The 70,693-nt window shown below is 48.4% G+C and overlaps 2 protein-coding genes across 6 annotated transcripts; one reads left to right on the forward strand and one right to left on the reverse strand.

Annotated features, from left to right (window-relative positions):
• The first annotated feature begins 2,862 nt into the window (after positions 1 to 2,862).
• Kdm8 (lysine demethylase 8) lies at positions 2,863 to 24,969 on the forward strand. 3 transcript variants are annotated; one of them, XM_036191679.1, is made up of 9 exons: positions 2,863 to 3,015; positions 9,587 to 9,719; positions 13,558 to 14,067; positions 16,769 to 16,935; positions 18,481 to 18,613; positions 18,956 to 19,000; positions 23,470 to 23,619; positions 24,455 to 24,547; positions 24,624 to 24,969. In XM_036191679.1, the coding sequence occupies exons 3-9, from the start codon at positions 13,567 to 13,569 to the stop codon at positions 24,786 to 24,788; spliced, it is 1,254 nt and encodes a 417-aa protein (XP_036047572.1). In that variant the 5' UTR covers positions 2,863 to 3,015; positions 9,587 to 9,719; positions 13,558 to 13,566; the 3' UTR covers positions 24,789 to 24,969. The 3 variants fall into 3 exon arrangements, with proteins under 3 accessions (XP_036047572.1, XP_036047587.1, XP_036047580.1); XM_036191694.1 differs by lacking the exon at positions 24,455 to 24,547; XM_036191687.1 differs by lacking the exons at positions 2,863 to 3,015; positions 9,587 to 9,719 and adding an exon at positions 9,760 to 9,999.
• A 4,118-nt stretch (positions 24,970 to 29,087) lies between these two features.
• Positions 29,088 to 59,722, reverse strand: Nsmce1 (NSE1 homolog, SMC5-SMC6 complex component). Of its 3 annotated transcripts, none has more exons than XM_036179855.1 (8): positions 59,685 to 59,722; positions 52,871 to 53,017; positions 35,666 to 35,787; positions 35,420 to 35,497; positions 34,436 to 34,582; positions 30,595 to 30,711; positions 29,767 to 29,887; positions 29,088 to 29,314 (listed from the first exon to the last, which is right to left on the reverse strand). In XM_036179855.1, exons 2-8 carry the CDS (start codon positions 53,004 to 53,006, stop codon positions 29,235 to 29,237), a joined length of 801 nt encoding a protein of 266 aa, XP_036035748.1. In that variant the 5' UTR covers positions 53,007 to 53,017; positions 59,685 to 59,722; the 3' UTR covers positions 29,088 to 29,234. The 3 variants fall into 3 exon arrangements, with proteins under 3 accessions (XP_036035748.1, XP_036035740.1, XP_036035756.1); XM_036179847.1 differs by having other exon boundaries at positions 59,648 to 59,703; XM_036179863.1 differs by lacking the exon at positions 59,685 to 59,722 and adding an exon at positions 57,945 to 58,002.
• Positions 59,723 to 70,693: the final 10,971 nt, after the last annotated feature.

A 70,693-nucleotide genomic window follows, 5' to 3' on the forward strand; every position in this document is an offset into this window, starting at 1 on the left:
GCCATGCTAATAAAGGTACCACCATGAGGCAAAGCATAAATAGAAATATGGGCTAATTTAAATGTAAGAGCTAGCTAATAACAAGCCTGAGCTATTGGCCAAGCATTTTGTAATTAATATAAGCTTTTGTGTGTTTATTTGGGACTGGGCAGTCGGGACAGAAAAACTCCACCTCTGTTTACATATGGTGCCCAACATGGGGTGCCAGATGATACATAAATCTAATTAATCTTATCAATAAAAACCAGGAGTCAGATATTGGGGTAAAAACCTGAAAGATCAGAGAAGCAGGGGAGCAGCCACATGACTTCCTACCTCTCCCATTCCTCCCACCAAAAGGGTGAGATTCTGTCTCAGCTCCACCTTAGCACTTCCTGACCCTCTCTCTACAGTCCTCCAAACCTCTATGGCTAGCTACTGGCTAGCTCTGCCCTCTGACTCCAAGCAAGCGTTGCTTGTCAGAACACAATAAAAATATCACACAACAGTTACCCGCCCCTTTTGTAGCTTTGGCCTCCTGGAGGCTGCACCTAGTTGCCCTCTCTCCCCTCTTCCTTCCCTTCCCCCCTCTCCTCACAGGGCTCAGGGACTCTCCCAGATGTCTCTTCCTCTGGCTATGTCTCCCTTTTACCTACATTAAACTTTCTCCTCCATCATACCTAGGAGCAGTCATCTCCTTTTCTTTCCTTTTTAATTCCTTCTTTTCATTCAGCTATTACAGTAAGAGAGCTGTGGCCAGAAGGTCTGCAAGTGCCCTGAAGGTTAGACAAAAAGAGCAGGGAGAAAGGAGTGCGGGAGAACACAGAATTCAGGTCAGTGTTGTGTATCTTCCCAAATTGCTCTTCCACCTTATTTTTTTTTTTTTAAGATTTATTTATTTATTATGTATACAGAAGGGGGCACCAGATCTCACTACAGATGGCTGTGAGCCACCATGTGGGTGCTGGGAATTGAACTCAGGACCTCTGGAAGAGCAGTCAGTGCTTTTAACCTCTGAGCCGTCTCTCCAGCCCTTCTCCACCTTACTTTTGAGATAGCATCTCTCACTGATGCTGGACCTCACTGATTCTGCTGGACTGACAGGACAGCAAGACGGGGGATCCTCCTGTCTTTGCCCCCCCCCCCCCAGTTCTGGAATTGTAAGGTACTTGTTCCTGCACTTGGGTACTGAGGACCTCATATTTGCAGAGTACTGACTGATCATCTCCCCAGTTTGAACTTTTCTTTCACAGAGAAGAATTCCAAAACTAGAAAATTCAGAGAGTGAAGTAAAGAGGGTGGCATGCCGGCAGAGCAGGTCAGTTACTGCACCCTGGGGTCACCCTGTGTGCAGCTCTATGGGGACCAACATCCAGGCGCCTAATTTGTCTCTCCAGCATTTTGTGAATAAGTGGAGACAAGCCGTTTGGCTAATCTCTTAGTAAACCCGGCATGGAACTTTGGAGGAGCTGTCCGGCCCATTGCAGGGAATGAAGGAGCATCCTGGAGTGCTATGAGAAGGATGTTTTTCTGCAGTAAACTGCTGCAGTACATAGGGATGATAAGATTCCTTTCTTCACTGTTTTCCAAGGGTACTGTGCTTGGTAAAATTCAGCACTCACTACATGGCAGAGGTAAGGTAAGCAGGTTCAGGTACCAGCATGTGAGCTTAGTGGTTATGGCAGCTTTTTGTTCTTTATTTCTTCCTTTCATAGCTGGGGGTGGTGATAACAGCAACAGCTAGCTATGATTTTCAAGTTTTCAAAGGCCCTACTGAGAGGAGTTAAGAGTTCCTGGCAGAGACACAGATATTGAGAGGAGCCATGGCTACTTAATAAGGTGTAGCATTTCCAAGATGGCCGACTTCTTCCTCACCCTTCTGACTTGAGACAAAAGCCTGGCAACTTAAAACAAAGGCCTTGTAGGCTTTCTCTCCCATTGGCAGGACCCTGCTGATCCACTGGCTCAACAAGTTTAAAGCCAGATCAGGACCTATCACACAACAGTTGTAGGACAATCAAACATCCTTCCTTTAAACTCCCCAACCCTAAGTTAGGGAAGGAAAAGACTTTAACAACCAGCCCTCGAGGAGAGACTTCCCAACCCCACCCCATATGCTCTGCAGAGGGCCTTTTTCTCTGTGTGTCTGCTGCTGCCTGTGGTGTTTGAGATTTCTCTGCTGCTACCTGTTGAGCTCCAGATTTTTTTCCTCTTTAACTTTTTTACCTCTTTAACTGGCACAGGAAATGAACTGGATTAAGACCCCTAGACTGTATCACCAACCACAGCACATAGAAAACGATGATCTGTTGCACTGGTCTTGAGTAAAAACTCCCACCCGCTTCCTTGTCTCTACTTAGCAGGATTGTTCAGAGGATGAAAACCGAGGAGTGTGGCACCAACCCATGCCTGATGAACAGTAAATGAATTCCCTATGCTTTTCTAGTTACACCCCAAAGGCAAGGCTAGCGAATCTTTACAAAGCATCGACTGCTGATGCAAATCCAGCACCTCCGGAATCCACCAGGAGAGAATGCTCAAAACACAAAGCTTGCGGTGACACCCACACCACTCTGCATCTGCCGGTCTCTGCACGGGATATCAAGGCCGCCTCACCAAACCAGCCCTGGATGCCGCACTTGTGGGTTTAAATTATACACGTGATCTCCAAAACTTTGTGGTCAATTTTCTTCCACCTCGGTTTCCTACTCTATATAACAGGGAGAGCTAATCATCTGAGTTGGAAGGATTAGGTAAAATCGTGGGTGAGAAACGGTTTTGCAAGGTATGACGGGGGGTGGGTGGGGGAGGAGTGGGGGGCTCAAGCCGCCACAGCCTTTGACCGGAAGAGGGCGGGGCTGGGCATCGATCGCTCGGCGCTCCTCTAGGCTGGTCGCGACTAGCCGAGTCGGGAGCAGATCGATGCTCCCCCGGTGTAGTTCGTGAGGACGAGAAGGCCAGCCGTGGAATCTTCGCCCGGGCGGAACCAGTCGACGCCAGCGATGAGAAACACAGCCCCGTCCAGGCGTCAGAGAGGTTAGTTGAGGATCCGCAGAGCGCAGGCACCTCGGGCTGCTCACACACGCAGCGCGGGCCGTGAGGGACAAATTGCGCAGGCGCCACGCTAAAGCCCCGAGCGGGCGAGCGATGGGGACGGCTTCGCGCAGGCGCCTTGGGAGGCCTGGGAGCCGCTCCAGAAGCTGCTGGAGTTGTAGATTGGGGAAAGTGCCCGCGCATGACGTAAGTTTCCAGGGGTGTCAAATGGCGCGTGCGTGAAACTGCTTTGGCGACGGGACTGCCGTGCGTCTGCGTCGATGTCACGTTTCCCTCCACACACACCTTACTCTCCCCTGCATGGCTTTGGTTAAGGTTCCAACTGTGGAGACAGGCAGGTGGACCCAGCCGACATTCCTGTGCTGTCAGGAAAGTGTGCCTTTGGCCACTGCTGGAAAAGGGCTTGTCTCCAACCTCCACCCTGGAACCCGCCCAAACCCTCCTGTCCCCCGAAAGTGGACAGAAGCCCGCGCAGCCGACCAGAGACTTCCTGGGAGTCAGGGCGTCTTCTGCCTCCTTTGTTTCTGCTGTGAGCGACAGTAGACCTTAGCTCCTGCTAGGCTGCTTCACTTACAAAGCCCAGACAGAACCACAAGTTAGGTCCTGCATCCTTTAACGGACATCCTTTCCCAAAAAGGGTAGTTTTGGACACCAACAAACAAGGCTTTATTTAAAGACCTATTAGAATTGGGGCTACAGAGAAAAGTTGTTTTGCGCCGCCGGTAGCTGTCCATTACCTGAAAGCAGTACCTTGTCCTGACAGGTGGGCATGGAGCACCTGAAGGCCACTTTGCAAGCAAGGACACATGTTTGTTAGACTATACATTGAGAGCCCCTACTACTTTCAAAAGCAAAAGCAAAAAACCATGGCCAGCAAGACATCTTTAAGGCCTATACCTATTGCATTTGAGGAAGAGAAACTTGTAATGTGAGCATATGAGGCCATTAAGACTAGTACATGTAGCCCGTGTTTCGATAATTAAAGGTACCATTTTACCAGGAATAATCCCAGATTTTGCCTAGGCACCTAAATGTATAGCATCCTAGTTTAGATGGCAAATTCCATCGTTAGCCCATCTATACCTAACTATTGGAAGGCTATTTACCCAACTAACAGTAAACTCTTTTATATGGTACTTTGGGGAGCCAATTTAAAGGCTTAAAATTTAGGTACCGTGTGAAAGACTGGTTTATACACCATATGGTTGACTCACTCCTGTGGAGGGCCATTTGGTTAATATAGCCTTTTCTAAGAGGCAGTTCAGTGAGAGGTTATAGGAAGGAAGCTAGTCCACACTTACAGCCAGATCACGGGGCTACTCAGGCTGGTCCCATCTATATTAGATCAGGGTTTGGGCAAGCACTGGAGTGTTGAATTGAAGCCTGTGCTTGAGGCCATAAAGAAAGACAATCCAGGATGCATACACTGGAAGGCTGTTGCTTCCAGCTCACACCAGGCCAGCTCCTCTGAAAACATTCATAGAGCTTAGGAGCCCACACTATGGGTAATTGCTGAATCCTGGAACTCTTATAAAGAAACTTTGGAAAATTGGCCATAAAACCAAGGCAAAATGTGGCTTCACCTAGTGCATGGATTATACCTATTAGCGACTATAAGATTATCAATAATGCATCAATGGCATGTTAAGGAAAGAAAAGCACTTCCCCTTAGCGCCATTTAGCCAAGATCAAGTCCAGATTTGAATTCTCTACTTCATGCTCCATGTGTATTCTGTCATCTGTCTGTCTGTTGCATGAGTCTGAATCTGTGCCTGCCTGCAGGCTGTCTTGTGAATCTGTTTGACCTGTGTGTTCTGAGTCTGTCTATCTTGTGTGTAATTTGTCTGTGTCTGTGTCTGTGTTGTGTGACTGTCTGTCCCTCACAAAGGACTTCACTCTGTGTTGAATTAATGTGCTTTCTTTTATTATAAAATAAAACTCGGGGACAAACATTAAAGATAAAAGCTTGAGATAATCGCAAATGACCACAACACACAGCCAGGTTCACTTCCCGGCTTGAAAAGGCCACACCACCCCTAGGCTTCATCCTCTTCCACGGGCCATCCTCTCTCTCAAGTGCAAGTCCGCCAGGGAACTCCATGATCCATTCCAGCAACCTGAATGTGAACCCCACCTCTCTAACCAAATGCTCTATTCCATTGAACATCAGACCACAACATAGACAAAATTCCCATAACATTGAACAGCACAGAAAACATCACATGGGAAATGAATGGGATACTTTGCAGACATCTTTAACCGAGTTTTTACAAAGGATTAAGTCATTAACTAGCTCAACTGACCCAAACAATGACCATCAATGTTTATCAACCAATATCCATAAATGCTGCTTTCACAAGTTTTTAGAAAGTTGCTTGGGTTGGGGATTTAGCTCAGTGGTAGAACACTTGTCTAGCAGGCGCAAGGCCCTGGGTTCGATCCTCAGCTCAAAAAAAAAAAAAAAAAAAGAAAAGAAAGTTGCTTTCAATTTCTGTAATTGCTGCCTTTAGCAAATAATTCAGTTGCATTGTCTGGTTCAGAAGCATGAAAGAATACATTACTTAAGATTATAGCTATGCATTAGCTTAGGTTGTAAAAGTTGATTTCATGGAAAACCCACCACAAGTAACCCTGATTGATACCGTGTTCTCTTAAAGGCAGGTTAACAAACAGTGCACAATAGCATGGCAGTCTTGAGTCTTGACTTCAAGGTGTGTTATTAACTTTAGCTGTGAGATCCAGAAAAGTTCCAGTTATTTAGACTATAAGAGGTATTTTCATAGTATTGTATCATCAAAACCTGGACCTCAGAAATCTATAGTGAATTGTTTTTAAAATGATTCACTGAGTCATTTTGGATGGATGTCTGTTGAGTAATATAAGGATAGTGGCTATTTAAAGGGCCAAGGAGGTTCGGGAAGACTGGGGAGGCAGCCATGAGACTACTGAGGCCAGCATGCCACTCACAGTGAGGTTTCTTCGCACTGCCAACAGAAGGCCCTGTGGGAAACTTGTATTTAACGTCAATCAGTAGACCTGTCAGAAGCCACTCCAAGTAGCCATCAAGGCATTCTGACAGCCATTATGGGGCTGAAACTTACATACCTGGCTGAAACTCCCACATCTGGAAGACTGTCTTTTAAGGTCAGTTGTATCAGACATTTGCTGATGAACTCTGCATTAGAATAAGCAACAGTACTAAGGCGGGGACACACTCGCTGCCAGGCATGTCAGCTTGAGCTCAGTTCCCGGGACTCACATGGTGAAAGGAGAAAACCAGTCCTGAAGTTATCCTCTGATCTCCACACATACACATGGTACAAGCTCACCATAGCACATGTATGCACATACGCACAAATCAATAGGTGGCGTTTAAATTGCTTTTAACTACTAAGGCTAGCTCATGTGTCTGAGAGAGGATGATTTACTACAGCCAGTATGAGGCCCTCTTCCAGAATGGTCTTTCATGTAGCCTGCAACTTGAGGCCCTTATCTTCAAGGCCATTGGAAGGAGCAGTATATAAGTGTTAGGTTTCTGAGGCAGTATAAAGAGATACAAGGCAGAGCGAGCCCAGCATCTGACATCAACAGATGGGAGTATTTATTTAGAACAGTGAAGGACAGACACTCTTCCGTGGGAAAAGGGATGTCCATAAGAGAAAAAGATGGTTGGAACCCTTCATAGGGGCGGGGTGCTGAGCTTAGGAATGAGGAAATTGGTGCAGCTGTAAGGACTACATATGGGTCCGCAGTCCCTATTTCCTGGAATTCTCTGTTTCAAGCAAGATAGATTATCTTGGGAGACAGGCTACATTCCTGTCTGGGCTGTGATGACTGTTCTTGGTTATCAGCTACACTACATCTGGAATTAATTCAACCCCAAGTGACGGTACACTTATGAAGGATTTGTTTGTTTGTTTGTTTGTTTGTTTGTTTGTTTGTTTTCGAGACACGGTTTCTCTGTAGCTTTGGAGACTGTCCTGGACTAGCTCTGTAGACCAGGCTGGCCTCAAACTCACAGAGATCCACCTGCCTCTGCCTCCCGAGTGCTGGGATTACAGGCGTGTACCACCACCGCTCTGCTGGGACTTTTCTTAATTAAAGCATTTGAAGTGGAAAGATCCGCCCTTAATCTGGGTCACACCTTCTGGTGTCAGTCCATATAAAGGGCATGGAAGAAGGAAGCTTTTGCTCTTTGCCTGCTTGCCCTCACTTTTGATGGCAAGTCCATTCCTTCACTGGCATTAGAGCTGGCTTCTTCAGGATTCCAGTGTATACTGAAGACCTGCTGAGACATCCAGCCTGGTGGACTGAACAAGTACTGGATTCTCCGACCTTCCACTGGTAGATAGCCATTGTTGGACTAGTTGGATCACAGCCTGTAAGCCACTCTAATAAATCAATAAATAATAAATCACACACACACATACACACACACACACACACACACGCACGCACGCACGCACGCACGCACGCACGCATGCACGCATGCACATTTTATCAGTTCTGTTCCTCTAGAGCAGCAATTCTCAACCTGTGGGTTACGACTGCTTTGGGGGTCGAACAACCCTTTCTCAGGGGTCTATCCTGCATATCAGATAGTAACATTACAGTTCATAACAGTAGCAAAATTACAGTTATGAAGTAGCAACAAAATAACTTGATGTTTGGGGGGTCACTGCAACATGAGGAACTGTATTAAGGGGTTTCAGCATTAGGAAGGTTGAGAACCACTGCCCTAGAGGCCTGACTAATGCATGGGCTGACCTAACAGCTAAGAAGGGCTTAACCCTGTAGAGATCCTGTTTTACAACCAAGGCATTTCATCATTCTAAACCCTGAAGTGGAGGACAGGGATGTCCTCTCTTAACTGCTTTGTGCTGAGGGGGAGGGAGAGAAAGCAGGGGTTTTCAGGGTCTTTTGACTTGAGATGTATCTGTTTCTCGAGCCTGTATATTGGCTCTTTGGGCTCATCTGGTCACAGGACTCCGCGACAGTCTTTGGGCGGAAGAGCTGAGTGACGGCTGAGAAGGTAATACGGTCTTCTACTCCTTGCTGCAACAGATTAGAGAGGAATTCTACAACGAAAGGACAGAAGATTGGAGCCAGAACTGTCATGGGGGGCCCATGTTTCCTAAGTGCCCCAGAAGCCTGTTCAGCTTGGTGTGGGCATCTGGCTCATGGGTCTATTCTTTCTTTTAGTTGTCTGGCATTCTCCCTTAGACACCTGATAAATTCATATAGAAGCAACATTCCTCACCTAACATAGCACCATAGCACTGATTTCCCCTTTCTCTGCCATAATGAGATCAGACCCCAGTCTGTTTTGTGGTACCATGGCTGCTGGGTCCAGCTGAGTTTGGAGTTTTTCAATGCTGTCTTGTACCAGTGTCAGATCAGCCATGATTTGTTGAGCAAGTTAGCTGTGTTGTACTTGTTGGCGTCCAATGGTCATTCCTCATGGACCCACAGCCCTTGCCATAGTCACTACCAACTGGAATGGAAGTCCTATGCCATCCCTTTTGGCTTAGGTAGGGGTGGGCTGGTAACTTATTAAATTCACAGGGATGACTGTAAGATCAGAAACTAAGTATATAATTTAGCACATGGGGTGATTGAGGGGTAGCTAGAGAAGAGGCCTTGTGGCCTGTAAGATAGGTGTCATCAGGGGCTTTTGAGTTAGAGATTAGCCTAGTGCAATTGAGATGGGGACCCACACAGTCAGCTGTACCCACAGTTTGTTCCAGCGAGGCCCAAAGACAGGGCTTGGACATGAAGTCATTGGTTAAAGGGATTTTGGTTAGGCCTATGTCCAGTTATGTAACTTGCCTTACCCTCAGGTAGATCCAGCAGTCTTTTCCAAGATGAATTTTAGAGAGCATTTTCATGGCTACAGTTTATGATGGCAAGCATTTTAAGGAAGGGAACCTTGGGATCCAAGGGGTTGGTTTATCTGAGGGGAGAGAGAGCAAGACTCCCCATGGATCCAAGGTGTGGATGGGGACAAAGATGTCCATAGCCTTCACCTCCAGGTGGAGGGTAGCCTTTGGAGAGGATTCTTTGCCATTAGTTAACCATCTGTGATGGTTTGAATAAGATTGGCCCTCATAGGTTCATGTATTTGAATGCTTAGGGAGTAGCATTAGGAGGTGTAGCCTTGTTGGAGTAGGTGTGGCTTTGTTGGAGGAAGTATGTTACTGGGGGTGGGCTTTGAGGTTTCAAATGCCCCAGCCAGGCAGAGCTTCCTGCTGCCTGCTGATCCCAACAAGGCCACACCTCCTAATGCTACTTCTTAAGCATTCAAATATATGAGTCTATGGGGGCCAATCTTATTCAGACCACCACAGATGGTCAATATCTCTCCAGCACCATATGTGCCTTCTCACCACCAGGCTTCCCACCATGATGACAATGGACTAAACCTCTGAAACAGTAAGCCAGCCCCAATTAAATGGTTTTGTTTGTTTGTTTGTTTTTTGTAAGAATTGCTATGGTCACAGCTATAGAAACCTTAACTAAGACACCATCTGAGGCCAAAATTTTGTTTTTCCAGTGTGATGGCACTTCTTGGTTGTCAGCTTGACTACATTTGGAATTAACTAAAACCTCAAAATGGAGGGCACAGCTGTGAAGGATTTCTACTTAATTTGAAGATGGAAGATCTACTCCTAATCTGAATCTTTGAGGTAGGAAGACTCCTCACCTTTAATCCAGATCTAATCTTTGCCACACCTTCTGCTGGAAGCCTATATAAGACATGGGAGAAGGAAGCTTTTGCCCTTTGTCCGCTTTGCCTGGCCTTCCTAGCAAGTCCATTCCTTCACTGGCATTGGAGCCTACTTCTGTAGGATTCTTGCATATACAAAAGACCAGTTGAGTCATCTAGCCTTGTAGATTGAACAACTACTGGATTCTTGGATTTTCTGTTCATAGCCGGCCGATGTTGAACTATCTGGAGCACAGCCTGTAAGTCATTCTAATAAATCCCCTTTCTCCTCCCCCCACTTCTAAAAAAGACAGCCATTGTTGGACTAGCTGGACAGCCTGTAAGTCACTCTAATAAATCCCATATATATTCATTCTGCCTGTTCTTTTCCCCCTGAATAACCCAACTAGTAGAGATTGGAAGAGAGTAAGTGTTGGGGTCAGTTCCAGCTGGCCATTCTGGAGCAGAAGGGAGCCTAGCGAGTTTTAGTGTCATGGGTCCAGTTGGGGCCATTCTGTATGAGTAGGCAGGTCTTTTAAGACAGGAGGGGTGTGTCCAAGATGGGAAGTTTTCTAGTTCAGTGGCTGTTGGGGTCAGGAGAATCATTTTGTGGGGTCCTGTCCATTTGGGGCCCAGGATGGGGTGGTATGCCTTTGCCAGGTAAAGCAAGTAAGTCCTCCAGCATCTGGAGGGCTGTGTCTCTCCTCAGTAGGGACAGAGGCTGGGGAGAGGAGGCGAGTTTGTTACCAAAGCCATTGACCAAGATGCTACATGTGGAAGCAAAGAAGTGTCTAAAGAATAAATGCCCAGGGGCGGGGAGAATAGGTCTACTATACAGGACCCCAAAGGGGCTGAGGTGGGTGAGATTGGGGGAAGAGAGCAGATTCTTAAAAGGTCTAGAGGGAGAAGCTTTTCCTAGCCTTGATTTTAGTTCTATGGAGAGTTTGGTCAGTTTCCCTAAGGGTGAAGTTAGACTAGGGGTTCCCAACCTATGGCTCGTGACTCCTTTGGGGGTCACATCAGATATATCAGATTTTTTTTTTTTTTTTTTTTTTTTTTTTTTTTTGGTTTTCTGAGACAGGGTTTCTCTGTGCATCATTGGGCCTTTCCTGGATCTTGCTCTGTAGACCAGGCTGGCCTCAAACTCACAAAGATCCGCCTGCCTCTGCCTCTGCCTCCCGAGTGCTGGGATTAAAGGCATGCGCCACCACCGCCCAGCCTATATATCAGATATTTATATACGATTCATAACAGCAAAATTACAGTTATGAAGTAGCAGTGAAAATAATTTTATGGTTAGGGGTCACCACAACAACTGTATTAAAGGGTCACAGCATTAGGAAGGTTGAGAACCACTGGGTTAGACTGTCTCAGCTTTCCATGTGGACTGTGGGTGGTAAAGGATGTGGGACTTCCAGAGTATGTTAAGAAAAGAAGCCGGGCGGTGGTGGCGTACGCCTTTAATCCCAGCACTCGGGAGGCAGAGGCAGGCGGATCTCTGTGAGTTCAAGGCCAGCCTGGTCTCCAAAGCAAGTTCCAGGAAAGGTGCAAAGCTACACAGAGAAACCCTGTCTCAAAAAACCAAACAAAAAAAAAAAAAAAAGGAAAGAAAGAAAAGAAAAGAAAAGAAACTCACTCGGCATTGGGTGATAACTCAAGTGACTTCTGGACCATTGTCCAACTGAATGGAAGCTGAGAGGCCAAAGCAGGGAATGATTTCAGAGATGGAGCTAGGTGATGGTTGAGGCTCTTTTGTTGGAGGTAGGAAAAGCCTCCACCCATCCCTGAAGTGTCAGTTAGAACTGGAAGCATATGTGTGAAATCAGTTTCTCAGCCTCCAGAACCATGAGCTAGTTAAACTTTATTCTTTCCAAATTACCCAGTCTGAGGAACTCAGCTTGAGCAACAGAAATCCCTTGTTGGGCATCACAGGACCCTCGGTGTCCCTGGGTTAAGATGGAGTGTGAGTTAGATGTGACACTGCATGGTGGATTGTAAATTCAGTGACTTAAACAGTGCACTCTTAGGACTGTTTTCTGAGCTGCGTGTGTGCATGGGTTGGCCAGGTCCTGTGTCAGAACCCCTTACAAGGCTCTGTTGTGGGCTGAGCTCTCATGCAGTGACTCAGCTGGACAGGGACCAATGCCCGCCAGGTTCTGCTGTCAGAATTCCACATGGGCTGGGCAGCTACTGGACATGGAGCCTTTTGCTCCTTGCTGTCTGTCTGTTAGCTATAGGCTCACATCATCTCTTTGCCTGTGGCCTTTCCAACATGGTGGCATGAGCTAACACATACTAGCTGCCTGGTCAGTAGAGAGTCGCTAAGGATGCCAGCCAGCTCCAGGCTCATGTGTCTGTCACTTTCCAGTACCACTGGTTTCTTTTTATCTTGCTGCCAGAAGTATGCTACCATAAGCACTGGCTGTAAACAGCAGGCTTGTGGACTGGGATCTGACCAGTCTTGCTGGGCTGAAATCAACAGCGCAGCAGGGTGGCCTTTCCTTCCAAAAGCCCCAGGAAAGAATCAATTTCTTTGATTTTTCTCAGCTTCTGGAAGTTGCTCTGAATTCCTCTCAGCTTGTGGCCCACTAGCTAGTCACCAAAGCCAGCCACTTCACCTTTCTTTGGCCATTCTTCTGAAGTCACATGCCCTTCCAACTCTGACTTTAGCCCAAAGCAGTCCTTTTACTGTAACACATGAGCCCATCCAGATAATCCAGGATAATCTTCCCTCTCGCATCCCATTCTCAGTCACACCTGCAGAGTCCTTTTTGCCCTATTAGGAGACATAATCACCATTTAACGATAGGACATGAATGTCTGTATGGGCTGTTATCTGTCCTTCAGTGCAGACTCACTTGTAAGAATTACCAGCAGTGGTCTGCTAACTAGCTAAGGATGCTTATCTTTTGCTCAGGCCATTCCTGTGTGGATCGTCCAGGCTTACTGGCCTTCCCACAATCCCTTTTCCATGTGGCAGCTTCTTGCTACCTGAGACTTTTATTCCCTGGAGCCTAAGAGCACTTCACTTCCACCTTGTAGAGTACCTGTGGGAGGTGTCTGTGGCCAGACATGAGTCACTGCGTGTATTCCTGTAACACTTGCTTCTGTCATAGTAAAGTACATGGGAAGCTGGTCTGACTGAGCCAGGAAGAAGTTAAAGGGTATCTTTTCTGCCTACTGGTGGGGGCACAGGCCTTTAATCCCAGCACTCCGGAGACAGGGACACTCCACAGGCTTTGGGGACACTTAAACGGAGCACTTCCTTCTGCACCTACATTGAGATTTAGCTTTAGGCTCTAGGGAAACCCCAATGGGATGTGCCACAGCCCAGCCTGGAGAGTAGTCTGTGATAAGCCCTCCTGTGGAAACTCAGACTGCACATCGATCATTTAGGATGGGCCTCAAAGACTGGGCAGGAGTTCATCAGGCAAAGGAGGCATGGTGGAGTCATTCCAGATGAGAATAGCACACATCTCTGAATGGACATCTGTCCAGTGTGCAGAGTGCCAGGCATTGTGCAAGGTCCTGAAAATATAGAAGATGGCTCTGCACTAGTGGGGCAGTCAGCAGCAAAGACCTTGTGAAAAGGTGCTGGTCTGGCCGGGCGGCGGCACACGCCTTTAATCCCAGCACTCGGGAGGCAGAGGCAGGCGGATCTCTGTGAGTTCGAGGCCAGCCTGGACTACAGAGTGAGTTCCAGGACAGGCGCAAAGCTACACAGAGAAACTCTGTCTCGAAAAACAAACAAACAAAAAGTGCTGGTCTGAGCTGTAGGACTTGTGTGTGGTCTCTGATTCCTGTCCTGCTCCTCTCAGGTGCAGATCATGTCAGAGGACATCAACGGCCCTGCAGAGCCCCTGGTGGGGTCCAGCACCCTCTGGCAGGACCTCAGGGTACTCCTGCCTGATACAGAGGGGGAGCTGAAGCTGGACTTGGGTGAGAAGGTGGACAGAAGCATGACTGTGCTGCTACAGCAGGCTGTGGGCCTGTTCTATGCAGGACATTGGCAGGAGTGCCTGCGGGCCAGCGAGGCCATCCTGGACTACTCCTGGGAGAAGCTCAACACTGGGCCCTGGCGGGATGTAGACAAGGAATGGCGCCGTGTGTACTCCTTCGGCTGCCTCCTGAAGACCCTGTGCCTGTGTCAGGCACCACAGAAGGCCACTGCAGTGGCTGAAGCACTGCGGGTGTGTGACATGGGCCTGTTGATGGGGGCAGCGATCCTTGACGACATCCTTCTCAAAGTCGTCTCAGTCCTCCAGGCATACCTTCTCCCAGGAAAGCTGCCTGCCTGTGGCCCCCACCAGGAGCAGCCTGCCACCAAGGTATGGGTCTCTGTCCATTCTGAACCGTCCGGCAGCCCAACCCATCTTCTAGAAAAATCCAATCCTCGCCCTGGGTACAGTCTCACACAGGCAGCCTCTCTGCTGAAAAGAGCATTGTGTTGATTTGGGGAATGGGCAGTTGGACCCATAAGTCTCTGCAAAGGCAGTGTCTTTTTAGAGGGGCTGGTGGCCGCTTCATTAATCTGAGAGGCAGATCACAGGAACTAGGCAGAGCCAGGCTGCTGCAGCCTCCCGCAGACTGCCTCCCACAATGCCTTCTCACCACCTAGTCCGGGAAAGATACTCCAGCCAGCAGACCGAGGTTCAGGAGGCCAGTATGTTAGGCCCTCCAGTCCCCATGGAGGTTGGCCTGGTGTTTCAGTGTCCAAGAGTTATTCTAAACCTGGAGCACAGCTTACACACAGACCTCAGCCAGCTTCAGCTGCAATGTCCTCTTTCTATAGATTGTCAGATAGGTCCTGAGCCCCAGAGAAGAAGGCCAGGGCTGTGTTGGATACCAGCCATGGAATTCTGCAGTGTTTCTCATGTATTTCTCAGTACTTTCCTGCAGGTCTAGAATGTCCTGTTGAGTATGATTTCTGTATAAGCAAGATGTGATGGATGTCATTAGCACATGAATGTGACCACAGTGGAAAGAGACCCACAAGCCAGGAAGAGAGGCAGGGTTGAACCTTTCACCTGAGGAGTTGAATGGGTCAGTAGGGAAAAGCTGAAGCCACTGGCCTATTTACCAAATGAAGAGAAGCCAGGCCTACTGGCTCACATCTGTAATCTGAGCACCTGGGAGGCAGAGGCACAGGATGGAGAGCTTGAGGCCACCCAGGTCTACAGTGAGATTTCACCTGGAAAAAAAAAGTGACTAAATAATAACAACGTTAAGTTACAAGTTAAGAGAGAGGCAGCCAGCCTCGGGGACTGCCAGCAGCCAGTGTTTATGTGATGCCCAGTGCCTTCTGTGGGGCCATAGAGCAGTGCGCTGCTTCAGTCTCTAGAGAGCAGGACAGCCTACAATTCAAGAGACAAATGTGTTCCCTTTGACCTAAGGGTGCACTCCCCCATCTTCCCACCAAGTGTGCCCCAAGGGGATAGAATGGTGGATCCCTGCCCAAAGCGGTCCTCTGTGGAGTGGGGTACGGGATGCATAGCCAAAGAGGAGAGAGCACAGGCTCTTAAGTCAGCCTGCCTGGGCTCAGTTCCCATGCTGCACCCCATCCATCAGACAGGGTCCCTCCCTCTCTGTGCCTCAGCCCCTTACTGGAAGAGGGCATCCACTTACCAGCTTCACCAGGCACCCCCAGTGGCCTGGATGTACACAGAATATCACCACCTCCACCCCAGAGTTGATGTTCCCGTGAGACCGTGGAAGAATTTTCTGTTGCTAGAGGAGGGCAGAGGAGGCTTCTGTGAGGGGCTGTACAAGGTGCCTATGCTGAGTGTGGCGATAGTGCCGGCCAGTGGTCCTGGGTGCTACACATGAGTGCTGCTGTCACCACCGGAGGCCCAGGAATGGTCATTGACCTGCTCAGCTTACCTGAGGGAAATGGATAAGGAAAGTATGGTGCAGCCACTGGGTGGCAGTGTGGAAACTCTAGGATAGTGCCTGGAAGCAAGGCAGAGCTACTCACTCATCGGGACTGCTGCCGCCAGCAGTGCTCTCAGATCATGAGATGGCTGAGGAAAAGGAGCCTTGAGCTGGTGAAAGCAAATGGAATAGAAATGCCATCTCTCGCCGGCCAGTGTGGTGGGCACTCTGGAATCTGAGGCAAGGGGATTCTGGGTTCAAGGTCAAGCTGGGCTTCCTAGTGAAGTGGAAAACAGCTCAGTGTAGTGGTGAACTCCTTTACCCCTCGTACTTGGGAGGCAGAGGCAGGTGATGTCTGTGGTTTTGAAGCCTGCCAGGGCTATATGTTGAGCCCCTGTCTAAAACAAAACATGGGCCTGGGGAGTTAGCTCAGTAAGGAACTTACCACACATAGAGGAGCATCAGAGTTTGATCCTTAGAACCACATAAAAATCTCGGCATGGTGGCATGTTCTTGTCATCCCAGAGCTGGGGAGGTGGAGACACGTGGATCCAGGGGCTTGCAAGCTAGCCAGCCTAACTGAATTAATGAGCCCCAGGCCAGTGAGAAAACATCATCTCAATAAGGTAGATAGTACATGAGAAAGAGTAACACCTGAGGTTGTCCTCTGCCACACACTTGTACACACACAAACACACACAGATCAACACAAAAAAGAAAAGCTGTCTGCTGTTTGTAGTGACACCTAAGACATCCTGCCAGTGATACAGACTCCAGAGACAGTGATACAGACTCCAGAGACAGTGATACAGAGACAGTGGTACAGACTCCAGAGACAGTGATACAGAGACAGTGGTACAGGCTCCAGAGACAGTGATACAGAGACAGTGGTACAGGCTCCAGAGACAGTGATACAGAGACAGTGGTACAGGCTCCAGAGACAGTGATACAGACTCCAGAGACAGTGATACAGAGACAGTGGTACAGGCTCCAGAGACAGTGTTACAGACTCCAGAGACAGTGGTACAGGCTCCAGAGACAGTGATACAGACTCCAGAGACAGTGGTACAGACTCCAGAGACAGTGGTACAGACTCCAGAGACAGTGGTACAGACTCCAGAGACAGCTGCCATCTTGCTTTGTTTGGATTCTAAACAGAAGGCGAGGTGTGACACTAACTCAGCTCCAGATGTGGCGTTAGAGCGGGCAGTACCCAGGCTTCGATGCCCAACTCTGCAGCACTTCAGGAAGCACTTTCTCGTTCCTGGGAGGCCTGTGATCTTGGAAGGTGTGGCTGACCACTGGCCGTGCATGAAGAAGTGGAGGTGAGTAGCCACTCTGGGGAACTGAGGTCTTTCCTCCTGAGTGTCCCCAGGACTCTCTGATGACCTCTTTTGGCCACTCGTAAGTCACCGCCCCAGACCACCCTTCAAAAGCCCCTTGATTGATTGCAGAGGATTAATAAAGACTTTAAAGTGGGATACTCTGGGGCTGGCAAGATGGCTGCCAAATCCTAGTGGCCTGAACTCAAGCCCAGGGACCCACACAGATGGAAGGAGAGAACCACAAAGTTGTCTTCTGACCTCCACACGTGACACAGTGGCATGCATGCCTCCCAGCACATGGAATAATGAATTTTTCAAAATTAACTGAAAATATGAGTCATCCAGAGTTCTGCAGGGGTCTAAGCTGCTTGCTGACATGTGCTTACCCTGAGCAAATCCTTAAGAGTGCCAGAGTAGCAGGCTCAGAAATGTTAGGTGTTAATGCCAGATCTCAGAAATGCACAGGTCTCCCTTCTCCAGGCCCTGAGGCCATGACTGGAATCACCCAGGAGATGGCTCCTCCTGGGATTCAGAGTATCTGGATGCCTGAGAGCTGCTGCCTGAGAGAAGTGGGAGGCTGCAGTTGAGAATTAGTTTTGGAATGAGGGGTTACACTTGCCTCCTTCTTCCCTGTTCATGGGTCTTGTCCTTAGATGCAGCCATTATGAATCAGAAACACAGTGGGGGCTTGAGTGAGCATGTGGGCTGCCTGGGCACAACCTTGTTTTCTCTTGTAACTCCCTAGCCACCCCAGTAAAAGAGCTCTTTCTGTGGCATTGGCATTGCAGTGGGCAGCCTAAGTGGTCATGAGACACTGCAGACACAGGAGAAGCTCTTAGGCCCTTCACAAACACTGTGATGTTTCCTATAAGGACTGGAGAATCCCGAGATTTCAGCATCCACAGGGGTCATGTAAGCAGTACTCTGGGCATTCTGCAAGACAACTGTAGCTCAAGGGAGTGGTTTGAGTTGAGTTGGCCTGTTGTGTGTGGAGGAAGTGGCCCAAGACTCTACTGAGGTATTCTGTAGGAGCACATAGTCATGCTCCAAATGAAGCAGGTACTGGCATCACCTCATTCAGGAAGGTTAAGTAACTCACTCAACGGTCCCTGCACTACCCCAGGCTATAAGAGTTCAAAGCCAGCACTTTTCTCTCTCTCTCTCTCACACACACACACTGCTTTCCATCTGTCCCAAGGTTTCTCAGCTCAGTGACAGGGTGAGAAAAGTGAAGTTAGAATCCTGGACAGCAAAGGTTGTCAGTGTACAGTATATGTGACTGATGTGGATGAGGTTGAACCTGAGGGTTCGGCATGTATGGGTAGCCATCTAGATCCATACACAAAGCCACATCAGCTGTGTGGTCTTGACCAAGTAGCGCCACCTCTCTATGGTAAGACCTCTGTCAGGAGTGTGAGGGCAACGGTGGTCTCCACCTCATGAGCTTGTGTGAGTATGAGAGAACCAAAGAAATCCATCCCTAGATGTCAGCAGCGATGGTGCATGCTGATGCCCGAGGTGACGGTGCTGATGCCTGCTCTTTAGTCTGCAGTACATCCAAGAGACTGCTGGCTATCGCACTGTCCCGGTGGAAGTGGGCTCAAGGTACACAGATGAAGACTGGTCCCAGACCCTCATGACCATCAATGAGTTCATCCACAAATACATCCTGAGTGAGGTATATGGGAGTTACTATTTAACGGATGGACAGTGTGACTGAACTTAAAGGCAAAATTTGTCTTGGGCATCTCACCACGATTTTTAAAACAACTTCTATTGAAAAGCAGTAGCCTATGCACTACACCTGCATTGTTTAATTAAGGGAGAAGCTGCAGGAGATGTCTGCATTGGGAGGTCACTGATCACATCAGGCTCCAGGTTGGGGAAGGGGGGGGGCACACAGAACAGTGGTGGGTGGGTCCAGGGCTGGGGCTCAGCAAACAACTAAGCAATAGGGCCATCTATAGGTACCTGACACAAACTAACCAATGGTCACCTCTGCTTTCTTCCTCTGGTTCAGGCAAAGGACATTGGGTATCTTGCTCAGCACCAGCTATTTGACCAGGTAAGTCTGAGACCATGTTCCTGCCCTATATCCCTCATCTGTTCCTCTCCTCCCAGGGAGCACACATGGCTACCTTCTGGTGCTGCTCTCTGGGGTGAGGGGTCTCCCTTATCATGGCAGCAGTGGGGCAAGTTGAATGGCCAGGCTTGAGAAATTGAGTGTGCTGAGTCTGGGGGCCCAGTTTGGAGCCCCAGGACGACCTGCCAAAGACTGAAGGTAGAGCTTGGCTGAGCTGGAGTGGGACCAAGTAGGAGAATCGAGAAGCGCCCCCACACCAAAGCACCAGGAGAGTGCAGAGGCCACCAGCCAGGGGGTTATTCACAAGAGCCAGAAAGCCAGGTGGTAGAGGCCTTGAAGGCCAGACCAGGATTTAATCTGGATTTGGTGGGGTCCTCGGAGGCCCCTGAGGAGCACGAAGGCTCCCTGGAGACCCTGGCACTGTGAGAGGCAATGCATGTTTCTGCAGGGGGCAGTGCTGCTGCTCCCTCTCCAGAGCAGATCACTAGGCCTGCCCCCCTGCAGTAGCCCGGTGCCACCCAGCACTGGCAGCCCAGGAGCCTCTGGAAAGCAGGATCAGGGTTAGCTGGTGGCTGGCCACAGCAGTTGTGTGATGTCATGAGCTGGAGCTGAGGAGAAAGGGCAGATAGCTGCCTGGTTGGGGGTAAAGTAAGAAAGTCAAGATACACACATGTCTGAGTGCTGTGTGACAAATACTACAGGCAAGATAAGTTATAAACAATAAGAGTTTATCTAGTTCTGGGGTCTGGGGTGTTCTAAGGACCACATCTGATGAGGGCCATCTAGCACATCAGTGGCCTGACAAAGGATACCATGTAACAAGAGACTAGGCAGGGTGGGACCTACTTGGTTTTACAGCAAGCCTGTTCCTGTGATGCACACCATAACAAAGTCTGTCTGTCCATGAGGCAGAGCCATCATAACTAAGTCCCTTCTTAGTTTTCAACCAGAATTTAACTTCAGTAGAGCACAGACACCAGAAGCCAGCGGGTTTTCCCTCTCCTGCCTGTAGCTCCCATGTCATCTGCGTGTAAGACCATCACTGGGGGAAAACAGATTCTGTGTGCACCAGCAGCCAGGCTGCCCTCCATTTTCAGAGCTGCTTGTGGCTGGATGTGGTGCACACCCTGGAATCTCAGTGCTTAGAAGACTGCAACAAGAGGATCTTAAATTCAAGGCCAGCCTAAGCTGCACAGGGAATCCTTGCAAGCTATCTGGTTAAGATACTAAAACAATGGCAGAGGGCTTATCCTGGGGAAATTAGACTCTGGCTTCTTTCCTGCCCTAGCCAGCCCTTCCTGCTTCTCTGGGGCCTTGACTAAGGTGCACTCCATGTCAGCCCCTCCCTGTTCCAAGCCCTGAGTCAGTCAATGGGGATTTGGGGACAGGAAAGAGTACTTCTCAGCCTCAGGATTCTGATACCATGAGCTTCAAAGGAAGCAAGAGGAGGCCTTGCACTAGGCACGCAGCTGGGAGAGGTTCTCAGATGGCATGGTCTAACTCTAAACCTAGGGCTAGAAAGCAAAGCTGCTGTTACCTTTAAGATGAGTTAGAACTGTGTAAGGCAGCTTCAGCCAGATCATGCTGCTTAGCTCTGTTCCTCAGCTCTCCAGTTTTTCTGCTGCTCATATCACCTCAAAGAGGAGTCTGAGCAGCCATGAATTCTGGGGACAGGGCACAGACTGTTTTCTAGGACCTCTGTGTCTATAGGAAGCTTAAGCTATTAACAAGTCTTGGAAGCTTCTGGCCACTCCCTTGGGCTTGCCAATAGTCACATCTCCAGAGCATGCATTCTCTGAGAGTCTCTGATTAGCCAGTGATTCTGATGAGATTCAGCCAACCAAACAACCTTCAGAAATCCTGATAGCATCATCAGGAACCAACCAGAGTTATGCTCAGCATCCAGTGGCAAGGCCTGGTGCCATTCAATCAAAACACTAATGTGGTATGCTAAGAGCCTGGGGGTCTAGCCATGTTGTGGCTTGTGGAACTATCCAAGGACTCCCTACAACACTAAGTCCTCCAGTGACCAGCTGTGGCTGGAGAGCTTCTCTCTAGCCCCCGCCAAGCCCTGTTAGTACAACAACCCACTTGTAAAATAAACACACAGACATTTATATTAAACTGCTTGGCCATTAGCTCAGGCCTACCATTGTCCAGCTCTTTCTCTTATATTTAGCACATTTCTATAAATCTATACTTTGCCACGTGGCTCATGGGTTACCAGTACCTTACATCTTTCTTGTCATGGCAGCGGCTAGCCGTGTCTCTCCCCCAGCCTTCACTTCCCAGAATTCTCCTCCTCCTTGTCCCGCCTACCCTATTCTTCCTGCCTGGCTACTGGCCAATCAGCACTTTATTTATTTTAACCAATCAGAGCAACACATTTGACATACAGAATATCCCACAGCAACCAGACTATAAGGCAGTGATTTTTTTTAACTGACCATTCAAGACAGAGAAGTAGCTGGTTCAACCTCACTGCTAGAACATTCTGGTTTCCCACCCAGAGGGGTAGGGAATGGTCTTTGGTTTTCTGACCTGCAAGAGGTTGTAGTAAGGTCAGTGAAGGAATAGCAAGGAAGACTTGCTCTCTGAAAGGCTCTTGAGTTTCATCTGTTTCCATTCACCTCAAGGTTGAAAAGTGCCCCCGGGACCTGAGGTATCAGGCTGCCTGGTTCTAGGGGCTGAGCCTGCACTCTTGGGCTCAGATCCAAGTTGCAAAGGGCCCACTGTGGGTAGGGGCTTTCCAATAAGTAGCTTCTTCATGCCAAGGCCACAGCTTTCCCCAAAGGCCAGGCCAGCACATTGAGCCCCACACTGAACTGGACAGTGGCGTTATTCCCTGGCAGAAACCACCCCCAAAGCTTTATATATCACTACATCGTGTACCTCTCAAACATGTCTCATTAGGTGGTTTCTTTGCCCAGCCCTCTCCTGCCAGGAAACAAGTCCCATGATAGCACAAGCCCGGGCTGTGAAAAGCCTGAGACCAAGAAAATCCATGCCACTGTTCCAGGGAGATCAGAATGTAAACTGTTCAGAGTGTAGGAGGCCAGGGAAGGAAATAGGGACAGAGGCAAAGGGGCATCTTGGAGGCCTTTTCCAATGCCACCTGGTGGTAGGCTACTCACTGCTACTCCTGAGAGTGGCTGAGACTACAGCCTCCTTGAAGAGTCACTCACCACAAAGGGACCCAGTTCCCATGAGGCTCTTGAAGTCTTGCACTGGTTATCAGGTCGCTGTTTGGATCAAGGTCCAGAAGCCCTATTACACCAGGCCAAGTCTTCGGCCCTTGCTAATGTCATTAGTGGGGAATGTTGACTGCTGGGTCAGTTCTGCTCACTTGCTAATAAGACCCAAACTCTTCCTTACCACTAATTCACTTCTGAGTGCCTCCCTTGATCCCCTGGTGACTGGAAGTGTATGTACTTGGTTCTAAAGCTCTTTTCTGACTTCTGAACACTGTTCATTAACTCCTCCCTTCCCAGAGTGAGTTTAGTAAGCAGCCTACTTTGCTGATCTTTGTGGTAATTTACTTAAAATACACCAATTGTGACTTCTTGACAGGTAATAACTTTTTGAAAACCATCTCCTCCAGAGATCTGATAAATATCCAGTGCATTTGACTTCTGGGAACTTTTTTATTTTTGAAACAAGGTCTCACTATATCACCCAGGCTGACCTCCATCTTGTCATGCTCCTGCCTCAGCATTGCAAATGCTGGAATTACAGGTATGCACCAACAAGTGCAACACCTGTGGTTGTTTTCTAACTGGTGTGGTGACTCATGCCTTAATGGCAGCAGAGGCAAGTGGAGTTCTGTGAGTTCGAGGTCATTTTAATCTACATGGTGAGTGCAAGCCAGCCACGCTACAAAGTGAGCCCATCTCAAAAACAAGACAAAACAAAAGACATTACTCTTTAATAAATGACAGGGTGCTTTTTTTTTTTTCCCCATTTTGGGGTATAGAGCAATACCAGGTTTCTAAAAAGAAAAATGTAATATAGAAATAAATATGAAGTAAAATTATAATTCTTTTTTTTGTTTTTGTTTTTGTTTTTTTGAGACAGGGTTTTTCTCTGTAGCTTTGGAGGCTGTCCTGGAACTCGCTTTGCAGACCAGGCTGGCCTTGAACTCACAGAGATCCACCTGCCCCTGCCTCCCGAGTGCTGGGATTACAGGTGTGCGCCACCACCGCCCGGCTTATAATTCTTACCTATTATTTATATCTTAACGTTTTATTCAATATGAACCTAAGCTGGGTAGGATGACACATACCTATAACACCTGTACTTGGGAGGCTGAGGGAAGAGGATGAGAAAGAGACTGTCTCAAAAACAAAACAAAAAATGAATCAGGGAGTGCATCTGGCTGTCAAGCAGTCGGTATCAGCTGGGTCCTGGCTGGCATCCCTGTCCCTGGTTTCTGCTTTCTGGACTACCCTCAGATCCCAGAGTTGAAGCAGGACATCAGCATCCCTGATTACTGTTGCCTGGGTGATGGGGAAGAGGAAGAGATCACTATCAATGCCTGGTTTGGTCCCCAAGGAACCATCTCCCCACTGCATCATGACCCCCAGCAGAACTTCCTGGTCCAGGTAGGAGTTGCTGCCAGACAGGAATGAGTAAGGAGCTTGTTGTGGTAAATACCCATAATCCCAGCACTTGGGAGGTTCAAGGGCAGTCTGAGCTCAAAGTAGGGTTGGGGGAGGAAAGGGGAGTGAAAGGGATGTAAACAGAAAAACAAAAAAATAGTCCTGAGGCCCTAGGGTAGAGCTCCCAGATCAAGTCTGCACCCAAGTGGGACTTCTCTCGGGCCAGATAGGAAAGCTCTTGGGAAGAGGGCCTGGCACATTCTAGCAGCCCCATTTCTCCCACTGCTAGCTTACACCTGTGGATAAGGGCTGATGAACAGGTCTCTCAGCCACTGACAGATGTTTCCAGAGACTCAGTCAAAGGTCTGTCACGAGGGAAGCAGCACACACCCACTGCTATAAGAACTTGTCACAGGCTAAGTTGCTAAAAAGACTTAATCAACGAAAGCATTCTTGCAGAGCATTGGGCCAGTCCTGCTAAGCAGCTCAGAACGGCTAAGAGCCAGGGCCCAGGAGTCCACTGCCTGGCATGGCCACCAACTGTCGCCTTAGTAAACCTGGGCAATTCACTTTGCCTCTGTTTCCTCACAAGTGAAGAGGAAGCACCCCTGAAATTAAGCCAGGTTCACACTCAGTGCTTGGCTGAGCTTAGCTGCATGCAGAACACTGATCTATAAGGTACCCGAAGGTGAGCATTCCCAGAATGTCAGAGCATGTGTGGGACGAGGCAGCAGGACACAAACCACCAGAAAGGCCTGCAAGGATAGATAGGTTCACAAGCCTGTAGTCAGCAGGCCAGCCTTGCTGTTCTGGAGCTGATGGGCCTCTTCTCTCCCAGGTATTAGGTAGGAAGTACATCCGGCTGTATTCCCCGCAAGAGTCTGAGGCCGTGTACCCTCATGAGACACACCTTCTTCATAATACCAGCCAGGTGGGCACATGGGAATCGGTGACATGGGGCCTGCCGTCCCTAGAGACCAACAGATGACTTTTCTTGCTTTCTGCAGGTTGATGTGGAGAACCCCAACCTGGAAAAGTTCCCCAAGTTCACTGAGGCCCCATTCCTGTCCTGCATCCTGTCCCCAGGAGAGACTCTCTTTATACCTGCTAAGTATTGGCATTACGTGCGCTCCCTGGACCTGAGCTTCTCAGTCAGCTTCTGGTGGTCATAGCCAGGGCCAGCATGCAAAGGACCCACAGATGGATCCTTCTGGACTCTAACAGTCCTGCTCCCCCAGCCACTTTCTGTAAGCCACATGTATGGCAGGGCTGCTGTGTGTACCTAGGCCATCCAGATTATGGATGCTTCATTTCTTTTCATTGTAATTTAAAATTTTTTCAATAACATAAATAAAAAAATTTCTAAATTCAAAAAAAATTTCTTCAACCAAATTCCCCAGCTGCCTGTGGCAGGGCAGGCAACCAAAGAGGCACTGGGAAAGGAAAGGTAGGGAGAATGGGCCCTAGAAGGGAGACACCCCTGCCCATGGGCTCTCTTAGTGGGAAGTACTGAAGGAGGGGGAGCCACATGTGTCCCACAAAGGTAGCTGGCTCAGAGAAGCAGAGACCAGAGCAGTCAGGACAATGAAAGGGTGGCCAGGCAGGAGTGGTTAAGGCCAAGGGGCCTGCCTGCACAGTGGGTGGAGACTCTGGAGCCTTAGGAGGATGGCAGTTCAGGCTGTACCTAAAGGTAGTTCAAATGGGCTAGATTTAGCTCTGAATGGATTGGATTGGCTTGTTAGTGATAAAAATCCATCCTGAACTAGCTTATGTAAACTTGTGGGTTCCTACAGCACTCCTGGATGGCTCAGAACAGGTCTGGACTGTTCCCGACTTCCCCTCCTCCACCTCTCTAGTCCCCACGTGGTTTGTTTTCCCTTTTCTGGAAGGCAGAAGAGGGCAGCTCTGACTTCATCTCCTCCCCACATCTTGACCCATGTTATCAATGCTGGTCCCTTCAGTTCAAACCAAGGATGCTGGTGGCTAGGCCTCGGGCAATCCCTCTGGCTTCAGGGATGGCTGATGATTGACAGGACTCCCAGCTCCCAAGCCCACCCAACCCCACATGACAAGGTGACCAGGCCAAGGAATCTGAGCTTGGTCACACAGGGTTTGGGAGTCTAGACCACCAGAGTATGGCTTTTTAGACAGCTTTGGCAGGGAGGGATGTACAGCAGGCTGAGGCAGCCAGAAGCCCAGGGAGTAGATAACAGGGGCCTTAGAGGTTGGCATCCTGTCTGGCACTAACAGTTGCTTATGTAATCTTACCTGGACAATTACTACAATAGCAGTGTTGCTTGCAGCAGTAAGGCATAGAGTAGGAAAGTCAGTACTCCAGCTCATGTAACCTAATGAAGAGCCACACATCCCCAGCGGCTCAAGCACTGGCACACTTCGCTAGATGTGGGTTGGCCAAGTGGCTTCAGCTTCCTGCAGCGGCCTGGCCTTTACAGTACCATCTATGACAACCAACAGGCTCAGTACTATCCTGGCCACTGCTGAGCAGCAGATGACCATCACCAGGTGGGAGGCAAGGAGGATGGAATGGCTCTACCTATGGGCAGGTCCCAACATTGCTGGAACCTGCCTATAGGGCTTGCCTTGTGCTCACCAGGGAGTGTGGACTCTCAAGCTGTCTTGGCACCTTCAAAGCGAAGAAAAAAACAAGTGTGAAGACCCATCAGCATGTCACTCACACAGCACAGAGATCTGCTCCACACCATAGTCCTGGGCCAGGCACTGGAGACAGGGCACTCAGCTGTGTGGGCTTCTTGTCCTGGTGTTGAACACACCATGGAGTAGGGGTCAGTGAGACCAAAATACAATAAACCTGAACCAAGCTAAATGAGGAGACAGGGTGAGAGGTAAGGACAGGGCAGCAAGGGGGGCCGGTGGGACATGCCTGTGTGGCTGACAGTGGAAGAGAAAACGATGAGGGACAGAACAGGACCTCAGACAGGTTGGCGTTTAGATCCACTCCCAACAGCAAGGACAGCAGCCCTGTCCTGCTTGGGTTTTGTTTGTTTGGCTTTTTGCTATCAACTTGACACAAGCTAGTCATCTGGGAAGAGGAATCTCAATTGAGAAAATGTGTTCAGACTGCCCTGAGGCGAGTATGTAGGACATGGTCTTGATTTATGATTGCTATGTGAGGACCCAGCCCACTGGGAGCAGTGTTACCCTGGGCAGGTGATCCTGGGTTGTATAAGATCCTGGGTTGTATAAGATCCTGGGTTGTATAAGATCCTGGGTTGTATAAGATCCTGGGTTGCAGATTGAGCAAGCCACAGAGAACAACAAGCAGCACTCCACAGCCTCTCCTTCAGTTCTGCCCCTTCCTGATGGACTGAGTTCCTTTTGGTCATGGTATTTATCACATCAATAAAAGTAAACTAGGACAAGCCCCAAGAGGGACAACCAGGCCTGGGAAAGGACAAGGAAGGAACCGCGGAGCTGGAGCAGGGTCAGGGCTCAGAGTGGGGTGAGGCCAACCGGTTTGAGATGCCACAGTGTAGACAAAGACCTGCAAGTGGGAAGGCCGGGAGCTGGAGAAAGCAAGAGGAGCCTAGTCTAGTCAGTGATTCCCACCCAGTGGCACCAGTGGGCCAGAGAGCAGCGGCCAAGGGGGCAGGATAGACTGCAAAGGCCTAGATGGACATCAGACTGGGATCTGAATTGTGAGGGTCTTGGGTGAGGAGTGTTGGTCTGTGTAGGATGCTTACACTGACTGGTTGGTACCATGGTAAAACGCTGGAGTCAGGGAGACAGGTGGCAGGGCAGCCGCTATCTCCAGAGCTCCTTAGTCACCTGAACTATACCACTGCAACACAGGATAGGCAGGCACTGGTCATCCCAAAGCAGGGACTCAAGAGCACCTTGCCCAGTGCAGTCCTGAGGGTAAGGCTGCAGGGACTACCCCTGAGCTACACCTTGAAGGCTCTGAGGGTGCAGGGCATCCTGGGACTCACACTCCCCACCCAGAGCCCCAACTCCAAGCCCTGGCTTTTCTAGATGGGTTCTGCTTTCCTGCAAGAGTTCAGCAGAGGGCTAGAGAGATGGCTCAGAGGTTAAGAGCACTGACTGCTCTTCCAGAGGTCCTGAGTTCAATTCCCAGCAACCACATGGTGGCTCACAACCATCTGTAATGAAATCTGGTGCCCTCTTCTGTATACATAATAAACAAACAAACAAGTAATAAATAAATAAGCAAGCAAACAAAAAGGAGTTCAACAGAGACAAAAAATGGGGTGACCTGTGTGTGACATCACTGGAACCACCAGCCTAGCCCCTCCAGAAGGAACTCACTTGGCCAGTATGGGTTCTGACATGTTGGGACAGAATAGAAGCAGGCAGGGAACCACAGTGTGGCAAGAGCTGATCAAAAAAGGGTACTGGGTACTGCAGTGGTGAGCCCAGGGACCAAAGGGAGGGAAGGAGGAAGGAAGGAAGGGAAGGAAGGAAGGAAGGGAAGGAAGGAAGGAAGGAAGGAAGGAAGGAAGGAAGGAAGGAAGGAAGGAAGGAAGGAAGGAAGATAGGTAGGTAGGTAGGTAGGAAGGAAGGCTGGCTGAGGTGAGCAGGTAAGAACCATCACTGTGAGTCCTAATTCAACCCAGTCATCTGAAATCAAAACAGGGTCTCAGCAGGGTGTGGCATGTGCCTGTCAAAGGGGAATGGAGCCAGAGGCAGAGCAGCTGTGTAGTGGGTAGCTATTCTGGCTATGATCTTGAAGCACTGCCCCTAGAGATGTAGCAGGTAACTGTTCTATCTGTCTATGACCTTGAAGTACATGCCCCTGGGGCGTGGCCTTTTGGGATGCTTAAGACCTGAGATGCACATGCACTATTCTTTCCCTCATGGTTTTGGATGCTGAGACGGACCAGGCAGGAGAACAGCACGGACCATAGCTCAGCTTTCTAGGACCCTACAGTAAATCTCTCGTGCTGTAGTGAGTTCTTACCCCTAATCAATCCCTCTGGCCCTTATAAACTGCCAGGAGAGCTAGCCTCTTACTCCTGCTGGCTCAGACCCTCAGACCCTGGCTGCCTCCTAAGCCGTGGATTTCTCGTCATACGGCTGCTAAGCTGAGGGGTGGGCTCTGGTTTGGACACCAAACGGCAAGGGCTGGACAGGATTTGAGGACAATGTAGATGCCATGTCCCTGATGTAGACGCCAGGGACAAGGAGGCTGGACTGACTCTCAGGCTACTTGCTGAAATAACTGGTGGGCAGATGGGGGACAAAAGGCCCCATGGGAACAGCACAAATCAAGTCCAGCCCAGCATGCAAGGGGCTACTGCATTTGGGACCAGAGTAAGGTGCTATTGTGGCTGTGGACACCAAGGCCAAGTTCATGGACCAAAACCACAACAAAAGCAGAGCCAGACACAGAGATATCTGCCCAGGGCTGCCGTTCTGTTCACTCCTCGCCATGGGGAACCCAGCCCCACACAAGCTCTAGATTACAGAGCATAGCAATCATCAGGAAACATTTACTAAAAATGTGTTAAGAGCAAAGTCAACAATGGAGGCAGTTCATATGCCATGTGGATGGCCAGTCCCCTGTGATAAATGGGCCATGAGGGTCAGCCCACCAACAGCCGGAGCCATGCAGGATGCAGCTAGTGCTGACGAGTCCGCAAGGACTTTCTGCTGGACTTGGAGACACCAGCCTCCCTCTCCTTCTCAGGGTCGAAGACTTCTGTGTATAGAACAGGAGGGAGACACAGTGAGTAGCATGATGAATGGACTGACCACAAAGAACACAGCTGACGTCCATAGACGTCCTTCTCATGGAGAGGACCTGTCCTATCTGTAATATTCACTCCTAACCCTCCTCCCCCAGCATGTGAGCCAGGCAGCAAAGTTCACTGAGGGAGCTGGGAAGTAGCTTTCCCATCCCACTTCCTTGATGGCTATGGGGAAGCCTTGTTTGTGACTCTCACAAGCCTTGAGGTTTCTAGTGGATCTAGAGCCCTTTAGAACAAGGCAGGCAGTCAGCTTTCACCTGTGCTTCAGCAGGCCACCAACACTGACCTTCATGCTTGGAGTCTTTCTCTGCCCTCCTTCCATAAGGTGCTCTTGGTGCCCAGCCTCAGAACTGTGGCCATCACAAGGCCACCCTATCCCCTGGGCACTCTGGGGGCCATGTACCTGGTATGTCATGGGGCCAATAGTCATTACAGTGGGGGCAGCGTGGTTCAGAGGTAGACTGGAAGTACTTGGCCACACAAGGCAAATGCATCCTAATACCACACGTCTCGCAGCTTTGACCCTGAAACAAGAAAGACCAATAACCATGGAGCCAGGACATTCCTCAACTTCTCAAACCTTCAAAAAGCTGTAAGAAAATAGCTAGCAGGTTGGAGGATTTAAACTTCCAGACCCCAAACCCTACTGTAGGGCCTGTACTACAGAATTTTGAACAAGTGGACATAGGTGGAAGAAGCTGAAAACCTCACTTTCACCAAGTGTCTGTAGCTCCAGACTCAGGCTCGCTGCTCAGAGATCCCCAGGTGGGAGGTATAGACACAGAGCTTTGCAGTAGGTTGAGTGGCAACATGTATCACATGCTTTAGATCAGCACAAGCATGGAGTAAGCCACAGACTCCACCTCCAAGAGTCTGACCATGAAAAGATCACAGGCAGCTGTGGACACCATCACAGAAGCTCAGCATGGAGCCTGGTTGCCCAAGATTGGAGAAAAAAAGCAAACATAGGCACCCAGCCTAGTTGAATGGTGGGTACAGAGAGATATTTGTCACAGAGCTACCAAGAGTTAAGGGACCCTTTCTCCTGAAGTTATCAGCCTACACCCACAGCACCTTGGGCTAGAACGAAATGTCCAGGGAGAGAACTAGGGATGCACCAGCAGGTGAGTGTGTCATGGCCTGTCCAGAAGGTGTCTGCTCCTGGGGGATACAACAGTGGAGGCCCAGTGAGCTGAGCATCAGGACCCTGCTCCCACTGTATCATCAGTACCTGGATGAGGAGGCTGTGGCAGATGTTGCATATCTTCACAGCATCCGGGTAGGTCTCTCGGATGAATTGTTCCATCTCCAAGATGGCCCGGCCATGCAAGGTGAACTCCCCTTCTTTCTGCGGGGACACAACACACTCACATGCTGTCTCAGTGCTTACTCCCCCAATCCCACGGCCCAGAGTACAGGAGGACAAGATCTGGATGCTCTAGTTACTGCAGGCTGTCACCAATCCCAGCCAAAGTCAGCATCACCCCCTCAGCCAACCTCACGAAAGGGAAACTAAGGTAGAGATCAAAAAGACAGTAGAGGTGAGGATCCTGTTACCCTCAGACCTCAGACCATCCCTTCACCTTTACAGATGTGATAACCCCATGATCAGACAGTGAAGGTGAGGATCCTGTTACCCTCAGACCTCAGACCATCCCTTCACCTTTACAGATGTGATAACCCCATGATCAGACAGTGGAGGTGAGGATCCTGTTACCCTCAGACCTCAGACCATCCCTTTGCTTTTACAGATGTGATAACCCCATGATCAGACAGTGGAGGTGAGGATCCTGTTACCCTCAGACCTCAGACCATCCCTTTGCTTTTACAGATGTGATAACCCCATGATTAGATGATGGAGATGAGGATCCTGTTATCCTTAGACCTCAGACCATCCCTTCACCTTACAGTGTGCCCCTTCACAGCTGCCCCACAAGTGAGTCACAGTCAGTGTCTTCAGCAAGGGAAGACTAAGGCCAAGTAAGAGAAGCATTCTTCCAATGGGTGACCCAAGACAACCCCAGCCAGGTGCCCCCTTCTTTACCCCTTCCCACCAGTGCCCCCACATCACTGCCAGCCCTGTCACTCTACAAATGAAGCTGGAAGGAACCCCCATATTGGCGTGAGTGGCAGAGCCTCCAGAGGAAGTCAGGCCTCCTGGTCTCCATGTCTGTGTACAATCCACTCCCCAGGAACTGTACTAGGTAGCAAACACCACCCCCTATCAGGCAGAGAGGCAAGGCTGCTGGAAGGGTTTCATCACAGTCAACAATCAGCAATGTGGACTCAGCCACATTCACGGCTATCCCCATTCTTTGGTGGTCCTGGGCATGGATGTGAGGTGGACGGGGGAAGCTGATGGCACCGAAGTGGAGGGAGGCTGAGGAGACAGCCCCAACGGTCCTGCTGCTGCTGTCACTGTCTCTCATAACCAGAGCTGACTTGAGTTTGGGGCAGTTACACACCTCGGTTCCCTCCCAACCCAGCACATGTGGGGAGGGTGCTTGTGGATGCTGGGCTCCTTTCCAAGGCAGAAGCTCGGGGATCCATTTATGAAGGGGCCTGGTGACCAAAGAAGTGAGTGGAGGTGGGTTAGGAGAAAGGGGGCAGTGGGAAGGGAGTTCAAAACTAGGAAGGCCTTTGTACACAGAGACTAGAGTCCTGAGCAGTGGATACTGCAGGTAGACAGGGACTTAGAGCCTCCTCGGGTGTGGTGGGAGCATGGCTGACTCTCAGTCCAGTGCCTGTTACCTCCCAAAGATCTCAGGTCCATAGGGGCAGCCCACTACTTAGCCAGCTCCCTGACCCACCGCCCTCTGCTCTTGAGGCAAGACCCCACTAGAGGGAGCCAACCTAGCATGTGGGGAGATATGGCAGTCTGTGGTGGACCAGGCTCTGATGCCTACACTTACCACCCTCCAGTCCAGAGCCTCCCAGTGGACCACCCAGCTGAGAGTACCTCAGCACCAAGCCAGAGCCCCCAGGAAGGAAAAATGCCCTTGAGTGATGCATGTGGGAAGCCTTCTTAGTAGATGCAGGCTGCATTTCTGGGGCTAAAGGTGACTCTAAAACTCAGTCCCTCTGATCAAGGAACTGGTTGCCCAGGAAGGCTGGTCAGGGACCAGCCAGCAACCCAGTCATCAGTCCTTCAGTAGGTCCCCCACAGAACTCACAGCCACCCTGCCCAGGCTGTCTAGGCCAGAAAACACAGCCAGAGACAGTGGAGAAGCCAGGAGGTGCTCTCCCAACCACACACTCCACTGTTTCACCAGGTACACGATGAACAAGAACTCCAGAGGTGCCCAGTGGCTGGGCTGAGGAGATTGAGGGGCTGATGGGTGCCAAGGCAGAGGCAGCTGGCACACTGGTTTCTGCAGCACTCCCATCCACAACAGCTCACAGTATTCTTCAGAACTTGCCTCAAGCAGAAGGTAGAGCCTGCATTTCCATTCTGAAAGGAGGGTACCAGAAAGACCTGGATGCCATGGACACCATGGTAGGCCTCAAGACGCTAGAGGTGGGAACCTTCCTCTCAGCAGCAAAGAGCTGGGCAAAAAGGTCCACAGTGAGCAAACTCTTCTGCCACCATCTGTCTCTGGGACTTCATCTGCCAGCCCAGTCACCCATTCAGCAAGCATTTCTCGAGCACTACAGGTGTCAGGCACATTCTGCCACAGGGCAATGAAGTCAGAACCCTGGCTCTCAAAAAGTTTGCCTCAAAGGAGCACACCAAGAACATTCCACATTGACAAAGCCGGCCCAGAGGACAAGAAAGTGAGAGTCATTGATGTGTGCTACAGGCACCTAACCAGGCTTGTTACCTGGGCTTTATGACTACAGGGTGTCAACATAAACAAACCACCAAGCTGCGGTCAACACACACACACCAACATGGGACACACAGGATGTCCCCAAGCTCACCCTCACTCCCAATGGCCACTCATGCCTCTCTCCCCAGCCAATACCCAGGATTAGGTAGAATTCTAGCAAGGTTCCCAGAGAGGAAGTTAAGGGCAGCTGGGGCCACAAATGGTGGCCTCAGGCTATGGGTCTGACTTCCCAAAGAAATGGAGGACAACGCAGCACCGCCAGCAGATATATGGTGGGGTTCTTGTGGGGACAGAGTTGTGATCAACAGGCCAACCTAAGCCCCGGCCTGGGCTTATGCGAACAGAAGTACCTTTTATGGGGCAAAAGTTGGGGCATTTGCTTCGCTCCAGCCAGGAGGCTTCATCACAGAGCCTGCCTCTCTCCCACTGCCTACCTGTCCTCTTTGCATCTCTAGGGTCAGCGTCCCACGTGGAGGGACCGCCATGCTGACACTGCCACCAGAACAGGCCCTCGAAAAGCCTCCGAGGGCAGGCCTAGCAAGGTACTTCACACTCTTACTCCTGCCCCTTCCATGCCAGGACTCCTTTCTGCCCGGGTACAGGACTGAAAGAGCAGTCACCTGCAGCAGGAACCAGACCCAGGCAAGTGGTAGGGCCATGCCCATCCCAGCAACTTGCCCTCTCTCTCACTGCCTTTCACTGCTGTGACTGAGGTACGCGTACAAGAAAGCATCTCATTTGGAGCTCACAGTTCTGAAGGTTAGAGACCATGACCATCACGGCTGACAGGCATGGCACTAGAGCAATAGCTGATGGCTCACATCCTGACCCACAAGCACGAGGCGGAGAGCACACTGGTGATGATGGGAGTCTTTGAAACCTCAAAGCCCACCCCCCAGTGACACACTTTCTCCAACAAGACCACACCTCCTAATCTTTTCCAAACGGTTCCCCTAAGTGGGGACCATAAGAGCCAACGGGGGCCATTCTCTCCAAACCACCACACAATGCCTCTGCCTGCACCAGGGCTCAGATGAACCCTTCAGTGATTCCAGCCTCTTCTACTTGTGGCTGCAGCACCCCAGACAGACCACGTGAGTGTCAGGGGACACAGGCACTCCTCATAGGTCACTGAAAGCTTAAAGCAGAGAAGGAACCACCATATTAGTTGGAGATGAATGTGGATCTGGAAGAAAACTGCCGTGCACTTTCCAGTGAGCCAGGCAGAAGACCATCAGGTACCTCAATCAGCCACTTGCTCTGCACGAACTTCTGCAGCACCTGCTCCGCTTCCTTCTTCCTCATCTTTTTGCCTTTGAGTTGATCAACCAGGTTCAAAATGTTTGTAGAAGAAGCAAAGCCAGTTTCTGAGTCAACGATCAGTTCCAACTGTAAGAGAAAGAGGTGCCTCATTCATCTGCTGGGACGGCAAACTCAGCACCTAAGCCACCAGGCAGCCCTGGCAGGACTGGGCTAAAACGGCCCCCACACAGACACACTGGTCCACAGACAGCCCTTCAGGAGGAAAATTTATAACAGACATCAGTAGACATGGCCGCTCCTGTCATCTCAGAGTAGGGTTCTTGCCCTGCCTCCATCTCCCCGAAGGAGAAGAAAGAATGACTGGGCACATGAGGCAGCACTCATGAAGTGGAGGAGCAGAGCCAGTGTAGGTCAGGAGGTCATCACATCTGTAAAAGGTGGGTTAGTCACGTTCCCTACAACTTCTATCTATGGCAAGACAGGTGCCCGGTGTCCTATGTATGCACACCTGCCCCAGCCTTATTCTCCATGCCTTTGCTGATAGGCAGGATCATCATGAAACCACAAAACTAGAAAGTCCACCTGTCCTGAAGGGCTCAGTCAAGGTGGGGCCAGAGAGGGGCACCTTTCTTACCTTCCCAATAACTGCTATATGCTTCTAGCCTGAGAACCACTCTTAGCCAGTGTGGGACAGACAGACTGAGCAAACTGCTCCAAAGCTCCAGGACCAAAAAACGGGACCCTAGCACATCAACATTCAGCGAGCTCCTCATTAAAGTGCAGGTTTGGGTTCAGCATTCCAAACAAGCTCGCGGATGATTTGTTTAGCAGGTGGTTTAAGGCCTGTCACTCCCCGTGAGACCCAGGAAGCTGGGGAGCATGATAGTGACCTCCACAACTGCAGCTTCCATTTCCTCCCATTGCAAGTAGAGCCAGGGGAGCAACGAGCGCTACTGTACTCACAGCCTTTCTAAACAGGTCCAGCTCGTTCTCAGCAAAATCCGTGGCCATTTTGGAAACTGAAGTTGTAGCAAGATTCACCTAAAAACAAATCACATAGGGATCAGGCTGTGTCTCCACCTCAAAGTTGATCACCAGTGGCCCTTTCTCCTCCATCTCAGGAGAGGGGGTCAGGAAAGAGCTGCTACCTGTAGAGCCCTCTGCTCCAGTTTTCCAAAATGCCACTAGAGGGCACTTTCTCACACATACCAGTGCATAAATGGGTCTCCCGTCATCTTCCGTGACTCCTTTTTTTATCTCAATATACAAGGACTCCAAGACACTGTTGATATTGTTGATGAAGTCCTCCAGCTTATCTACAGTAGCATTTCCTGGAAATAAGCAGGGGGAGGGGAGATGGGTTCATCAGAAAAGCACACACAGCCTGTTTCAATCACTCCGGCACCTGACCTCACTGGCAGCCCAGCCAGAAATGTTTGGGCTCTCTTGGGCCAATGCCAGTACTGTGTGGTTTCTTTCTTCCTGGAGTACTCAGAGATAAGCTGAGACAGAGAGGGTGTAAAGAGGCAAAAAGGCCCCAGAGATTGCTATCTCAGACCACTGAGACTATGGCTTTCCTTCCTCTGTCCCCAGTCTTCATCCCCAGCCAGTGGCCCTCCACAGCTCCCTCCTTCAAGAAAGCCATCATAACGCGCCTGCAGGCCCTGGGCCAGCCCAGGCCTAAGTTAAAAGACACAACAAGGGAAGAGAGACTCACAGACGCACCACGGCATAAGAGACCCTGTTCTGAGCATATTCCTTGCAGCCATTGCCCAAACCTCCTCCCACTGACCCTGCTCAGGCCCTAGCACCCATCACAGCACAGACAGGGCTGGTGTGAGCTGTAGGAGCCCAGCTCTCGCAGAAGCTCATGCTGGCCACCAACAGGAGGCCACAGTCAGAGAAATCACTCTGGGAAGCCAGGCAGTGGTAGCACACACCTTTAATCCCAACTTGGGAGGCAGAGGCAGGTGGATCTGAGTTCAAGGCCAGCCTGGTCTACAGAGTAAGTTTCAGGACAGCCAGTGCTACAGAGAGAAATCCTGTCTCAAAAAACCAAACCAAAACAAAATTTAAAAATTAAAAAAAAAAAAAAATCACTCTGTGGAAAAAAAATCAAATCAAAACAAAACAAAAACAGAAAACATGCCACCATTTATGTTTAGTAACAAAAACAACAAAATCATACACAGGGGAAAGGCTAGGTTGCTTCCCTGCTCTTCATTGATGGCTAAGCCTAGCTCCAGGAAGGAGACTCATCTAAAGGAGTCATCACAGGGACCTAAGCTGTGGCCATTTGGCCTCCGACAGAAAGTAGGCATTTCCAACCTTGTGTAACGAAATGAAGACCGTTTAAAAAGCAAAAGGTCATATTGGTAGCAGAGGACGTGCTACATTAAGGACATATGAGGACCCAGGCTCACTGGGGTCACCAAAGGAACAGGCTGTGGGGCTAATGACAGATCACCACTGTCATAGTAACATACACGTGTTTGCACTGGCTTTCTTTTTCTTTCTTTTTAATTAATACAAGTTAAATGAAAAATCAGAAGTAGCTAATAGGTGGAAACAGTGATGCAGAAGGAAGCCAGGACTCAGAACTGACACTCTCACCTCCCACTGCTGCCTCAAGTCACAAAAGCCAATGCAAAGGGCCTTTCCCTTGAGGCACCTTCCTGGGCATGTGAGATGGCTGTCCACACAGCCCATGTCCAGGGCAGGCTGACCTCTGAGCACCAGCTTTGGAAGACTGACACTGACTCAGGGGGTCGGGTGCTCAAGAGCCACTGCGATAGAGACAGCACGCGTTCCCAGGGAGGGGTGAGTCCACACGCGCTGAGATGAAGGAAGACCAAGTCCAGCTCTGGCTGACGCCCAAGGAAGAGCCGGCCTTGAACAGAAGTTTCACTAGCTTATATACACAGTAGGCTTATGCACTTTACATACCCTGTCATCCTTAAATCTCTTTCAGGTTCCAGCCCCAAGTCACACTCCGAACAATTTAAAGAGAGAGGTGACTGCAAGTCTGTCGTCCCCCCCCCCCCCCCCCCCCCCCCCCCCCCCCCCGGGCAGATGGCAAATTTACACAGAAAAGATATCGCTAGAAACAGCTCTTAAGTATACCAGTGTTGTCTTTTCCAATAGTTGTTGCCCAGGTCCATCTTGCCCACCTGGCAGAATAGTACTTTTCCTGCTAAGAGCACAGGGGGTTAATGGTGACCAGGACTATTAATAGATGGGACCCTGCACTGCTCCCTTGAGCTGCTATTAGAAGACCATCTTTGGGGATGGGCCCAATGGTTGGTTTGTCAGTGATGTGCCCTTTGTTATGGGAATGCAGCCTAAAAGCTGGTCAATCCTGGTGAACAAACATTTATACCCTAGCATCCTAAATTGCTCTTATCTCCAACAGGCCTGGTTAGCAGACCACTCACCTTTGGGGTATTTTGGGAGGCAGAGCTCCTTTAGCTAAATTCCACTTGTGTGACTTAATGTTCCTAAACAAATCTGTTAGTGAGTCCTTTATAACATCAGCTCTATTACTTTGAGTTCTATATCACCACTTCTCACAGGGTAAGTACAATATCACTGGTAAACAGGATCTGCCCTGTCCATCCAATGTGACATAAGGGACAAATATCACCTCCCTCTGAAAGGGACAATTCACATTTTCCACCAAAGAAGTACCTCAAGGTGTCATTCAGAAAAAATGTACTCTGTGGGCAGATGAAAGGCACTCTAACAAACTGTACTTTCCAAGTACCCTGGGGGCGAGATGAGATCCAGCCCTCTTTTTACATAATCCTCTAGAAGGGCCACATCCATGTGGTTGCCTCCACTTGAACTTATGTTCCACAGGTCCCCACACCCTTACTGTCTCCAAACTGGCTTTGCTATTTGGTGGCAACAGGGCCAACAGCAGAGACCTACTTCTCTGAGCCTGTCTTCCCTTTCATCTCTGACGGCCAATACATCCTTTGACCTCTGACCCTCAACCACTACAGCTGGCCTACACAGCTCTCAGCAGCACCCTCCACCACAACCTCCTGGCTAGGCTCATCCCTAACAAGACTAGCTGGGGTTCCCAGCTCTGCCCTCCATGATTCTCAAGCAGTACCTCAGCATGGTCACCACTTACCACATCTGGCCACCCATCCAGAAGTACCTGATAATGTCTGGCTACCTCACAGCCAATCAAGACCACAGCTTCCTCTCTTCTGAAAGCTGTCTTTCCCTCTCACAATGGCTTGGGTGGGAGCAATTTTGAGGACTTCTATTCAGAAAAGCAGGTACAGGAAGGCACTGAGAAGCCAAGAGTTCTAGTCAACTGGAAGGGACCCAGAACCCAGGCTAGCCCATCTGAAAGCCTTGGATGTACTGGGATGAAGGCCAGCTGGTAATGCTGCCAGCCCAGCAGCCACCAGGAAAAGGAAGAGCACTCTGGCATGTGTTTTGTGCCTGGTCCCAAGCCTGCCTCAGATGTCAAGCAGCCTTGTGTCTTCCCAGAAGCCTCACAGCACACTCCATTCTAATCTGGCCAGCACTGAGGTATCTCCTGTGCTACCAAAATTGAGGATGCTGCCACTCAGTGTCAAGGTTACACAGGGTGGTGCTTCCCACCCTGTAGCCTTGAACAGTGAGTGGTCACTGGTCTGCCTCTATTGCTCCAAGAAGTCTTGGTCAAGAAGCTACAGTCTGCAAACCTGCACAGTCACAAGGATAAAGCATGTGGCCCCATATTCTGAGCCACAGGAAGAAAACAGACGGTACCATGTGACTCTAAGGTACCTATTTCCAGTCCATAAAACCCTACTGTGAAGGATTTAGGAGAGTTAATTACCACCAAACCGCTCTTCAGAATCTCGAACTTACTGAAAAAATGGCACATACTTCAAACACACAAGCCAAATCAGAGGCTGCTTCCCAGGAGCAGCAACCTACAGCTGGTGGTGTGGAGTGCCCTGCTCCAAGGAGAGCAGGCTCTGGCCTAACCAGGATCTATCTCCTCACTTGTCATGCAGGCACCTGCTTTTCTTCTAGGCTGCGATCACGTGACTGTAATGCATCTTATGGCCTGCTGGGCACAGTGTAGTGCATTCATCATTACAATCACCCTGCCAGGTGCACTATTAATGTCCTCTTTATACACTGGTTGCCTAAAGAAAGTAAACAACTTGCTCCAAGTTTCCCTAACTTGGACATGGAGCTGGCCTGCCAGACTCCAGATCCTCAGCCCTGGGCACTAAGCCATACACCCTCAGTAGAGAAAATCCTTCCCACACCAAAACCCAGGACCATCACATCACTTCAGTCACAAAATTGGGCTCTGCCAGAAGAAAGGAGCCCAAAAACCACAGTACCCCAATGAAGTCACCAGAGAAGCTACTAAGTCAGAGATGATGTGCTGGAACTAAGTGGCTGATACCAGCATGCCGGGTCCAGCCCACTCCTTTGGTACAGTCCTAGTCTGGTCCCACCCGAGAATGGGCTGCAGAAAGGCAAAGACCCACAAGGGGTCAGCTCTGCTGCTCCTCTGTCAGGGGATGCCTGACAACGAAGCAATCAGAAGCTGGGGCCCTGCTTTACAGGGGTATCGCACTGAACAAGCAGGCCTCTCTGAGAGTTGAGTCCACTGAGACCACTTTCCTCTGGCTTAGATGTAGTTTAACTTTTTTATAACTGAGTTTAGTCTGCCTTTCCTGATGAACTTCCTGCTAAATCAGAACCTGCTTCTACTACAGGTTGTGGGGACAGTTCACTGCACACTGTACTCTAACAGCCGGAAGCCAGGAAGTCTGCTGCCCTAACCTCTAGCCAACAAGTATTTTTGTTTTAAATGAGGCACCAAAGATAGAAAACACTATTTTTAGGCAGAGAAAATAAGAGTAAAAAATCAGCCCCTGGGGACCAAACCATTGTGAGCCAACTTGTCCTCCGACAGCAAGAAGGCAGCCCTGCTAAGTTTACCAGCAAGCCAGGCCCTGCCACAGATCCAAGTGCTGGGCAGAGCTGTCTCTGAGTTCAGACTCTTCAGCTGGAACAGTGGTTCTCAACCTTCCTAATGCTGCGACCCTTTAATACAGTTCCTCATGTTGTGGTGACTTCCCCCGGCCATAAAATTATTTCATTGCTACTTCATAACTGTAATTTTGCTCCTGTAAATATCTCATGAGAAGGATATCTGATTCACAAATCTGTAAAAAGGACATTCGACCCCCAAGGGGGTCTCGACCCACAGACTGAGAACCACTGAGCTGGAACAAAGGAAAAGCTGGCAAGGATACAAGGGATACATGCAGGCTCTGGGTTTTCCCCCTTCATTGTGTATCACTCATCAGTCCTGGGAAAAGACCAACTTGACCTTTAGACATGTGGGTGCAAAAATGAGAACCATCAGAGGACAGCGTGTGCCGTGCAGGGAGGGGCAGGGTGGGAGGTGAAGCATTTTTCATGAAGCATAGACTACATCTGACAGTTCTCAGCACAGCACATCGGCTCAGCACAGCACTGCTCGTTCTTCTGAGAACCACCACCCAGGATGGGTACGCAGTGCCGTGTCAGAGTGAATCAAAACCACACAGGGCCATCCTTTAGTTCAGCAGGAATGATGGGGCCTCCTACACTGGTTGCCACCTCCTATGGTTCTTCTTCCATGAAACAACGTTAAAAAAATCCCTGGGCTCACAACTGCCTAACTTGACTCCTCTGTTTTCAGGAGTCAAGTCAAGAAAGAGAAACATAGCCTGCCTGGCACCTGGCAGATTGACTCTAGGCTGGGATGAGGAGATGGACTTTCCTGTCTTAGTTGGGGTTCTATTGCTCTGATAAAACACTATGACCAAACCAACCTGGGGAAGAAAGGGTTTATTTCAGCTTCCAGCTTCACACCAGTCCATCACTGAGGGCATCAGGGCAGGAAGGCAAGGCAGGCGCCTAAGAGCAGGAGCTGAAGCAGAGGACGTGAAGGGGTGTCTACCGGCTTGTTCCTCCTGACTTCCTCAGCCTGCTTTCCTTCTTCACCCAAGGTGGCACCTCCCACAAGGAGCTGAGCCTCCCCAATCAATCAGTTGAGAAAAAGCACCACAGACTTGTCCACAGGGCAGTCTGGTCTGGGCATTTTCTCAGTTGATGGTTCCTCTTCCCAAATGACTCCAGCTTGCGTCAAGTTGACATAAAACTAGCCAATGCAGTAGCAAATGGATGCAGATATTTTTGTTTGGTTTTCAGACAGGGTCTTTGGCTGGCCTCCACAGATTCACGATCCTCCTGCTCAGTCTCTGCATGGGTCACCAGACCCAGCTTACCAGTCTGGATTGTAGACACTTTGTTCAGAAGCCCATTTCCAAACATGCTGCAACCACTGTTTAACAAACAAAGACATTCTAGCAAGTCTATTCAGCTGCACCAAAGTAAGACAGGATGGTGTGCTCACTACAGAGCACCTAACTGTCCTGCCTCTGGGCTGAATGCCACAAGCACTGCCACCCATGTACACAGTATATCCATGCAAGCACATTTTCCAATCGTGCTTGAGTTGTGAATGTCAACATGAATCGTCAGACTATGCAAATTCCTCTCAGCAGAATTTACCCGGTGACTCTGCTAGTATAGACTCCACTGTAACTACTCCTGCTGAGAGCGGGAGTCCACCTACCTACCCTTTACAGAAGCAGCAACTGACAGCTCTGTGCCACAGGTCTCCCACCTGCTTCCCGGTGCCCAGGTGGAGTATCTGATAGGGGCGCTTCAGGGGACAGGACAGGGCCAGTTGAAACCAGAGCACTCCACCTTGCTGTATCCCTGTTGTGCAAGTGTCTTCTCAGGTTTCTTGAGAGCAATGCTGGCTGACACTGGCAGCAGGGAATACCACTGCGAGGGCAGCATCCCACCAAGAGGGCAGGCTACGACAGCGGTGTGCTCAGCGGTTTTTAGTAAACACACACACACACACAGACACCTGCTGTGTTCTTTTTTGTCTGTTAACTGACTTAGAGCACTATAGGGCACTACACATCACAGGGCTCTACCAGTTTTCGAACTCCAGTGTGAGCTGGAACCCTCCTGTCAGGAGACTTCAAGGATCCACCCTGTTCCCTGGCCATCCGATAAAGCTATAGTTTTTGACTGAGGTTGGTGGGGGGGGTGAGCTCTCTTCTCCAGAAACTGGAAGACAGGTAGTGAGTGACCAACCATACATAAAGCTTAACTGTGAGCTGGCAGCTACAAGGCTAGCTCAGACAGCTTCTAATGTTCCAGCTAGATCTGTGCTAAGTCAGACCATAGCCTTAATGACCAGCCCAGGAAACAAACCACGTACTCAGAGCTAACAGGCTCATAACGGCCAGGACATGCTAACAACTGAAAGCTTCCCTGCTTCAACTGAGGCCAAGTTTCATGCCCTGGATCTGCCTGCTTCCAGATTCTCCAGGCCAGCAGCCTGCAATGGCCCACTGCAGGCCTTCACACTCCTCTCAGGGCAGGGCAAAGACAGCCGCTCTGCAGCCCAGCTGTGGCCCTTCAATACTTTATCCTGTGGTCTGAGGCAGAGCACCACCCCTGGGGTCTAAATGTGCATGCAGGCACACATCTGGCTCCAATGACTCTGGGCTTGCACCCTGCACAGGCCCTCATTCACCTGCATTTGAACCCTGCACTTTGCACCCTGCACAGGCCCTCATTCACCTGCATTTGAACCCTGCACTTTGTACCTTGCACCCTGTACAGGCCCTCATTCACCTGCATTTGAACCCTGCACCTTGCACCCTGCACAGGCCCTCATTCACCTGCATTTGAACCCTGCACCTTGCACCTTGCACCCTGTACAGGCCCTCATTCACCTGCATTTGAACCCTGCACTTTGCACCCTGCACAGGCCCTCATTCACCTGCATTTGAACCCTGCACCTTGCACCCTGCACAGGCCCTCATTCACCTGCATTTGAACCCTGCACTTTGCACCCTGCACAGGCCCTCATTCACCTACATTTGAACCCTGCACCTTGCACCTTGCACAGGCCACTCATTCACCTGCATTTGAACTCCACACCTTGTACTCTCTGACAGTGGACTGCCCTGCTCTATGCTGCCCGAATGGAGCCAGATGCCATGTCCCACCTTCAGGGTGATCTCTTTACTCTTAACCACACCCCTCTCCTTCCACAATCCCTCTCCAGATGAACTCCAGCGACAGCGACCCTTCCATGTCACCCAGGGAGTTCCACCCCATCTTAGCATTCCTTCCAATCTAGAAGCACACCTGAACCAGGTGCACTTATTAACTGCTCATCACAGCCAAGAAAGACAGATGTACAATAAATTCATTAAAAATACAACATCATTTTATTTGGAGCCAGCTTCTAATTACCACTAAGTCTGCTCTGGGAAGAGGTGTTTAGAGAATGACAGAATGGAGCACAGCTAAAAAGTCAGCATTAATGTGACTCACCAGCAGAACAAGGAAAGAGGTGTGGGCGTGTCGGCGGCTTGCTACAGTCACCCCCGGGTGAGGCAGGGGAAGGTTGCAAACACTGGAAAGCCTCCCTTGTTCAGTGCATACCAAACTCACCGAGCTGTTTACACAGCAGATGCCAGGCGCTTGTGGTTTGTTAGGCTTACTGCAAAGTTTTCTAGTCTTAATTTTTTTAGAGGTATTTACTTATCTATCTATTTAGTGTCTATGGGTGTTTTGCCTGCATGTATGTCTATGCACTACATATACTAAAAGCCAGGAAAGGGCACTAGATTCCATGGAACTGGAGTTACAGATGTTTGTGAGCCACAATGTGGGTGCTGGGAACTGAGTACCTAGGTCCTCTGCAAGAGTAGCCACCCTATATGCCTGGCAGTGGGTGGAAGCAGAAGCAGGTGGATCTGTTTGAGGCCAGGCTGGCTGACAGTGAATTCAAAGACAGCTTAGGCGACATAGAGACTGTGTCTCAAAAAACCAGAGAGAGAGAGAAGAAAGAAAAGCCACCCCTGAGTTCTTAACTCCTAAGCCATCTCTTTAGCCACCAATATTTTTGTTTGTTTGTTTGAGACAGGATCTCTCTACACAGCCCTGGCTATCTTGGAACTCACTCTGTAGACCAGGCTGGCCTAGAACTGAGAGATCCACCTGCCTCTGCTTCCTGAGTACTGGGATTAAAGACATTTGTCACCAAGCCCAACCTTTAATTTTTTATATCTAAAATTTTAGATATTTTATTTATTCTCAGAATGGTACTTTATAAACTTGACTAAAAATTAACATAAAACTTAACAGCAAATTACACAGCCAAGTGTCAGTTGCGCTTGTAGCCCCAGAGGAAGAATTTAGGGAGAAATGCTAGTGGATGATGAATCAGTGGATCAAAGTGGACATTTACTGTGATTCAAAGAGCCTCCTGGGCTTCGGAGATGTTTATTTGGTAAAGTGCTCACTACGGAGGCTGCAGAGCCTGAGTTCAAGCCCCAGACCCCAGGTAAAGGTGGAAGGACAGACCGCAGAGAAGCTGATCTCTGATCCCCACAAGCTCACCTTGGTAGGCAACCCTACACCCACATCCATGCACAACAGTAAAAAGTGTTTCTTAAAGCATCTCCTCACATAATACATACTGGTCACGTTAGTGAGCAGAAGTCTAGCCCAGTCTCTCCTCCACGCTGCAGCTCATCTGACAGAGGCAGTGAGGACACAGCACCAGTTCTACAGATTCAGCACACCCTGAAGGCAACCTGGATCTAAGCAGGGTAGGTTTCAGACAGCAGAAGCTGAGGGACTTTCTACAGTTACCTTATGTAGCTACTGAACACTTCAGCTGTGGCCACTCCAAATTAAGATATGTGAACTCCACAGCTACAGCATTTTTAAAAATGTAAAATGTTTCTTAAGTAACCATGTATGAGTGTGTGGTGCTAGGCCCAGAACTCAGTTTGTTAATAGGTTGAATGACATAATTACATGGGTTGACTTTCTTTTCTTCTATCATGTACCCCAAGCCAGTCTTGAACTATCTTTGTAGCAAAGGGTGAACTTTTGATCTTCCAGCATCCACCTCCTAAGTGCTAGGATTACAAGCATGTACCACCATGCCCAGTTTAGTGTGGGACAGGGCTAGAACCCAGGACTCCATGCATACTAGGTAAATGCTTTACCAACTAAGCCACATGACCTCACTGGTTGACTTCTCAAATACTAAACTAACCCAACACTCTTAGAATAAGCTCGTTTGATCATGCTGTATCATCCTTCTTATACATTGTCGGGTTAGACTCAGCAATATTAGGTTTGGAATGCTATGGCAAACCGAAGTCTGTGATTTCCTTCCTTTCAATGCCTTTAGACATCACAATGGCACGGGCCTCATCAAGTAAGAGATAGGCACTACCTTCTCTTCATCACAATTCCCTAAGAGTCAGGGCAGACTTGGCATTACGGTAGAGCACTCTGGACCCTTAGACTTTAGAATACCTGACATACATAACAAGACATCTTGGGATGAGCTCCAGTCTAAACACGAAATTCACTCAGGATTCCTGTACACCTGACAACAAGCTGAAGATAATTCTATATAACAGCTTAAAGAAGGTTATACATGAAAGAATCCATGTAGAACCTTCTATTTGGGTCAGGCTAGTGCTCAAAAGGTTCCAGATTGTGGAGCATTTGGTTTAGAAATGATTAATCTGTATTTTTAATTTTATTTTCCCTTTACACTTGTTTATTTTTGCAAGAGTCAGAGAGTTGGTTTTCTCTTTCCACTAGGTAGGTCCTGGGGATTGAAACTCAGGTAGTCAGGCTTGGTGGAAAGCACCTTTACCCACTAAGTCATCTCAATGGCTAGCCATCAACCTATATCTTTTACTTAAATTTATGGCAGAGGGTTCTTGGGCTTAGAAGAACTCTTCCAGTCTTCCCAGAAATCTCCTGACTCTCTGGCCTTCAAGTGGTCATTTCTCTGGTGACAAGGAACTCTGACACACTGGGAACCTATGAGGTGCTCTAGATATACCTCCAGTTCAGCTTGGGCAGGCTGCCATGGCCAAAACTCCCGCACAGCTAAGAGTCAGGACAGCTGCAGTATTACCCCATTGCTGCCCATTATACAAGAAATGTCACCCAGCCTCTGCCCCCAGTTTCTGGCACAGAACTCCTAAAAGCCCTGGAATTTCCAGGGTAACAAAGGTTATGGGGGCACTTTTTGTTCTAATGAGGAAACTCTAGGTAGCTTCAAGGTAGGGGCTGGTCACCAGAAAGATGATGTCAGCATCAAAATCCCCCAAACTACAGGGAGAAGAAGGACTAAAGATTGAGTTAGTCATGGATAGGTATGGTCTAATCAATCAGGCCTACATAATAAGACCCTCATAAAACCTGTGAACAGTAGTGGCACCCCAGAAACTTCAGGTTTCAGGAAGGTGGTACATTTAAAAGACTCAAAAGCACCACACCATCTCATTTCCCAAACCTCACCCTATACACTTCCTCTACCTGCCTATATATAATTGATAGCAGGCATGGCCACTGCTAAGAGAGAGATGGCTCAGCGGTTAGTGCACTGACTGATATCCCAGAGGACCCAGGTTCAATTCCCAGCACCTGCTTGAATGCACCAATCCGAGTCACAGCACCAATGCTATTCATTAAGCAGCACTGTTTACCATGTGAGGAAAGCCAGAGGGACAACAAAGCCCACTCTAAGAGTTTATTAAGGAGAGAAAATAGAAAGGGGTACTTAGGCCTATGGAAAGATCATGCAGGAAGAGAAGGAGGAATATGTGAAACCCACTTTTTTTCTGGTTTTTCGAGACAGGGTTTCTCTGTGTAGTTTTGGTGCCTGTCCTGGATCTCACTCTGTAGACCAGGCTGGCCTCGAACTCACAGAGATCCACCTGGCTCTGTCTCCCGAGTGCTGGGATTAAAGGTGTGCACCACCACCACCACCTGGCTGTGAAATCCACTTTTATAGATCCCCCCCAACATGTATATATGGGCTTACTTAGCTATGTCATGCATGCACATAGATTACATTATGTAGGACATAAGGCCCTGGGATGACTAAGCATCTTGCCAGCACATGTGTGGTCACAGAGGAGTGGCTAGGAATTCTAACACTGCCAACACGCCACATGCATCTCAGGACAGCTACAGATGATAACATCATATCACAATGTCAAAAGGCCGGAGACTCCACTCCTAATCACCCAACAAATGTACATAGAGTACTTCCCTGAGTGCTGAGTCATTCTAGCAACTCATCTAACTGGAGGATGGGGTCATAAAAGCCCTTGATTTATACTCAGAAGTGCAAGTGACCCAAGACTTGCAACTAGCATGTGGAACTGGGACAATGTATGGGACTGTCTCCCTTTAACTTGTGGAATCTGATGCTAATTTCACAAAGACAGTGTCAAACTTAAGTGAACTGCTGGACACCAGTCACTCACTGGAGAATGAACAAAGCAGCAGGTGTCCAGTGTGGGGCAGGGGACCCCACAGTATGTCTCTCAGGAGCTCACTGGCCTCGCTGGCATCTTGTCCGTCTCTGGACTATTTGGGGCAGGAAATGTCCCCATTACTCCACCTAGAACCAATGTAGAAATCCTCCACTTAGGTCCTAACCTCTGCTCTCTAAACTTCCATGCCTGTGGTCACCAAAGGGTGTCTACAGACGTGATGTGACTTACAGGACTCAGGTCACCAGTTCCTAGCACAGAGCTAAGCTGACAGTCTCAGGCCATATTACTGGAACAATGTATATGCACATAGAAACCCTAGATAGAATCCAAGGTCCTCTAACAACACAGACAAGTCTCCAGATTCTTTCTGAGGAGCCAGAAGGCTCTGCACCAAGACTGCAGGACAAAGTCTACATGCTGCCCTGGCATGGAGAACCAGGAATAAACATTCCCCTAAAGGCATTAAAAGAGGAGGCCAGGACAAGCAGGGCTTTTGGTGTCCATGAATGCGGAGGCAGTGGCAGTGGCAGGGCCTACAGGTCAATCGCTACTTTGTACCATACTTCTCTTACAATGTCTTCCCCACTGTACAAGGGACTTTCCTGGGCACTGCCTATAAGCATTTTTTGGTTGTTTTTTTGTTTTGGTTTGGTTTTGGGTTTTTGGGTTTTTTTGTTTTTTGGGTTTTGGGTTTTGGGTTTTTTTTATTTTTTGGGATAGTTTCTCTTTGTAGTTCTAGCTGTCCTGGAACTCACTCTGTAGACTAGGCTGACCTTAAACTAATAGAGACCCACCTACCTCTGCCTCCCAGGTGCTGGGATTAAAGGCGGGTGCCACCACTGCCCAGCTTGTAAGCATTTTTTATTCCACATCATTTATCTCCATCATCACTTGTTTTAAAATCTCTAGTAACAAGAATTCTTGGAAAGCAGCTCTTTTATTTCGTTAATAGTGGACAGGAAATGACAGACTGGCTATACCGTTTACCTCAGCATACACAGGCACAAAAACTGGTGCACGTGACCAGGCGTAGTGGCACACACCTTTAATCCCAACACGAGCAAGAGGAAAACGAGCTGAGGTCAAGGCCAGCCTGGCCTACAGGGTGAGTTCCAGGACCACAGAGAGACCCTGTCTCAAGAGAAAGATAAAGAAAGGGTGTGCAGGCAGCGTGTCGGCTGCAGAAGCCTCCCCGAGCCAAGGTGCCGCTGCGGCGCTTCACTCACTAGGCGTCAGGGCAGGAGAGTGGCATGAGGACAGAGCACACATTCACTTGACCTTCCTCACTGTGGTGGTCTCCTGCTGCACTTACTGCATACGTTAGTCTTTATTGTAGCCATGTCCAGACAGGAAAAGCACAGGCCCTCATTAAGGCATGCTCTCGGGTCTCAGAACATATCCCAGCAGATAAGGGGCACTGCTATAAATCAATTCCTAGACACATTCTACAGGACTTTCCTAAATTACGTCATAGCAACTTAGAGGTCAGCTAAAGGCAGGAACACTTGCATTCCTAGCACTATTTCAACAAGAAACCAAAAGGGGGCTGGACAGATGGCTCAGAGGGTAAGAGCATGGACTGCTCTTCTAGAGGTCCTGAGTTCAATTCCCAGCAACCACATGGTGGCTCACAACCATCTGTAATGAGATCTGGTGCCCTCTTCTGGCCTGCAGTCATACATGCTGTATACATAATAAATAAATAAACCTTTAAAAAAAAAAAAAAAAAGAAGAAGAAGAAAAGAAAAAGCAGCCAAAAGGAAGAAGCAAAAGACTGCTCTGTAGCTAAGACGTGTCTCAGCTGGGAAATGTTAGTTGTGCAAGCATGAGGACTGGGTTGGCACCCCAGCAGCTATGTAAAGCCAGGTGTAGTAGTGCACATCTGTAATCTAGTGCTCATATGCGGAGATGGGGCAGAGACAGAGAATACCTGGAAGCCTGGGCAGGAGACCCTGTCTCAAACAAGGTGGTTGTCTTCTGGCTTCCACAAGCACAACTGCATTCATATTCTCTCACCCCCCACCCCCACCCCCGTGTGTGTGTGTGTGTGTGTGTGTGTGTGTGTGTGTGTGTGTGTGTGTGAGAGAGAGAGAGAGAGAGACAGAGAGAGAGAGAGAGAGAGAGAGAGAGAGAGAGAGAGAGAGAGAGAGAGGAATAAGAGACGATCTCACGGCCAGGCCATCTCTGGAGGATGCTGAGGGGTAGATGTGAAGTCCTGTGGGACTTCAAGCAGGGAGGACAGGAGAAGACTCCCCCTCAGTAGGAGTCTGTCAACCAAGCTCCCCTCCCACTGCTGTCCAGGCAACTGCAGCTCACAGAGCTCTTAGAGGACAGCTCCCAAGCAGGCGCTAATCACACTTCCCTGCTTCAGATCCTCCAGAGGTCCGCACTGTGCACAGGGCTCTTCATCATCTGGAAATAACTCTGGAATTAGCTCCAGAGCAGAGGTCTCTCCAGTCCTCTGCTTGCCCTGTGCAGCAGCATCAGCCAGTCCCCAGAACACCTCTCAAGACCCACTGCTTGGGAGAGCAGGCTCCATGCTGCCTTCTTTTAGTCTTTCCACGGCATATCTTGAAGGAACCCCATATCTGGGTTCTGCTCCTCAGTCCACTTACCCTCCTCTCTGTGGGCTCTACCTCCCCTCTCTTGAGCTGCAAGTGCACATGCTTTCCTCCATCCTCTCCGGCAAACCCTCGACCCCACGCCTTCCCTCACTCTTTTTTTTTTTTTTCCCCCGAAGCTGAGGACCGAACCCAGGGCCTTGTGCTTGCTAGGCAAGCGCTCTACCACTGAGCTAAATCTCCAACCCCCTTCCCTCACTCTTTTAAAGCCATTTTTTCCCTTGACAATTAGAAATACAGGGAGGGTAACAAAAATGCAGAACAAAATCAAACCCCTTTATTGCCATGAGTTAGAACAGGCCATCAAGAGTGCACTAACATAATGCATTCACTTCCAGTTTTTTTTTCCTCATAGAGGAACACAGCATAAGATAAAGTGTCTCTGGTGCCCACTGACCACCCTCTTCTGCACCCTCCCATGCAAACGCTAGCACCTCTGCAGCATACAGCATATCCTTCCAGTCCAGTCTGGTACTTCCCTGAGCAAGGAAAAGAAGTTTGCACTCTCCCAGAACCTAACACAGTAATATCGTATAGTAGTGTCAACCTTCCTTTTCAAACGGTCACCAACTCTGCCCATACAGACACTCAACAGTCGGCTTTCTGATTCCAGGGATCTTTCATTACTGACCTCATTGCTTCTACTGTCCCCAATGATTGGAGGCCTCAGTGTGTTCCAACCCTCATCCCCACGGACCATCTCACACCTCCCACTGGCCTGCAGAGAAGATGTTCCAAATGCATAAGGCTAGCACAGGGCACAGCTGGCACATGTTCCAGGGATGGCTGGGTCTAAGGCTGTGCCCTGCCATTGTGCTGCCCTCTTCCTAACAATATCCACCTCAGCATTCCTCCAATGCCAGGCATTCTGCTTGAATCTCTCCTCAACTCTCAAGACGCCCTGAGTTACAATGACTCTCCCCACCTTCAACACATGGACACTGTGGTGGTTTAAAAGAAAATGGCCCCCAAAGGGAGTGAGTAGTACTATAAGGAGGTACGCTCTTGCTGGAGTAAGTGCAGATCTGAGGCCAGCCTGGTTTACTGAGCAAGTTCCAGGACAGCCAAGCTTAGGCAGTAAAGGAAACCATGGAAAACAGAAAGCTGGTGAACAAGGGGGCCATGTTCCAGCCCTAATAAACAGCAGGACTTGGCAACTTTGGCCACATGGTTCTGGAATTAAGGATAGAAGAAAAGGGCTATGGAATTTGCCTCTGAGACTAAGGAAAGGCACCAAGGCCAGGCTCATGTCAGGGGTGTCCCTGAATGGAGGCCAAGAGAGGCCACTGCGTGAAGCTATGAAGTTGAAGCCTGGATTGCCTTGGAGGCCCAAGATGTTAGATGCCAGGGTCGTGGGATACCTGCTGAGGAAAGCTGCTAACAGGGAGTGGAACCAGCCCAAGAGAGAGAAGTATGTGTCAGTCAACAAAGCTGAAAGGAGTTGGAGAGCTGGAGTGTTTGACATCAGACATGGAGATGCAGAGTTGGAGTTAGCGCAGTGGTTTTCAGCCTTGCTTTTTGTCCTCACTATGCTCCCTTCCCTGCATTTTGGAACAGTAATGTATATCCTATGCCATTATTGTTAGAAGTAAGTATGTGATCTGGTTTTTTATCTTGATTTTTATAGAGAATTAAGAGATTGCATGAATCTCAGAAGAGACTTTCATCTTTGAACTTTTAAATAAGTCTGAGATTATTACAGACTATGGGGACTTTTGAAATTGGACTGAATGCATTTTTGTATTATGATATGGCTACAAGCCTTTCGGGCCAGGGAATAGAATGTGGTAGTTTCAAAGAAAATGGTCCCCAAAGAGGTGTGGCCTTTTTAGAATAGGTAGTCTTGTTGGAGGAAGTTTGTCACTGTGGAGGTGGGCTTTGAGGTCTCATATATGCTCAAGCCAAACTCTGAAAGAGAGACCACTTCCTGTTGCCTGCAAGTCAAGATGTAGGACACTTGGATACTCTTCCAGCACCATGTCTGCCTGCACACCACCATGTCACACCATAATGATCATGAACTAAACCTCTGAAAAAGTAAGCCACCTCAATTAAATGTTTTCCTTTATAAGAGTTGCTGTGGTCATGGTGTCTCTCACAGCAACTGGAACCCTAAGACAGACACCAAAGCTGGAGCACACACTGGAGCCTTGCTGTGAACTCTAACTTCACATCTTCAGAGTCTAGCATCTGCCTATCAGACTAAGTGTCAGAGTCACTTCAGGTGAAGAAAGATGAGATCAGGGTCTTGAATGGTCAGGTCAGGACTGCCAGATGACTTTTCTCATATTGTTAACATCTCTAGTCTCTGATCAACACAGTTCCAGGGCGGCTGGGAACAGGGACACAACACTTACGGTCATGGACCTTGTAGCAGTGGTTCTGCAGGCGCTTAACCTCCCACTCCTCCAGCACACCATGAGTCATCAGCAGCTGGAGGAAGCGCCGATGGACATCTGTCATGGCACCCACTCTTCTCGTGCTGCCCTGCATGTCGGAGGGAGCTGAAAAAGAAGTGTCACAGTCACCTCCATGCACACAAGAGCAATGGTGGTGGGTCTGCACTAGTTTATGTTGACAAGCAGACACTCCTTGTGCTGATGGCTCCAGAAGTGGAAAGAGTAGGGGTCAGGGCTCAAGTTCATTCCACTGGTTTTGAGCAGTATGAACTGAGCTTCTGGAGCCACAAGTGGTTCACAGCCCTCCTGGACTAACTACTTAGGACGTGGTAAACAGGGCAACTAAAGTCTCCACAGTGGGAACAATGAGCAATGTTCTCCCAAGAACTCCTATAACTCAGGTGAGTTAACACAGGTGACAGCCCAGCGCCACAGCAAGCACCCAACCTGCGCCTATTACTACTGGACAATTCTGAGTCTGGACCCTCGCTGGATCACTTACCAGCTCAACAGCCTCAGAGAAACTAAGCCGAGGCTTTGAGTTCTCCCTATAAAAGTACGATACCCACTGCTGAGAACACACCGAGAAGCACCTAATAGACTCTACTTTCCTCTCCCTCTCCCCAGCTGCCAATAAAACATCTGCACAGAAGGACCGTGGGCTATTTCTACAGTCCTCTGCATTCTCTCAAAAAGGTATCTGTGGGGCTGGGGGTTAGCTCAGTGGTAGAGCACTCGCCTAGCAAGCGCAAGGCCCTGGGTCCGATCCTCAGCTCCAGGGAAGGGGGGTATCTTTGGGGTCCAGCAAGATGGCTTAGCAGGTAAAGACATTTGCCACTAAGGCTCACATCCTGAGTTCAATCCCCCAGATTCACATGGTGGAAGGAGAGAACCAACTCCTGTGAGCTGTCCTCTAACCGCCACACGAATGCGATATGGCATGTGTCAGTCCACACCCACATAGAGATACACATACATACAAAAATAAATGTAATAAAAACTTATCCTTCTACAAACCACCCAGATCAGAGCTGACAAACACACAACACAAGGCAGATCAAAACACCTGCTCCTACCAGGAGGGCGGGCAGGCGGGCAGGCGGGCGGAGCCCTGTAAGCACTAAGCACATGGGTGTGAAGCTGGATGGAGGCACTGAGAGGCATGCTGACCTGGCCTGCCCGGTCCTCACACACATCTGAACTGTACTACAACAAGGCCCCTCTGCCTGACCGTTGCTTGTGGCACAGCTCAGCATTCTGAAGCAGTTACCATTCACCTGAGGTGATCCTGTGTTCCAACAAGCGTATTGCCAAGATGTTAGGCCAACAGAATGTAGAAACACATTTAGCTATTATGTTCAGTCTGTTTGTCTATAAAGCAATAAGAAAACGTATCTTTAAGGCAAAAAAAAAAAAAAATGTATTAAAAGTGAGACAAGAATACCAAAGGCTTACCAAGAACTGAGAGAGAAAGACACATAAAAATATGTCACTGTAGTCACAGCTTCGTGGGCTGGCCTCTGAGCTGGAAGGCACACTGCCTAATGGCCACTTTCTCTGACTGCCTGGCAGCCATCTTGAAGAGCACCTCAACAGCATAGATACTTCAACAAGCCCTAGGCCTGTCCCTCTCCTTCATCCACTCTTGTCCATGCAGGCCAGGCAGCCACACACCCAGGCACCCCACTCTGGTCCTCCTCTCCCTAAACACAAGGTGAGACTAGAAAAAGGAAAACTCTGCAGAGGATACCCAGAAAAATGCCACACGTCTTGGAGGCTATGCTGACCACCTGAGCAGAGGGCCAATACTACACTCTGGAGTGACTGACAGCCTGTGTCCCGCCCCCTGTCAAGTAGCTTTCTGAAGATGAGAGGAAGAAGGCGGGCTTGTGTTTGTTTTTGACAAAGAGTCTCATTATGTAGCCCTGGTTGGCTTAAAACACACTAAGACTATGCTAGCCTCAAGCTCATAGAAATCCTCCTGCCTCTACCTGCCTCTGTCTCCTGAGCATGCTGAGATAAAAAGCATGCACTACCATGCCTGGCTCAGATTTTTCTTTCTTAAATTTAATTCTGTCTTCCCAAATTGCCAGCTCAATGAATAAGCATGGCTTAAGGATTCGATTTCTGCCTTTGCATGACAGGCAACATGAATTCTGGTTACACAATTAGATTAATAACAACAATGAAGAAAGATAGCTCAATAATAGAGAGCTCACCTAAGATGCACCAGGCCCTAGGTTCAACCCCTGGGACACAGGACGGGGAAAAAGGAGGGGAGAAGGAAAGGGAAGGAAAGAAACCAATTTTAAGATTAAAAACTCTTAGACCAGATTTTAAAAGTATGTACCATTACTTCTAAATGCCTGAAACCAATCTATCCTGCAAACTGAGAGCTAATGTGGTTTTCCTAAGTCAAAATAGACTTTAATGGTAAAATAAATCAATAAAGATTAGCAGAAATAGAGATCATCACAAATGGCAAAAGGTCACACAAGAATACACAAAAATGTTTAGGCCTTTATGAGGAGGCCTCACAAACCTCAGAGTCAGTACACTGGGATCACAGAGGCACACTCTAATCCACACTAGGGTGGGAGAGTCCAGTCCTCTGATTCACGAGGTGAACACAGCAGAGCACAGGGAGAGGTGATGCGCATGACAGCAAAAGCTGAAGGGGTGGGCTATGCCCACCATGCTGGCTGCAGAGCAGGATGAGCGGAGGCAGCCAGAGAGCCAGGCTACAGGCAATGAAGTCTGAAGCCAATGCCAAAGAAGTGACTAAAAAGTCCATTTGCTCAGAATCTAATGAGTGCAGTTATAAATAATCCCTTCTAGCCAGGTCTGGTGATGCAGGGGCCCCAGGATTCCAGTCCTTAGTAGGGTGAAGGCAAGAGAAGGAAAGAAAGGAAAAGACATAAGTAATCCATTCCAGTAATGACATGAGTCAGTCCACGCAGTGGGAGACAGAATAAATGGGAAAAGCAGATATGAATCAGTACACACAGAAAACAAGTTGATAAAATGTACTCACACTAAAAAAACTAACAAACATGGAATGGAGGGGAACTGTGTGCATGCACGAGTATGTGTGATGCTGGGGGTCCAACTGAGCTACACTCCTGTGCTGAAGGAACTGTCTCTTATCTACAAAATGGCACATAAAATAACTGCAGCAAACAAAGATGAAAGCAGCCACTTCAAAACACAATTGGAATCAATGCTATCGGACCAATACAAAGCCAATCAAAATTTAAGCAGGCTTTGTGAATTACCTGAATGTGACTGACGAGCTGATTCTAAAACTCACTACAGACAAAGCATCAAATATTTTTGAACAAAAGGTGGGGAGACTTGTCCTACCAGATATCAAAAACAGGATTAGTGAACAAACTGTGCAACAGTACAGAAATTGACAAGTAGACCAATGGAGCAGAATGGAGAACTCAGGAAAAGGTACGAGTGTGTGTGCAGACATGGCCTGCTGGAGAACAGGGCTCAGGCCAAAGCAAACCTTCTGTGAAGAACGCCATGGTAGGCTCAGATGACTGTCAGTGGTAATGATGCTTGCTGCCACGCTCAAGCCTGACAACCTGAGTTTGATCCCAAGGCCCACATGGTGAAAGGAGAACCTATCCAGAAAGCAGGCATGCAGTGGGATACACCCTCAACCGCGCCCCCTGCCCCCGACCCACACAAAGGAGAAAACCAATCCTAAAAGAAGGCATGTAGTGGTGTACACCCCCAAACCCACATACACACAAAGGAGAGAACCAATCCTCAAAGTAGGCAGGCCTCTGGCTTCACCTGCATGCAGTGGTATATAACCAACACACACACACACACACAGAGATACAGACACACACACACACACACACACACACACACACACACACACACTCACACACACATGCTAAGGCAACTGATTAGCCCATATGTGAAAAATAAAATTTAACCCTTACCTCACACCATATGCAAACTCAAACCTACAGGGTCATGGTTTTAAGAAAGGAAAGACTTTACAACTTTAAATGACACCACAGGAGAATATAAAATCCAAGAGTAGAAAAAGATGTCCTTAGAAGATACAAAAGCCACAAAGGACAAAGCATAAAAGAATACACTACTGAATTCATTGAAGAACCTCACCAAAAATACCAAAGGAGAGGAAGGAAGGGGAGGAGGCTACTAGCTGGAAGGTGTTTAAAATACACATAACCACAAGAGTCTTCTTCAGAAGGCATGAAGAACCCCTACAGACCAAGAAGGAAAAGTAAAGAGAATGAACACAGAAACAGTGTAAGAGGCTCATGTATAAGCAAGAGTACATTCAAAAGCTGATCAACCTAAATGTGATCAAGCAGGTGAATAAAAAGCCACACTGACGCCGTCACAGTGACACACACCAGAATCCCAGAACTCAGAAGTCTTTGGCAGGAGGAAGAACCACTTCAAGGTCAGTCTCGATCCCATACCCAGTGAGTTTCAGGTCAGTGTGGGCTGTAGGGAGACTCTTGTCTTTCAAAAAGAAAAGAGAAAGACAGCTCAGGGTTCAAAGCATGCACTGCTCCTGCTGGAGACCAGTGTTCTGTTCCCAGCACTCGCAACAGGCCACTCACAACCACCTGTAAGTCCAGCTCAGGGGATCCAACGCCTCTGGCCTCTGAGGGCATCATGCACATACCCACACTCAGACACACATATAATAAAATAAATCTAAGAGAGGACAATAGGAGGGGAAGGGAGAGGAGTGGAGAGAAACGGAGGGCAGGAGGGAAAAGCAATCTTCAGTGGGTAAGAGTGGAATGCCTGGTGGAGCACAGATTTCAGCAAGCTTGCATGGCCCAGAAACACCATTATTACACACATTCCTTACATAAGTGTCCACACTGGCCCCGGGAAACGTGTCCATAGAGGCCTCCTGTAATGGAACTCTGCCAACGCTATGAATGCCCATTAAGGAATAGCCATGAAAGGGATTCTAATCACATCTGGAACCCAGGACAGTGAAGAAGGAAGCAGGGCTACTCACATCAACATGGATGCTGCTCAAAACATCCCACAGGCATGCAAGCTGGGCATAGTGGCGTACGCCTTTCATCCCAGCACTCTGAGGCAGACAGGTAGATCTCTGAGTTCAAGGCCAGCCAGTCTACATTGCCAGTTCCAGGTCAGCCATGGATACAGAGAGACCCTGTCTCAAAAGATAAATAAATAAACGAACACAAAACCATACCATATACAAAGAGCAAGTCACACATTCACACGGGATGTCAAACACTGAAGGAACTGTACATGGTACTCATCACAGGACCACACGAAGTCAGTGAGACCTATCAACAGCAAGGGAACACAGACTTCAGAGCAGTGAGTTCTCTGAGGAGGAGACAGGATTCAGTGGTGGTGTGGGGATGGGACAATGAACTTAATTTGGTAGTGGTACACATGCAGACGTTCACTTTTTGTTCTTCATATATTTTCAGAGGCATATAACGTAATAAAATACACAAATAAAGCCAGCTTAAGTATCAAAGAGAGAAGTGAGGTGGGAGAGGGGGTCAGAAGTGGGGGTGGAAAAGATGCACAGGAGCTATGCCTGCTTATGGCTATGACAACCATCTAAGAGACTGGAGAGTGGATTAACCATAGATACTTGCTGCTCACCCAAAGGACTTTCAAACGCCAAGTGTTTACACAAGAAGCAAAGCTTGGGCACTGAATGGGCAGCCTGTGCTGGGCAGTGTTAGTTCTCCGACCACACAAGCCTGGTTTGGAACTCACCAGAACCTCATGAGGGACACTTTCACAGAGGAGGGAACTGAAGCTAAAAGGCATCCAGGTGACAGTGATGGTGAAGGGGGTGGTACCACAAAAGCAGTGTCTGTTCTTTAACCCCAGCACTCAGGAGGCAGAGGCAGGCGGATCTCGAGTTCAAGGATAGCCTGGTCTACAATGAACTTCAAGTAAGAAACTATGTATCGAAAAATATGATCATATACATAATCATAAATAAATAAATAAGACCAAGGTCTAAGTTCCTTATCTACACTTCTCCACGCTTCCCTTTGAGAACTTGGCCTGGGTTAGCAGTGTTATCTGGGGTTATCAGTACCAAGTGCAACATAAAACGGAGCACAGGAACCCTAGACCTTTCCAAAATCGGCCAAACAGATGATTCTGAACACATTTAGCCTCGGGCTTTCAAATACGGGCTCCATAAACAAAACAAAGGAGGCCCTGGGGGAGGGGCATGAGGCGGAGGTGGTCGTTTTTGGACAGTGGTACAAGCGGCTAGCACCTAACGGTGACAGTGTCGAGGAGGCCCACTTTCTCCGCCTGGCCTACTAAGAGACAGAGGCAGGGCCTGGTGGTGGTGGCGCACGCCTGTAATCCCAGCACTCAGGAAGCAGAGGCAGGGGGATCTCTGTGAGTTCGAGGCCAACCTGGGCTAACAAGTGAGTTCCAGGAAAGGCGCACAGCTACACAGAGAAACCCTGTCTCGAAAAAGAGAGACAGAGACAGAGTGGCAAGGGCTACATGCGTTCCAGGTCAGCCTGGACTACACGGTGAGGCTGTCTCAAAAAGACAAAAATTTAAATTAGAAATAACTTGTTACGGAGCGAGGTCACAATCCGTGCGCTCTGCGGGCCTTAAAATCCCCATCAGCGCCGGACAACGCTCTCGTACGCTGCGCAGACCCCACCGCTGTCCTCCCGTCGCCCCACAGACACCCACTTTGGTCCCCGCAGCGCCCCGCGGCCTTCATACGCACCGCACGCCCGGAAGCCGACCAGCAGCGGTCACGCCGGAAGCGGCTCTCGGGGCCCGCCTCCGAGGCGGGGAGAGCTCCATTATGGAGCGCCTATTGGTGAACTACGCATGTCCATCAGGAGAGTACTTCCGGTTTCCCGCCCGTGCCGTTGCTATGGCGCCTCAGCAGCTGTAGGTTGAGTCCTCCGCTACGCAGTTTCCCGCGCGGCTTTTGTACTTCCCGGAAAGATATCCGCCGCCCCCGCTGCCGGCTCGGCGGAGGAGAGCCCACGTTGTGTTTTGTGTGTTAAAATACGAGTATTAGACCGGAGAGGAAGAATGTGGGTTTTATTTTCCTGTAGCCTGAGCTAGAATCCTGGCTCTGCCGTTACTAATTGAGTGTTGGCCATTCATGGAACTACTAAATGGGGTTAATAAAGTCGGTTCTGGGGTGGTTACATAGTTCAGTCTGTAAAAAGCTTGCTGGGCAGGCAATGTGTCTCAAAAAGCAAGGTGGAGGGTATCTGAGGAACCACATCTGAAGTTGACCTCTGGCCTCCACATCACGCACACGAACACACACTCTCACAAAAAGTCCTGAATACTGAAGTGTTCACAGGATTTGAAGAGCTAATGCGCAGCAAGGTCGAGGATAGCAGCTGAGAAGTGTGGCATGGTAGAGCTGGTTAAGCCTTAGCCCCGCTCCCCTAAGAACTGAGATGTGATGAAATTACCAAAAGGAGTGACTTCAAAGAAGTCACTTCAGTTGACTGCTGAAGGCATTTCCTTTGCATACATTCCAGGCTCGAATTTCAGAGCTGGAAATGCACCCTTGCCCAGGAAAAGTGACTAATAATACAACTGCTCAAAGTGCATAGTGTAATCTCTGAAAACACATTCTTACTCTGCTTCTCGTCAACCCTGGAGTCTTAGACAGCTCCTTACCTCTGGAGTAGGGAGACTAGCAGTAGAGAGGCAGCTAAAAGCTTGATCTCTGGGTCAAATCCTGGTTCTTGAACCCCAAATCTCTGAGCTCTAGGACAACACAATCAACCCCTGGCTCAGCCTGACCATCTGTAAAGGAAGAATAATCGTATCGGGCTGTGGACATGGTTGTGAAAATGAACTGTGAACCACTAGGGATGCAGTAAAAACCCCAGTAACTGTGAACTATCATTACTACTAAAGAACGTATATAAACTGTCCCCTGGGCATCAGTGAGAGGAGAAAATCGCCCCCAATGGAAAGCTTGCATAATTGGTTTGCCCTGCAGTCTTGAAAATCAAACCATTCTCAGTATTCAAAGTCAAGGTGTGAGCCAGCGGGATGGCTCGGTGGGTAAAGGCTCTCGCCACCAAGTCTAAAGTGAAAGAAGCAGTCATTTCTTCCAACAGGTTTAAAATCTGTGTGCCCACTTCCCCCTAATATTCCTGGCTCCCGAAAAGCCCCTTTTGTTAGTCATTTGTCAAATAGGCTTATTGTTCCAGGTGTAATCTGCTATCTGGAATCCCTGAAATGCTTAAAAGCATAAGATACCCTACATTCTCCCTCAGTTCTCTGCCCCTTTTCAGGCTGTTTTCTAGCTTAGCCAATCAGGAATAGACTGCGAGGTTGAACATCAACCAATGAGGAAAGGCCAAGATCCCCATGAACTGAGGATAAGACAGAGGGCAATTTGGCCATGTGTGACCTTCTAATCAAGCCTGGCACACTCTTTTGACAAAAAGACTGCCGTGCTGGGTAACTTGTGATTTGGTAGTGTATTTCTTTGTGTGACACCAAAATGTTAATTTATCAACTAGATCCACACGTAGAAAGAATTGACTCCCAAAAGACACACACACACGCACACGCACACACACATACATAATCAAAGTCAATGTATCTCACAGAAGGCTGTGGCATATCCAGCCAATCTGGAATGAGACGACTGGCATTTTGCCTTGGCAGTGTCTATTTGGAGCTGGGGAGAGAGCCTCCCCTCTTTTGTCGTGAAGCTCCATTTTCCTCTTGTGCAAGACAGAAAAGCTGGGGAGCAAAGCTGAGACTCCAGAACTGCAGCATTTTTAGGGTCCAAGGACCAAGGAAGGAGGGTGCAAGAACAAAATGTTCAAAAGGAAACAATATGCAGGGTAGCCAAGACTGGGGAGACTCTTGAGAAGGAGTAGGCTATGGTCAGGATGGTCAGGGTAGTCTGAGGAGTTCCAGAAAGATAGGTTTACAATGTAGACAACAGAAGTCTCCATAGAGCGGCCAGGAATCCAGAATAGACTCCAAAAGTGAAGCAGAGCAGTGCAGGCAGCTGAGCATTCTCTTAGGAAGTATAATGTAAAAAGGGAAGCCTTGAAAACTCAGAAGCCAGCCAGAATAAAGGATAGAGAGAGAAAACAGATAAGAGAAATGTCATGGGAGATGAACGGCTAAGTACAGCCTGGCACCACAATGCTGGCCTTTCTATCTTCTCTATTCTGCCCAGTAGGAGCTGAGGAAGTGCTGGGGGGCGGAGGGTGAGAGGATGGAGCCGAAAGATTTGGAACACAGGTCAAGATGAGTGCAGAAGAGAGACTAAGGTTGGCACCCTGACTGCAGCTGTGATGGTCCTCTGAGCTCTGCTTCCCCGCAGAGGAAACACTAATATGGATTCATCTTAAAGCGGCCTTAGGTTGGGCTTGTGCAGCTGACTCCAGGGTGTAAAGTCCCTGTAGGGGCCGCTTTGAAGTGATACTCCACAGTGATGGCAGAAACCAGAAGGATGCTGGATATTCACAGTCAACCCATGATGCCGGAAGGTTCCAGCAAATGAGAATGAGAAGGATAAGTCAGTCTGAGAGCTCGGGAAGGTGAACTGGTACCGTGGGCCCAAGAATGTGGTATTGAAATCCAGTCACAATGTTGTTGTTTGTTTCTTACTCTTTTGGGGGCCCACCACTCAGGTCCCAAATAAATCACACACAGAGACTTATTCTTAATTATGAATACCTAGCCTTAGCTTGACTTGTTTCTTACTGTCTTTCCTTAACTTTAAATTAGCCTGTCTACCTTTTGCCTGGGGCTTTTCCTGGTCTCTTACATCTGTAAATCTTACTCTTACTCCATGGCTGCTGTGTAGCTGAGTGGCTGGACCCTGGAGTCCTCCTCCTTCTCTGGCTCTCTTCCACCTCCTCCTCTTCCTCCTTCTCTTTTCTTTTCTTTTTTTCCCCAGATTTCTCCTTCTATATATTCTCTCTGCCTGCCAGCCCCCCTATCCCTCTCTCCTGCCTTGCTTTTGGACTTTCAGTTCTTTATTAGACCATCAGGTGGTTTAGACAGACACAGTAACACAGCTTCACAGAGTCAAACATCTGCAGCATAAACAAAAGTAACATACCTTAAAATAATATTCTACAAACAATGTCTGCAGCAGTCCTTCCCTCTCAAAGAGATGGGCACCTTCTGAAACATGGTCTGTGAATCTCTAACAGCCTTTCTGGTGCCAGGATTTCTCAGCTAGGGAAGTAAGTTTACATCAAAGAGAGTGTTGGTCTTGGAATCAGAAACTACAAGCTTGTGCTGTGAAACCACCCCCATCCTCAGAAAAGTATTACTCCTGCGTCTGCTATGTGGGCTCTGTAGATCCCCCTCCATGCTGTTGCCTGTATGTCTGTCTATGGCATCAATAACTCTTCTAATAAACTTCATACTCCTGACATTTTGTTTCAATGTCCCTCTTGAACCCACATCCAAGACCTTTCAGTAGGAACAAATATTGAGAAATGACTGAGGTCACCAAGGAAAACAGGCCTGTGACTCCAAAAATGAAGACTCAAAGTCTCTTTTTGGCTCTGTGTTTACCGTTTTGATATACCAAGCACTGGACTATCCACTCCATGACAATGTTGCTGCTCAAATGTTCCCAGGAAAGTTGAGTCTAAAATGTCAGAGAGTTTTGCTCACACAAAATGCTGTGCAAGACAGAGGACATTGAGGGAGGTGGTTAAGGCCTGAGCTGAAGAGGAACCTTCAGGTCAGGGGTCACACTGAGCAGGTGGGTCATTTACCTGAATGCCATGGAAGGGATCAGAGAAATCATGAGCTTAACTTTGTAGTGTAGAGAAAGAGCTTTGATGCGTTCTTTTCAGTTATTCCTGGAACAAGTACAGAAGCTGTGTGTTAGGCCTCAAAGCTTTGGCAGCTTCCAGAGAATCTTCAGATCACACTCAATGAACCACAGAGCCGTGAGTCTAGAAGTCAACAACATGCCAGGCCAGAAGCCGATGCACAAACTGTGCCCGAAATCAGTTACTGCAGCTGCTTCTGAGGAAGGGGCCAGGAAGTCAGGCAACTTCTTTCTTTTTTCTTTTTTACTGTAAGCACCTATTCACAAAACAATAAAATTGAAATTTGTAAGTATACATCTGAGTTTTCTTTCTGAAGCTAGGTGATGCTCATGGCAAATGTACCCACAGGTGTTTGTTATGTTCATGTCTACATGACCCTTCTGAATGATAAAATATTTTCGTTATACATTTTTTTAAAAGAAAAATAACCTATTCTGAAACTGAAAATTACATGCAGGTTAATGAGAAAAAACAGTCTGGTACTCAGAAGTGAGTGTCCACAGCTAGCTTGGTAAAACAGCCTGCAGATGCCAGGAACAAAAGTCATCAGGGAATGGGTATGAATGCACAGCAAGGCAGGATCCAACAGACATTCGGAGGGAACTCTTGTTAATGGCAGTATCACAGGAGTAAGTGACTCAGTTAAGTAGCAGGAAAATGTTAGCTGAATAAACACAGAGGAAGCAGAAGGAAGGGTATAATAATAATTTAAAAAAAAAAAGCAGAAATGAGTACAAAATGAAGTTATAAAAAGCAAAGGCTGGTGCTCAGTTACAGACCCGTGAAATAAACTTCTTCTAAGGTCGATCAAAAAAATGGGACAAAAAATTATTCTAAATGGTAAAGGGGACACAGAAGATGCAGTGACACCCCGAGAGAAGTAAGAGGCAGATGGAGGGCTTGGCTAAGGAAGGGCAGACTTTCCCTGGGTCCAGACTTGCTGTAATCACATCATGCCCCTCGGGATCCTTCTGCCTTCCACCTCCTGAGGCTGGGGTACAGGCTTGCACCACCATACCTGGCTCAGTATGAACTTCGTGAACAACTTCGTGGCAAAAATTTTTGAAAAGTTAAAAGAGATACCTTCTTGATAAGAACACAAATTCTAAAACTCGGCTAAAGAAGAAAAGCAGAGCAGTGATGATCAATGACATTGAAACAATAAGAATGGATTTGCTCCAGCTCCCAGAACCCCCAGGCCAAGGTCTGAAGACTCAGCCTCCAAGAAAGAAATGAGGAGAATTAAGGGGGGCAGGGGGAAGAGAGAGGAGAGGAGAAGGTGGGGAAGGGGAGAGAGAGGGGAGAGAGGGGAGAGAGGGGAAGTAGGGAGGGGAGAAGAGATGGGGACTGTCTTATACAAGTTGCACAAGAGTAAAGGTAGAAACAATGATACAGTACGTTCCAGACTGTGTTATACAAGTTGCAAAGGTAGAAACAATGATACAGTACGTTCCAGACTGTGTTATACAAGTTGTAAAGGTAGAAACAATGATACAGTATGTTCCAGACTGTGTTATACAAGTTGCAAAGGTAGAAAAAATGATGCAATATGTTCCAGACTGTGTTATACAAGTTGTAAAGGTAGAAACAATGATACAGTACGTTCCAGAGGGTCCTCGGCAAGGGCTCTTTGTGCTTCTAACCCCTGAGCATCTCTTCAACTCCAGGACAGCCATATCACAACACAGGCGCAAAACTTCAGTCTACTGGTTGGGATGGCTATTCTTGGTTGCCAACTTGACCGTATCTGGAATTAACTAAAACCCAAGTAGCTGCAACACCGTGAGGGATTTTTCTTAAATTATTTGAAGTGGGAAGACCCACAGCTTTCATCCAGATTTTTCAAGGTGGGAAGATCCACCTCTAATCTGGACCATACCTTCTGGTGGCAGAAGGACATGGAAGAAGGAAGCTTCTGCTATTTGTCACTTGCTCTTGCCCTCAACTTACTGTCATTAGAGCCTGCTTCCTCAGGATTCTAATGTATACTGAAGAACAACTGAGTCACCCAGCCTTCTGGACTGAACAACTATTGCATTCTTGGGCTTTTTGTTGGACTAGCTGGACCACAGCCTGTAAGGCACTCTAATAAATCCCATATATATGAATGTGTGTGTGTGTGTGTGTGTGTGTGTGAATATATATATTCTATCAGTTCTGTTCCTCTAGAGAACTCTGACTAATAGACTGGTGTAACAAAAGATGTGGAGGGGCCTGGACAACTGGCTCCATGGTTGAGAGCACTGCCTGCTTTTCCAAAGGTCCTGAATTCAATCCCCAGCACTCACACGGTGGCTCACAACAAGGGATCCAATGCCATATTCTGTTGTGCAAATGTACACACAGACAAAATACCCATAAACATAAAATACATAAATAAATCTTTAAAAAAATATGTTGAGAAATACTCAACCTTACTACTCATTGAAAATGAAAACAAGAAAAGAGATAAATTTTCACCCTTAAAAATGGTGAACTGTTGCCAAGAGTGAAAAGAGACCATCATTGGGCGGTGGTGGTGCATGCCTTTAATCCCACCACTCAGGAGGCAGAGGCAGGTGGATCTCTGTGAGTTTGAGGCCAGCCTGGGCTACAGAGTGAGTTCCAGGAAAGGCACAAAGCTACATGTGGTGATGTGCTGAGGTGGAAGCATCCCAGCTACTATATAGAAGACAGTTTGGTGTCTCTGATGTTGTAAGAGCTCATCTAGCAATTCAACTTGTTGGAACTCAGCTGGAGAATTCCACTTGCGTGCCAAGAATATTGCTGCAACAGAGGAAAGATGGGAATAGTCTACACATCCACTGACAAGGAAATGAAAAAACAAAGAACACCCGTGCCAAGATCCCATGACCTTAAAAAGAATGGGCTAACTCAGACTCATGAGCACCTACATGTGTGAGTCCTGAAAGCATAGAATGAAGAAGAGAGAGAGAGAATAGTGAGACCTGAATTTGATCCCCGGGCCCCACAGGGTTGAAGAAAAGAAGTGGCTGATGCAAACTATTCTCTGACCTTTGCACACACATGTGGGCACTCACAAGGGGACACACACACACACACACACACACACACACACGCACGCACGCACGCACGCACGCACGCACGCAAAAAACATAAAACCACAAGGCAAAAGGATGCATGCATTAGGGTTACTATCTATGCAAGATTGATGAGATACAAGAAAAAATGAGGGATGTGTGACATCACTCCAGTCCAGGGCTCTAATTTCTAAAGATTTTAGTTGATTATTTGTTGTTTTTGTTTTTGTTTTGTTTTGAGACAGGGTCCCTCTATTTAGTCCTGGCTCTCCTGCTTGTATGTATGTAGACTTGCTATGTAGACTAGGCTGGTCTCAAACTCACAAAGAACTACTTGCCTGCCTCCTGGTACTAGTATTAAAGGTGTGTATCCCCAGATCCAACTAGACCTTGAACTTTTGCTTTAAACCTCTGAGTAGCTGGGATTACAGACATGTGCCCCCAATCCTAGCTCTAATCTTTGTCCTCTCTTTAAATATGCTGCTGCATTATGGTAGGTGTTCTTTTTTTCTTTTTTTTTTTTTCCTGACAACAAATCCTCTCTGAAAACATGATCTTTAGGCTACCTAGTATTCGCAGAAATATCATTTGCTGCCGTCACTCTTTTTAAGCTCTTGCTGACAAGTGGATGTTCCCCGACACAGTCTAAGATGCATTCTCTGCACATTAACTGCTGAGGACATCTCTGCTTACTCAGATTCCCAGAAGTAGAAGTATGGGGTTGAAGAATGCACACACATCTGGGCTCGGGGTGAGCACAGCCAGCTGTCTTGAAGAACGATGAACCATTGGCACTGCCTCAAATGTCTGTCACTCCAGGTCTGACTATTGGCTGGCTCTAGACCAGAATCTGAGGAAAAAGTTGGTCCTGGGGCCTTCGATACTCTTCATAGATGTCAACCTGCCGGATCCTGAGGCTGCCTCCATGCTGTGGCATTGTGTATAACCAAAGCCTGGTTGGTACATCATTTAGGAGGTCCTGGATGGCCAGGGGTGGAGTCTTACCTGATCACAGAGCTGAAATCCTCTAGCAGGTCTGACGTAGTGGCCCCCAACTTCTATCTGCTGGTGCTGGCTTATAGCCTTGGATTCCTCTGGATTTGTTTTGTTACTAAGTTAAACAAACAAACAAAAAATCTAGCCAGGCATATGAAAACTGTCTAAAAAAGAAAATCAGGACTACAGAGTGAATTCTAGGCCAGCCCAAGCAATTTAGTGAGACCCTACTTCAAAATACAAAAAAAAAAAAAAAAAAAAAAAAAATTATCTGGCAAGAAGGCTCAGCAGGTAAAGGTGTTTGCCAAGAAGCCTGCTATCTGAATTCAATTCTTGGGACCCATATGGTGTAAGGAGAGAACCAACTCCTGCAAATTGTCCTCTGACCACCACATCTGGGCCACCGGCACATGCCCACACACATACATACATACACACACACAATTAATGTAATAGAAACCTCTGGAGCAGCTGGGACTATGGATGCCTAGCTAATTACATTCTTTTAATGCCATATAGCCTGTGTGGTCAAAGAGAAAAGCTGAAGTCAGTAGAATGCCCAGGGTGTAAGAACTTGCCTCACCTGTTTGCCCTCCTCGGCCTTCTGTTTGGCCTGCTTCCGCATTCTTAACAATTTCTGACTGCTTTATGAAAAAGTAGAGAAATTATTTCCAGATAAGATGCTAGGTGATAACGATTTCCCAGCGTCTCAGCCAACACTGATGAAAAACTGAATTCAGAGCAAGCTAATCAAAGCCCCAGATCACCCTCCAGGGAGGCTCTACTGCACTGCTCCTCCTATCTACAGCTGGCCTTCTGTTTGTCAGAGAACTACCTGGGAGACAGGAGACTACAAGCCAGGCAGCTGGAGTCCTCACCCTACATCTGCAAAGAGAAGAGGCACAGAGAGACACACCAGGGTGATCAACCCCCACCCCACGTTAACTTTTTCACAGCCTGACCCCATGCTTTTCTTGTGTTCATTTTCTCCTTGGGAACGATCGGAAGTGACGGGTGGGATCCTTGCCATACTCTTCAGGCCACAGCAGCCTCCAGGGGCCCTTTTGTCTGATTTGAAGGTGATTCATTCCTCAGGGAACAGCGGACAATTCACTCCAGATTTCCAAAGCATTCCTGTTCCTTTTGTCTCCAGTAAGATGCTGGAAACCAGCCCAAGGGTGGGGTGGGGTGGGGTGGACATGAGGGGTGAAAAGGTAGTGTTTGTCAAAGGTTAGGAGCTGTCAAAGGCAAGCAACGCTGTTTCAATATTTCAAACATCTTTACTCTTTGGGACCTTGTGAAGTTTTTTGAGGTATGACAGGACCAAACGATGCAGTGGTTCTTCCATCTTGTGTTCTTGCTGAGGCCATTTTAGGTTTAACTAAAATTTGATCTCCTTGACGGAGAATCCCAGGAAAAATTACCCAACTCTATTCTAGGAACCCAAGGTCAAAATGCCCAGCTAACTTATCTCAGCTTCTGTTAAACTGCTTGCTTGTGCAGAATTCCCTCCTGCTAACCTCTTATCTCAGCTTCTGTCAGATTGCTTGCTTATCAGAAGCCCCCACTACAGTTACTGAATGAAATGCCAGGACGTGGTTTCTGCCATCAAAAACCCTGTCTCTGGACACTCTTCTCTAGACTTAGGACTCAAATACTTGAGTGTGGTCCCAGCCAGATGGAATAAAGACTTTCAATTGTCTATAAACTAACTGTGTCTGAGTCGTCATGTCTGGTGGACTTCCTGTAACAGAGGGATGAACTGTAATATGATTGACAGCACAGACACATGCCACTATCATCATAAAATAGGGGCTTACTGGAGTGTGACTAGAATTACAATGACAATATGATTCTGTCACGTATTACACATGTGGCGTTCATCTTCCCAAAGATGGATGTCAGACCGTGTTTTTAACTCTCCTTTACTTAGAACTCACTTGAAAATAGATGAGGAAACCACAGTTGAAAAGAAAGTATTGAGTTGACTCACTGAAGTTTTCATTTTCATTCACTTTTGGTACTCATCCCAGCATTCAGCAAGAGCTTTAGAAGCAGACAGCAAAGTGTATATACATATACAAAATGCTGGGGATCAAACTCTGGACTTTGTTCCTACTAGAAAGCACCCTACAGCAAGTCATGTGCTCAGCCCTGCAGAGATGAACTTTAACAGCCTAAGACAGCCAACAGAAAAAGATGCTTGGTGCCAAGCCTCATGACCCGAGTTTAAGCACCAGTACCCACATGGTAGGAGAGAACCAGCTCCTGCTGATGCCTCAGGCTGTCCTCTGACCTCCATGTCTGTGCATGTGTCCACCATCCCCTCCCACATACACAAAAATAAATTAATGTAACAAAAACTTTTAAAAATAGTCTTTATAGTCAAGTTGCTTGCAATTGTTGAGAGAAGATTAGTAAGTTAAATCTAGAAGGAAATGACTGAGTGCTGATAGAGTATTAATTATGCCATTAAGTGCAAAAATATTGACTATATTTAGGCAAAAAAAGGGTTTATTGGAAGGGTATTGGCACTCCATTAGTCAGGATAGGCTGTTATCCAACTTTTGTTCTAGGACATTCTACATATGCCCTAAGGTCTGTGGCTCATGTTAACTTTCTGTCACTATTACACACGTTTGTGATAATAAAATTAGACAATGTGTGTTTGGGGTCACATTTTGGAGGTCTCTGTCCATGATTCCTTGGCTTTGTTGCTTAGAGGCCTCTGGCAAGGGCCCCTGGAAGAAGCCTACAAGGGAGGAAAAGTGGTCACATCGTGACCAGAAAGTTAGAATGAGAAGGACCGAGGGACTAATGGTTCATAGTCCCCCTTGAAGAGCATGCTCCAAGGGCCTAAAGACCCAGGCCTGTCTCTGAGAGGCTCCTCCACTCCT

This window comes from Onychomys torridus, chromosome 1 (assembly GCF_903995425.1).
Source record: "Onychomys torridus chromosome 1, mOncTor1.1, whole genome shotgun sequence".
Classification (NCBI taxonomy): domain Eukaryota; kingdom Metazoa; phylum Chordata; class Mammalia; order Rodentia; family Cricetidae; genus Onychomys; species Onychomys torridus.

Bases quoted from the DNA above. Each gene is read 5' to 3' on its own strand.
- Kdm8 (XM_036191679.1), top strand. From the start codon at position 13,567: ATGTCAGAGGACATCAACGGCCCTGCAGAGCCCCTGGTGGGGTCCAGC. The intron at 16,936-18,480 runs GTGAGTAGCCAC...CCTGCTCTTTAG, and splicing joins CCGTGCATGAAGAAGTGGAG to TCTGCAGTACATCCAAGAGA. The intron at 18,614-18,955 runs GTATATGGGAGT...CCTCTGGTTCAG, and splicing joins ACAAATACATCCTGAGTGAG to GCAAAGGACATTGGGTATCT.
- Nsmce1 (XM_036179847.1), bottom strand. From the start codon at position 59,678: ATGAAGGCCGCGGGGCGCTGCGGGGACCAAA. The intron at 35,498-35,665 runs GTATGTGTGAGA...ATTTGTTTTTAG, and splicing joins GGAGACCCATTTATGCACTG to GTGAATCTTGCTACAACTTC. The intron at 29,888-30,594 runs GTACTGATGATA...TTCTTGTTTCAG, and splicing joins GCCACAGCCTCCTCATCCAG to GGTCAAAGCTGCGAGACGTG.